The 72089-nt window shown below is 33.3% G+C and overlaps 5 protein-coding genes across 10 annotated transcripts; 2 read left to right on the forward strand and 3 right to left on the reverse strand.

Moving 5' to 3' along the window:
* Positions 1-15257: 15257 nt before the first annotated feature.
* Positions 15258-19174, forward strand: LOC130977085 (protein PHR1-LIKE 2-like). Of its 2 annotated transcripts, XM_057902091.1 has the most exons (7): positions 15258-15330; positions 15505-15743; positions 17537-17613; positions 17713-17767; positions 17973-18048; positions 18131-18200; positions 18384-19174. In XM_057902091.1, exons 2-7 carry the CDS (start codon positions 15545-15547, stop codon positions 18852-18854), a joined length of 948 nt encoding a protein of 315 aa, XP_057758074.1. In that variant the 5' UTR covers positions 15258-15330; positions 15505-15544; the 3' UTR covers positions 18855-19174. The 2 variants fall into 2 exon arrangements, with proteins under 2 accessions (XP_057758074.1, XP_057758075.1); XM_057902092.1 differs by lacking the exon at positions 15258-15330 and having other exon boundaries at positions 15393-15743; positions 17713-17725.
* A 2700-nt stretch (positions 19175-21874) lies between these two features.
* Positions 21875-30593, forward strand: LOC130977084 (myb family transcription factor PHL7-like). Of its 5 annotated transcripts, none has more exons than XM_057902088.1 (8): positions 21894-22127; positions 27682-27988; positions 28216-28425; positions 28522-28598; positions 28681-28723; positions 28833-28893; positions 29087-29156; positions 29892-30593. In XM_057902088.1, exons 3-8 carry the CDS (start codon positions 28227-28229, stop codon positions 30399-30401), a joined length of 960 nt encoding a protein of 319 aa, XP_057758071.1. In that variant the 5' UTR covers positions 21894-22127; positions 27682-27988; positions 28216-28226; the 3' UTR covers positions 30402-30593. The 5 variants fall into 5 exon arrangements, with proteins under 5 accessions (XP_057758069.1, XP_057758073.1, XP_057758071.1 ...); XM_057902089.1 differs by lacking the exon at positions 21894-22127 and adding an exon at positions 26337-26583; XM_057902086.1 differs by lacking the exon at positions 27682-27988 and having other exon boundaries at positions 21875-22127.
* Positions 30594-32152: 1559 nt separating this feature from the next.
* On the reverse strand, positions 32153-37404 carry LOC130976654 (uncharacterized). Its single transcript, XM_057901568.1, has 13 exons — positions 37204-37404; positions 36506-36741; positions 36069-36150; positions 35848-35951; positions 35593-35719; positions 35251-35345; positions 34712-34835; positions 34193-34273; positions 33920-34018; positions 33666-33845; positions 33365-33505; positions 32872-33009; positions 32153-32685 (listed from the first exon to the last, which is right to left on the reverse strand). Exons 2-13 carry the CDS (start codon positions 36544-36546, stop codon positions 32473-32475), a joined length of 1425 nt encoding a protein of 474 aa, XP_057757551.1. The 5' UTR covers positions 36547-36741; positions 37204-37404; the 3' UTR covers positions 32153-32472.
* A 3287-nt stretch (positions 37405-40691) lies between these two features.
* On the reverse strand, positions 40692-43476 carry LOC130976712 (heme oxygenase 1, chloroplastic-like). Its single transcript, XM_057901635.1, has 4 exons — positions 42925-43476; positions 42163-42386; positions 41237-41344; positions 40692-41059 (listed from the first exon to the last, which is right to left on the reverse strand). Exons 1-4 carry the CDS (start codon positions 43340-43342, stop codon positions 40967-40969), a joined length of 843 nt encoding a protein of 280 aa, XP_057757618.1. The 5' UTR covers positions 43343-43476; the 3' UTR covers positions 40692-40966.
* An 896-nt stretch (positions 43477-44372) lies between these two features.
* On the reverse strand, positions 44373-47838 carry LOC130973745 (uncharacterized protein At3g52155, chloroplastic). The gene is made up of 5 exons (XM_057898393.1): positions 47172-47838; positions 46574-46673; positions 46068-46247; positions 45418-45535; positions 44373-44895 (listed from the first exon to the last, which is right to left on the reverse strand). The coding sequence occupies exons 1-5, from the start codon at positions 47446-47448 to the stop codon at positions 44833-44835; spliced, it is 738 nt and encodes a 245-aa protein (XP_057754376.1). The 5' UTR covers positions 47449-47838; the 3' UTR covers positions 44373-44832.
* Positions 47839-72089: the final 24251 nt, after the last annotated feature.

Here is a 72089-nt window from a genome sequence, read left to right on the forward strand (position 1 = left end):
TTTCAAAAAAAATTAAAATGTCTATTTTAAAAAATTTTAAAGACCGATTTAATGAATTACTTTTTATTTTAAGATTGAGTATATGACTAAATCAAACTCACCAATTTCACACAGAAAAAAAGTGATTAGTTGACTGATGCATCATCAACTTTCATCCTTCTAAAACTCTAATTATCGTACATACATGAAAAAATGACAAGTATACCATTCATTTTTTTTTAGTATATACCCATTTTGGTCCTTAAAGAATTTTAAACCAGACACTTTAGTTTCCAACTAAAATTAATTACTCGATTGGTCCCTAACAATTAATTCCATCAGTCACTTAGGTCTTTGCATCCGTCAACACTAACGGAAAACAAAATAATCCCTAACAACTCTAACACGGGACAAAATGATCCCTGACAACTCTAACAAAGAACAAAATGATCCCTGACCCCTTTATTCAAAAACGACATTGTTCTTCCCCAATTTTTATCATATCTCGCATAACCCTAATATTCATACTCTCCTTATTCACCTTCACAGTCTTCTTTTCCATCTTTTTCTTCCTCCTCTTTAGCTCCAAGATTAAGCCATGGTGTAATTGCCACATGTGTCGCACCTACCTCAACATGTCATGGACTACACACTTCCTAAATCTTTGTGACTGGTACATCCACCTCCTCTGTACTTCACCCACCAGAAGCACCCACTTCCACGTCTTAGATAATATCACCTCCAACCCCAACAACGTCCACGACATCCTCAAAACCGAATTCCACAACTACCTCAAGGGCACGCCTTTCTCCACTTTTCGGCAAGCAATATAGATTGTTGAATATTAGGACATCATGAGAAGATTCTCTTTCGACATCATATGCAAATTCTCATTTAAAATAGACACCGAGTGCTTCATTCCTTCTTCCCTGGAGTCCAAGTTGGCAGACAGCTTCGACCTCGCATCCAAGCTATCAGTACAACGAGCAATGTCACCGTTGCCGCTCATATGAAAACTGAAGCGATTATTGAACATTGGTTTGGAGAAGAAGTTGAAGAAAGCGATCAGAGTGGTGGATAATGTGGTGTCATGGAGATGATAGGGTAAAGGAGAAGGGAGATGACAACGACGACAACAAGTCTTAACAAATCAGACTTGCTGTCTAGATTTATAGGATCCATCGAAGACGATAAGTAGTTGAGAGACATAGTCATTAGTTTCCTGAGTATGAATTGGTTGAAAACAAGTTGAGGATTTTTTTTCTTATCAACATTAAAGTTATAGAGTGTGCATTGTGTAACTTGAAGTTACAGTGTTTGACTGTTAGTGTTATGCGAGATATGATGGAAATTGGGAGAGAATAGTGTCGTTTCTGAATAGAAGAGATCAGGAACCATTTTTTCCCCTGTTAGAGTTGTCAAGGACTATTTTGTCCTCCATTAGAGTTGACGGAGTAAAAGACCTAAGGTAGCATTTGTTTGCGAGACAGAGACCAAGAGACAGATACAGAGAGACAGAGACCAAGAGACAGAGATAGAAATAAGTACTAATATTGTGCTTGGTGTGGAAATGTACAGGACTGAATTATATCTCAGTATCCTGTTTGGTTTAAAATAAAAGTAGAGACTAAATATTAAAAATTACAAAAATACCCTTAATTTTAATTAACAACCCCACCCCTAAATCCAATTTCATTTTACTCAGCATGCAACCCTAACCCCCTTTCTCCTCTCCTCTACCCTCTCTCATTTCCTTTCCCGTGAATGAATCCTGGAGTCTGACCCGCCGCCGGTAGCACTTCCAAGGGTCTGAACGACGACGCCGCCTCTCCAATTCTCCACCAGTTCATCTTCGTGGAGCCAGTTGCTCTCCTAGGTTTGTGATGTTGCTGTCGTCTGCGGGCCCCTGGGTTTGCGTCGCCACGGTCTTGGAGTTGTGCCTCTGGTCTCCGCGGTTTCTCTGTCAACGGACTTGGTATCTTCTTTCAACTTACCTGATTTGTTTCTTAATTTTGTGAAGATCTTATTTGCCCTCATTTGCTTTATATTTCTGATTTTTGTGTCATATTTTTTTAAGATTTGGAAATTTGTGATTGCTGAGTATTGATTTCATGGTTTGCGTATTACATAAATTTTTTTACCTTACTTGTGCTTGTTAATTGCTGATTTGGAATTCTTGAGAGGCTCAATCGATCACCATGCTTAACACACACTGCTTAAGTTGATATTGGACTACATTGTTGTAAATAATTTGTGTTCTTCTTCTGTACAAACGGCCTCATCAGGTAGTTGTAAAAATTGGGAAAGGAAAATTCACTTGTTTGTGTACATTACCTGCATACAGCACTTTTTTTTTCACCTTCACATGCAGTCAAGCATATGAATGTATGAGCAAAGTGTTCTGGCTTTTTGCTTTCTTTCTATTCTTTGTTTGTTTTCAAGAAAAGGTTATATTGTTTACAAAAATGTTGCATTATTTTTCAATTTCTCTTCATTACCTCACTGCCCGTGATATCCAAAACTTTGTAACTACTTTGTCATGTACTCAGCCAATTTAAAATAATGCTCACAGTTTGCTTGGTTGTTTGGTTTGTTTGTTATTGGTGCCATTGTATTTGGTATTGCTCGTTGGTAAGTCACCATCATAAAGCAGAGAAAAGATATCTCTAATCAGGCATAACCATGGATGTTGTAGGTTCTCTCTTTATTCTTTGCCATGCTTTGCTTAAAACATATGATTGAAATATCTTGAATGAAAAAAATTTTTTGATTGGCTTCAGTAAATAATTTTAGTTGGACTAGTTGATTTATTCTTGCGTTGTGTTACTATTTCTTGATAATTTGGTAAATGATTTTTGCTTACTGTTAAATGTATAGCAGCCTTGTTAACAATGGTTTTCACAAGTAGAAAAAATATATTTGAAGCCCAATTCTCAATTGCAACATCTGATTCTTAGTATTCTATGTTATATAGTTTATGATGTGTATCTCATTGCTGCTTTTTGTTTTATTTGTGCAGCACCTGATCAATTTATGCGGGAAATTATTCTATCCTAGTTTTGATTTGGGTGCAGCTATCAAGAAATTCAACCAAAATTAAAAGTCTATCATCAAAATAGATCACAATTTAACAGTATACACCCTAAATATGACGGCTACTTCGTCAGTTCTAGTTGTAAAGATATGAAATAAACTACTTGTTTATTGTTATTTCCCCTCATGTGTGCAAGCATATATATATGATGTCTTATGTTGTAGTGAGGATTGTTACAAAAGTGTTTGATGTACAACAATGTAAGGTCACTATTGCTCAAAAGGAATATCAAGACAGCTATGAATGCTTGTGTAATTTGAGATCTGAATTTAGCAACTATGTGCATCTTTTCCCACTTCTTCATGTATATACTTCAATAAAACCAGTATACACGGTATCATTTCACCAAAATTTTGATAACACTCATAAACATAAATCTACTGCTTTCGGCTAATGCAGAAAAATAATCTTTATTAAGAAAGGGACAGTTGATGACAAAAAATTATCAGAATTTTCATTAACATGATCATGATCATAAATATTGTACTTAACCAACAATTCCTGCTCAAGCGACCAAAGCAAAGGCCATACCACAATACCAAAAAGATTGTACGAAGAACCTACACCTATTCAATACATACCAAAATAAAGGCATTACCAAAATATCTATCCAAATGTATACTAAACATAAGTTTGTACGTTAAACCATCTTAAATATAACCATCTCACAAAATAGTAAAACCCTATAGTAAAAAACTTAATACCTTAAGCAAAACTTAATACCCTTAGCCAACAATCAATTTTATATAATGGAACGTACAAGGCCAATCATCTGTGAATCTATCAAACCCCAGAAGTGTGCATACACATTAGAACTCTCAGCAAACTCCAAAATCGCTCTCACCACCTCGTCATCACCGAACCCAAGCTGTGTGAGCTTCTGACCAACCTTAAACTTCTCGTTCACACCAACAATGGCATCAGCAATTAGTTGAGTATTCTTCCTTCGGTCAGCCAAAGATTGCTGAATATGGTCAACCATTCTCTCCAAAACGTCAGCTTGCTTTCTCTTCCTCCCATATCGCCTTGTGCTTCCTGCACTCGCACCAGCTTCAGAATGTGATGCTTGTCCTTGCATTGCTGGCCCTCCGTCTAATTCTGGTTGTGGAAACATCTCAGAGTCTTCAAATCCAATTGCAGTGTCTTTCGTCTCTTTGTTAACATGTTCCTCCGCATCGAAGCCACTAACTGCTGCTGCTCTCGTGGCTCTATCCACTGCATCCAAGCATGTCAGCAGCGTACTGATACTTCTCCTTCAACCGCTTGTGCTTATTCTTGCAGTGTTTCACAGTCAGGGTACAACCGGGGAAGGCCTCCAGCATCTTCAGAGCCAGTTTCTTGAATGTTCCGGGTTTGAACTGCCCACAGTCAGCCCTCTGACCGTCTACCACAAACTACTCCATGAAGCCAACAAAAGCATTAGTCTTTTCATCACTCCACATGCGTTTGTTCTCCATTTTTATCTACCAAAATTAAGATAATCAACTTTGTGCAAAATTCATTTCTGTATACATGAATTAACTAAATTAAAATCAATTAACATAATGTAACAAAAAAATAATAAAACAGCAAACAACAACAGAAATAACTACAATTAATCCGCAGCCTACAATTCACGCCATAAGCAAGTACAAATATGTAAAATTGAACCACAAATAATTAGTTGCCATTACAAATTAAGAGGTGTTATTACAATGTTTTTTGTCTCAACAAGTGATACAAATTAAAATTCAGCCATTACAACAATACTCAATTGATTACAATGTTCATTACGCTGCTCTTACAACACTACTCCATACGACTTGTACGCTACTCTTCATACATCTCAGTTGCTATGTTGTCATGCTAGTGAATCCACTCGTTGGTGTTTTCAACCACATTAATCATTCCATCATGTGCTTCATCTCCATCAGGCATAAATTCATCCAATATGCTACCTTCCTCCTCCGGATCTATACCCATACTCTTTCGAATGAAATTTTGAAGCAAACAACAAGCGATAATTATTTGAGATTGTGTCCTTAGAGGGTAAAAGTTAGGGCTTCTTAAGATGGACCACCTCTTCTTCAGCAAACCAAAGCATCGCTCAATGATATTTCTGGTGAAAAAATGAACCCTATTAAAATATTCTTGGTAATTGCGCGGTACTCGTGCTCCTTGGGCCCACTCTCTAACATGATATCAAGTGCCTCTATATGGTGCTAGAAAACCTGGACCATTTGTGTAACCAGCATCAACTAAATAGTAATTACCTATAGAGAAGTAATGCAGACAACATAAGCTTAACTATCGTGAACTCAAGCTATATGTATAGGCTTATATCTAAAGATGGCATAATTACCTTGGGGTATCTTAAGACTATTACGACGAGTTATTGCATTTCGAAGTACCCACGAATCAGATGCCCATCCCTCCCATCCACTAAGTACATAAACAAAACCCATCTTCCGGTTATACACTCCTAAAACGTTGATGCAGATTTTACCCTTTCTTGTTCGGTATCTTGCCTTCTCAGACTCGGAGACTATCACCTCTATATAAGTGCTATCTAATGCTCCCAAGCAACCCTATCATTCATAGAAAGTTATGATACTCAGATATAGAATCCTTCAGGCAAATATGAATCATACACAACATCGAATCGAATAAGCTCTACCTTAAACCTTCTTCATGTGGGGTCAAGACAATCCTCTTCAACTGGTGTAGCCTTCGCAAACAAAATGCTTTGAATATGTATTACAACCTTCAAAACTTTATTAAAATACTTACTAACTGTCTCGCCGGATCTACAAAATCTAACCTACAAACTACGATTTTTTTTGTGATGCGCTAAGATAATTAAGAAAGTCGCAACCTGCTCCGGCAGGCTTACATGACCATCCTCTTTAAGTCCTCCTTGAACTTCGAGCAACTCACACAAATTAGCAAAGGTATTTGTGTTCATTCTCAACTCCCAAATATAATTCCTATCACCCTCACCAACAATACGCTCTAAAGCCTCACGTCTAATTCTACTATTCATTCTTCTGCCTAACTACAGTTGGCCACTAGTTCTATCCCTAAAGTAAACAAATAGTGTAAGCACAAAGAACAACATCAAATCTTCATGCTTGGATCTCATCTCTTCATAAAAATACACGCATCGCTTAATAATTTCCGACCGCTCCATTTCTTCCTAGCAAAGTCATTACATTAAAAAACGCATAAACATTCAAATTAATCTAACACTTCTTCATGCAAAATCTGCTTTATCTTCTTAGAACCAGAAACAAGAATAAAAAACTGGAATAAAAAGATAATTAACCCTATTTACTTCTCAATTTTAATTAAGTTTTAGTTGGAAATCAAAACAGGAAAGTCAATATAAACACAACAAAAAAGATAATATCGATTTTCCTTTCTCATTTCATAAACTGAAAGTGACTTTTTTTCAGGTACTTTAAGCAAATCAAAGTCTTTCAAAAGGCAAAAAAGAAGATTTGATAATTAAAATGTGAAGTGGCTCACACTTGACACAAGTAACTGTGCTGTCATTATCACCTAAGCCGTATCAAGCATATTTATACGATATCATGTACATTCAACAATTTCACTTACCAGTTTAGAGAACAAACATTCTTCCCCTCAAATAGATATGTTAATAATTGTAGCCTACCTAACAATAGTTCTAATATATAAACCAAAATGCTGTTATAAAGCTGCACCTATTGAGGTTTGAAGTTGCACTAATCCAAGTATTACAAACCAAACAAAGACATTGAAACTTATTAAAATGGCCAAACTTAATCACTGACCCTAGTATCAAACTGACCAAACTTAACAACTGATCCCAGATTGTTGAGTAATTAATTCTTATGAGACAAAAAAAAAGGAGGTAAACATCATAAAGTCGTGTTATTATAAAGCTGAAATAAATGGGTTAGTTAGCTTGGCTTTCGTTCTCATCAAAGAAACTTTCACAAATTAAGGCATGACGGAAAAGATGAAAGGAACAAATCTACGGATTAGGGCATGACGGAAAAAATGAAAGGAATCAGTAAATTAAACAACTTTTGTATATAACTAACCTGGGTCAGAGCAGTTAGGACGAGGAGTTGATGGTTGACGCCGACAGCAATTGGGGAGAGGCGGCAGCTTCGTTCTTTGACTTTCCTGTGAAGGAAAAAGAGGAGAGATGAGAAGATAAGGACCATGAAGATGAACTTGCAAGCGGCAAACCACTTACCTAGCGATGGCGAGGCCAGCGGCGCGGTGAGGCAGCGGCTGTTCTTGAGATGGTGCTTCAAAGGCTGCAGTGGCTGTTCTGAAGAAGAATGAGAAGATGGAGTCACGAGGGTTGATCAAGAAGCCCTGATTTACAAAGGTTATTTTTGGAATTATTGAATTAGAATGGGGTAATTTAGGTACAAATTATAATTGAAATTTCTGTCCCTGTCTTTAAAATTCTCTGTATCCAGTGTCCCTACTTTTTGGAAGTACTGAAATACTGAAATTTTGAAGACAGAGACAGAAATTTAAGTATCAGTCTCTAGCTCAACAAACATAATACTGAGTTTCTGTCTTTCAGTCTCAGTTCCAGTCTCTGCAAACAAATGCTACCTAAGTGACTGATGGAGTTCATTATTATGGACTAATCGAATAATTAATTTTAGTTGGGGACTAAAATGTATGGTGTGAAATTTTTTGAGGACCAAAATGAGTATATGCTCTTTTTCTTTCTTTATGTTACATTAAAAAAAAAAAGAAATATTTTTTAAGTTTTATCTTCAACTAATTTTTTAATATGGCCGAACTAATTTCTTGAATTCTTTGATAAAGTTTGAAAATATTAAAGAATTTAATATCAAAACAAATTCCAATTAATCGATTTTTTTCTTTTATTTTTTCTTCCTTGCTCAAGTCCAAAATATAAAATTGTTCACATTATATATAATTACATAAATCATATTATATTTTGTACGGTTATGACTCTTGACATTTGCATAAGTAGTATGCTGATTGAAATAGAAATTAAAGTTTATAAATATGGTTCCAATGTTTTCCATATGAAATTTAGTACCAACTTATTATCTAATTAGTATAATCCAACTACTTTGGATATTTTAATCATTATTAGTGAACTGGGCACGACATTAATAGACTATTAATTTCTTTTATGTGAACGGCCAACTTGTATGTCTTATTTTATCCGTTAATTAAATATTTGATTATGATAAAGAGAAGGAAAAAAAATGTTAACTACGATTTTGGTTCTTAAGGTAAAATTTGAAAATTTTTTTCGTCTTTAATTTTTTTTCTCACAAAATTGTTCCTAAAATTTAACTTAGTTAGTTAGTCTTAAAATCATATTTTTTATTAATTTTTTTATTATCAAATTATCCCTAACTAAAAAAATATAAAATAATAATAAAAAATGGAAAAGGAAGAACCGGGGGAAGGGAATCATGCTGGAGGGTTTCCAGGAAAGAAGAGGGGGAAGGAGAGAAGAAGGAAATCTGCTGTCGCTGTTCCTCGTTGCCGCTCTTTGTCGTTCGGTCCTTGCCGTGTTGGATCTCACCGCCAGATCTCGCAGTTTCCCTTCTTCCTCAGCACACACTCACACCAATGACAAGAGAGGAGAGAGCAGAGGGAGAGAGAAAGAGAAGCGGGCAGGAAGAGAAGAAAGGAACAGAGGCACTGAAGAAGACTGCGTCCAGCTCGCCACGCTCTTGCCGTCATTCTCATCGCAAACCGCCGTTGTTGGTCGCCATCGAGCCATGTCTCATCGCTGCCGCCGCTGGAGTGAGGTCACATCAACGCCAACAGATTCGCAAGGTTGGACGGTCATCGATGCTCCTCGCCAGACGCCAGCAGATCCATTGGGATTTCATTGTTGTTGCTTCTGTTTTTGCTTTCTGCTTCTACTTCTGCTTATGTTTTTGTTTTTGTTTCTGTTTTTGTTATTGCTGTGATTCTATTATCCATTATATTGTTGTTGTTCTTCTCCATTATATTGTTGTTGTTCTTCTGCTTCTGATTATTATTGTTTCATTGTTGTTGATTCTGTTTGTTTTTTACTTCTGCTTTTAGTTCTGCTTTTACTTCTACTTCTATTTTTGTTGTTGTTGTGATTCCATTATCTATTGTTGTTGTTGTTCTTCTACTTCTGATTGTTGTTGTTTTATATTGTTAATTTTGCTTCTGCTTTTACCTCTTCTTCTAGTTGATTTTGGGAAGAAAGGAAATTATATTTTAATCCGAAGAACGAGTTTAAAATTAAGTTAAATCATATGGACAATTTTATAAGTAAAAGAAGATTAAAAAAAAAATTTAACCCTTATTTTGGATTAAAATTATACTTAACCCAGCAAAGAATATATATAATACTGCAATTTTTATTTCGGACGCTAGCTGATATTGTAACATTAATAATGCATTACAATTTTGAATGTTTAGAGTAACTTATCATGAGATAAGTTTTTCTTTTCCCCTAAAAAACTAACGGTTGATTTTTATTATGTAATATAATTTTAATTCACTGTAATAATATTTACCCCCTAAAATATTATAGCTATAAAATAGTCATTTTTATAAATTTATGGTTGTATATATATGCTTTCATAAAAAATCATCAAATGATATTCTTATATTTAGATAATTTGTTTGTGAGACTAAGATAAATCTATGGCAAATTGTCATCAACTCTTTATTTATTTATTTTTTATAAACTTTGTTATTTAAGTCTAAGCAAAGGGTCCAGAAAGTAAGGTACAGTCATAGACATTAAAAAAAAAAAAACAATAATAATAAAAGACACAATTTGATAAAGTAATCACGGGAGCAAAATCAATCATCATAGTAAGTTGACCATCCAAAAGGCATAATTTTCCATCATTTTCCCAGTTCTTTTTTATCAAATAATTGCTGCTGCAAACTGAACCATGATTAATCCATTCATTGCCATTTTCCAACAAAAAGCTTAAAGCTGATGATTCTTTATACAATATACATATACATATCAATGCTAAATTTAGCACACAATATTGATCTTTAATTCCTTATAATACTTTCATATTTATAAATGATATTTTATAGAAATATTCATTTTTTTAGTCCAAAATTAAGGCATTATATATATACTCAAGCATTTGTAGAATATTTGCAATTATATAAGCTAAGGAATTCGAATTTAAAAACTGGAGCATCAATTTACATTTTTTTTTAACCAAAGATGAAGAAATTCGAATATGTAATTTTTTAAAAAATTAATTTAAAATTAATTATTTATAGATCACACTTTACTATCATATTATTACATATATATTAAAAATTAATTTAAAACTAATTATTTATATAAAAAATATATTAAAAATATATAATATAATACTTATTTATACACAAATATATATTTAATAACTGAATTTTAATAGACAAATAATGTTTTTTGCCCTCTAATTTAATTTCATCCTTGTGGAAACAGTCCATATCCACTGACTCGAATTTGCTTTTCTGTTTGCTGGATTACACCCTAAAGAAAAGGACCACTGACAATGACATTGGACTCAAAACAGAAACAAAATAGAAAGTGAGATGAAAGAGGCTGGGACAATCAATACTATACTAATGTTCATAGACATGGACAAAACGGAAACCCAAAAATTTAATTTAATTTTTCCCTATTAATAAAGTAAAATAATTATTACCAAAAAAAAAAATAAAATTGGATTAATATAATGGTTAGTTCATTAATCTGATCCGCTTAAATAAATGTCGAGAGTTTGAATTTCGTATTATGTATTAGTAATTTATTGACTATTGACAAACTCTTAAATTGAACTCAAATTTGCGATGAATTAGTTCTTAGCCTGTTAGATTAGGAAATACCGTGAGAGCTAAAAAAAAAAGATAATTAATTTAAAAAATGACAATTTGTTTAGAACTACTAACTAATTTTATTATATCAATTTAGTTATATTAGGTTATTATTAGATATTTGCTACATTTATAATATGAATTTTGTTATAAATGTCAAAAACTTTTTTTTTATTTAAAAGATAGGGTATTCATCTTAATTGTCTTCTTTTAGTTTTTTTTTAATTGAATATCATTTTAAAATTTCAAACACTTGTTAATTAGTTTATACATGTTATACCTTTTAATTAAAATAAACTACTAAAATAATATTTGAAAAAATTTATCATTCATAAAAAAATCTTAAAAAAATATAAATATCAAAAAACTTCTAAAGATAGTTAAATATGATAATAAAAAAGAGTGAATTTGTCTATTTTTTAGAATGACAACTCAAGATAAAAATGATCTATTTTGGTCTCTATTTTTTACTTCTGTGACACAACGCGATCTCTATGGATGTTTTTCCGTTAATCCTGAACAAAAAATGTTAACGTGTCAAGTTCAAAAATGGACAAAAGTCTAATTGTCTCTAAATTCAAATTAGTTAGAAATTTGTTTGTCCTTTTTCTTTAAATAATATCTTTTTTAAATTATTTTTTATTTATTATATTAATATTTTTTCAATAAATTATTGAATATATAGTATAATAAGTACAAACTAATTAATAAATTATTCAAATTTAAAAATATCATTTATTATGAAACTAAATAAATAATTCTCAAATATAATTTTTAAATATATAAATAATAAACATTAAAATACGGTTAATATATTAATAATAATAACCCTATAATATACTATTAGTATTATGATATAGATAATTTTTATAATAAAATAAAAATTAACGAACACTAATATATAATAAATTTTTTTGAATAATAACAAATTTATTTTTTTATCTCTTTAAATTAAATTAATAATTTTATTTGATATCTTTGCACTAAAATACACTATGAGTAGGCTACTAATACTAAATGAAATAAAACATAATATATATATATATATATATATATATTATGAAATCATTTATAAACTTAACAAACTTAAAATATCAATAATATTATTAATCTATTAGTAATACATATTATCATAAAGTTACAAATCAATAAAGATTTATCCATATAAAAATAATACAAATTAATTAAAATTTTACTTATATTAAAATTTAATTAAATTACATATATTTTATTCAAAATATACGTAAAATTTTAATTAATTTTGAGTAAAATATATATAAATTTAATTGAATTTTAATATATATAAAATTTTAATTAATCTACATTATTCTTATATTGATAAATCTTTATTGATATGTAACTTTATGACAATATATGTATTATTAATAGATTAATAATATTATTGATGCTTTGAATTTGTTGAGTTTATAAATGGTCTCTATGATATATATATATATATATATATATATTTTATTTCATTTAGTATTAGTAGCCTATTTATAGTGTATTTTAGTGCAAAGATATCAAATAAAATTACTAATTTAATTTAAAGAGATAAAAAATCAAATTTGTTATTACTCAAAATTCTTTTACTATATATCAAATAACGAGTTCATTGATTTCTACTTTATTGTAAAAATTATCTAGATCGTAAAACTAATAGTATATTATGGAATTATTATTTTTATTAATGTATTAATCGTATTTTAATGTTTATTATTTATATATTTAAAAATTATTTATTTAGTTTTATAATAAATAATATTTTTAAATTTGAATAATTAATTAAAAAAATATTAACGTAATGAATTAGAAGTAATTTAAAAAAGATATTATTTAATGAATAAAGACAAATAAATTCTAACCAATTTAAATTTAAAAATAATTAGGTCTTTTTTTATTTTTTAACTTGACATGTTATTTTTTGTTTAGAAATAATAAAAATATTCACAAATACTGTATTGTTATGTCACAAAAATAGAAAATATGAATTGAAATAAATTGTTTTTATTTAAAAAGTTATATTATCATTCTAAAAAATAGACAAAAGATTAAATTAGTCAATCAAATGATTTTGTGTCATTTTGTTTTTGTTGACGACAAATGCTAAATTAGCTAGCACATTAAAGGTTTACAACCACCCTAACTCGCACCACTATTAACTTCCTACATGTTGTAACCCTAGTTGCTGGACATGGGTTGCCAATTGGTATTAGTCTCTTTAATTGAGATGGCATAGCAGCTTTGAAATTGGCAATCCATTGAGGATAGATAAGTGAGAGGGTTGCACATTCCATTGGCGGTGGTGGCTGAGAGTTTGGGTGATAGCCGGTTGAAAATTTAGGTGTACTTATTTTTATGTAAAATTAATAATTAAAAATTATTAAATAATAATTTAATTTTTTTATTAAATTATTTAATAATTTTTAAATATCAACTTTATAAAAAAATTGCATGTAAATTTCTAATTTCATTAAACATTTTTAAACAACAAAAACATGATCACTTAACGGATAATCATTTTTATCAAATTTAACTATTTTTAGAAAGTTTTTGTTGTTCGTGCTTTTGGATAATAATTTTGTCAACAATAAAATTTTTTAAATATTATTTTAGTTGCTTAATTTTTAATTATTTATTATAGATTATTGGTAAGACTATAAATATGGAGCGAGAAAATATTAAATGATCAATAAAAAATATTTATGCCTTTTTTTTCAAATTTAGGAAAATTTATAAATGTTTAAACAAAAAAAGATTTAGCTACATAATAAGTAATTTAAAAGTATTTATTAAGGTAAAGTATATTTTTTGTCTCTAATATTTATAATATTTTTTAAAATATTTTAAATATTTAATTTTATTCAATTTTATTCTTAAAATTTTTATTCATTCAATTTTATTTATAATATTTTCAATTTGTGTTAAAACTATCCTTTAAAATTTTTAATTTTATCTCTAAAATTTTACATAGAATTAATATTCAGGGTAATTTCAACACAAATAAAAAATGTTAAAAAAAATTGAATGAAACTAAATGTTTAAGATATTTAAAATAAATCGCAAACGTAAATGACAAAAAATATATTTTACCTTATTTATTAAAATTGATGAGGTGATCATTATGGAAAAAAATATTACATGATTAATAAATAAATATTTTTACTTTTTCTATTGAATTGTATAAATTAATAAATATTCAACGAAATTTAATATTTGTCTTAGTAATTAGTAAATGTTCAACAAAAGAAGGATTTAGCTAGAATCATAAGCAATCTAAAAGAATTTATTAAACTGGCTAATGGTCTTATTATGGAGAAAGAAAATATTATATGATTAATAAATAAATATTTTTACTTTTTTCTTTTAAATTGTATAAATTCATAAATTTTCAACAAAATTTAATGTTTGTTTAGTAATTAATCAAGTATAACTTAAAAGAAATTAAGATGAAATATTAATCTAATTTATTTAACATAATAACCACTTTAAAATATTAGTTCAAATAAAATTTAACCAGTACTAGTTGAAATCAAATTTTTAAAATAATTATAAATTTAAGAAAAAAAATTTAAAAATTAATAAAATTTATTATTTTTAATTAGTATTTTTAATTTATATTTTTAAATATTAACTCTTAATTATTGATTGAAAATAATAAATTTTGTTGTTGATATATTTAATAGTAGGAGTGTAATAGTCTGGTTAAGTCTAGATCCGACCACTTTGGAAACTAATTTGATATGATTTTATAAAGTCGGGTAAAGATCTAAAAAATAGATTTGGTCATTATTTAGGTTCGGTTTTGGATTAAAACGAACCTTATTTCACTCGGTCTATATGCATCTTAAAGAGATTAAAAAAAGTATATATGTTTTAAATTAATTCTAATATTATGTTATATTAATTATAAGTTTATTATTTTATTTTTAATCATATTTGTTGAATTAAAAAATAAATAAAAAAATATGAAATTGTAATTAGAATTTATAAATAAATTTAAATTCAAAAATAAGTATATCTACTTTTTGATAACAAATATGTTTTTTTTATAAATAAATGTATCATAATCTTTTGAAATAAAATTTGTCAAAATCCAGACATCACTAATTTAGATTTGATTTTAGTATAGTTTGAAAGTAATAAAATTTTATCGAATCTAAAATCGAGTAAAACTCTTAAAGATAAACTCAGTTATTATTTAGAGTCGAATGTAAATCAAAATAAACATGATTTCACCCAAACAATGTACACCCATATTTGACAGTAATCAAACTTTAGTTCATTTAAAAAGGTTTTTTTGGTTAGTCTTTTTAAGTTTGGTTTTGTTGTTTGTATAATAAAAAGGGCAGAAAGGGACAAGATCCCCGAAAGGCGTGCCAGTGTGCCAGCGTCAGTTTCAGAAGGTACGGTGTTTTTCTCTCCAGTTTCATTGTCATCCTCTCTCTCTCTCTCTAAAAAGCTTCAACCTTTACCCTTTTCACTCAAATGGGTACCTAGCTCTACCCCTCCCTTCATTTGGATCTACTCCTCAATCTCTCACTTTCTCTCTTTCTCTCTCTCTCTCTTCCTTCTTTCAGGTTTTCACCATTGGAGAAGAAGAAGGGAGGTATCATCATCATGTATCCGAGGCTGATACACCCACATGAAGCAGGGCTTGTTGGACAAGAAGATGTTCAAGTTGGTGGCGCCTCCAATCTCACACACAAGGGAGACCCATGTCTTGTTCTCACTGCTGATCCAAAACCAAGACTTCGTTGGACTCAGGACCTCCATGAACGCTTTGTTGATGCTGTCACTCAGCTCGGAGGTGCTAGTAGTAAGTCAAAGTTTCAACCTTTTTCCCTTCATTCACTTCAATCTTCTTTTTATTTATTTATTTTGAAATTCCTTTTTTTTTTCTTGTTATAGCACATATGCAATTTTTTGTTTTCTGTTTTCTTCTCATGGAAGAAGAATATGGCTGAGAATTTGTATTGGCTCCTTTGGATATTATTATCCTTTCTGATTTTTGTTTGAATTTTTGAAATGAAATCATGATCCCACTTTCTAGTTGGGGGGCAAGTAAAAATGAAGGGGATTTTTCTTTTTTGCTTTCGAGTCAATTACTTATGTATAGTTAATTAATTAGAAATTTTAATTCTTTTCTGGCTTTAATCTATCTACTTGTTGATTCTTATTGTTTTTTCTTATCAAGCATAACTGTTCATCCCTGAAATGCAAGTGCTTTTAGAGAAGGTGGAATTTTTTGGGAGAGATTAGGTGGAGAATTCTTTTATGAGCAGAAAACTTACCCCACCCACATTTTAATTAGAGATGTTGAATGTTGCAGTTAAATTAAGATCCTTAATGTTTGAAAGGGGTTTATTTATAAGCGGGTTTTGAGTTTGATCATAAAGTATAGAACTTTTGCAGAAAGGTTTGCACTTTATAGAGTCCAGTAGTCCACATTTGACCTTATGTCCACGTTCCATTGGTTTGCTGAAATTGACTCGGAAGGTTTATGCTGTTTTTTCTTTTTTTGGTTGAATCTGCGGCAATGGAGTGGAACTAGTAGTTGTACATTGACATAGACACAATTGGGGTGATGAAGTTGCCATGTTGATATCCTCCAATGAGAAAAGATTGCAAATTCACTTTTATTCGGCCAACTACTATTTTGCTTTCCCTTTAAATTTCCATTTTCCTCTCTGCAATAACAACTTAAATGCTTAATCCTTGTTCATTCACTATTTTGTTGGCCAATTGTTGGGTAAAAAAAAGTTGGTTTCCTAGCAAGACCGATAGCGTAATTATGTTGAGTGGTTAATATGTTGCCATTTGTAGGGTTCTCCATCAATTCGATAATGTTTCGATACAGTATCATTATTCATAATCTTTTCCAATGAACTAGCCAGAATTGAGTGTATAATGTTACTACAACATTGTGGGGTTACTATTCCTTTTTTTTTCCCTGCATAATTGTGAATTGTAACAAGGAGTGACTGCTTTAGCGTCAGGTCAAAATGGTTGTAGGCCTCTTAAGGAATACATTTAGCTAAGTGCTTCATTGTTGCAGCTTGAGGGCCACAGTAGTAGTCAGTAGGCTATCAATAGACGCTATAGCGGCCATAGTGGCTACTATTCTTGAATAAGCCACTTTATGCATGTTGAGAAAGAACTTGAGGTTCTAGAATTGATTCCCCTCCCACAATTGATTTTACCCATGTTTGGTATTTCTCCACTAGAATCAGTTCTTGCCTTAGAATTGATTTTGAGAGAAGTGAACTTCTTTTAATGTATGTTAGAATCACTTATGAATTGCCAAATATGAATTACTTTACATTAAGATCAATTCTATCAAATGGTAACAGATGAATGATTGAGTGGTTTGCTGTTGTAATAACAAAGCAAGATACTTTGCATGAATTCACCAAGTTTGGAAAGTTCAAAAGTATTTTGATGCAAATAAATTTAGCTTTCGATGTTTCCTATGTCATATCAGTAACCTAGCTCCTGGATATTAAAACTAGTTTAACTTCGTCCTAACTAGTAACAATTAGAATTTTAATGTGTATTGTAATCAATATCATCAATATCATTGTTTGACTAGGTTCTGGCTATTATCTGCAGAAGCTACGCCAAAAGCAATCATGCGGACCATGAATGTCAAGGGTTTGACTCTATTTCATTTGAAGAGTCATCTTCAGGTCTTGCTACATATTTATATATATCTTTCCTCATTATAATCTACCCAATTTTAGTCTTTGTGATGAAAACGAAAAGAATATGTCTATTCTGTCTTGCAGAAATATAGACTTGGTAAGCAATCAGGGAAAGATATGGGTGAGGGATGCAAAGATGGTATGGTTGTCATTCCCACTTATGTTTCCACCATCCAAACTTTTCATGCTCAGCATTTATTATAACTGTGTGTTGTGTTGAGGAAAAAAAGCTTTAACTATAATCACCAGATGAAAGTTTGGCAGGAATTTCTAATTTGTGATTACGCCTAAATAGTCCTGTTTTATTCTTGGTTTAATTGATTTTTGTTGAAATTTTATGAAAGGATTGTCGGGTTCATACTTAGAAAGCCCTGGTACTGACAACTCTTCTCCAAAGTTGCCAACTTCCGATACCAATGAGTAAGCATCTTTTTGCATTCTTAAGAGCACAAATGGAGTCTTAATAATCAACAATTGAAGGAAAAATTAATCTTTTGCATAGGGGTTTTGAAATCAAGGAAGCCTTAAGAGCACAAATGGAAGTGCAAAGTAAACTACATTTGCAAGTAGAGGTAAATATCTTCTTCTTAGTGCGCAAGTTGTGCTTATTGCTTGTCTTCATGAAGTTTTTTAGATTTAGATTGAATTTTCATACTGTATAATTGGAGTTAGATGTTGATATAATAGATGAGGAAATTCTTTTGAAACTACTTTGTAGATAATGCTTACTAATTTTCAAAATTATTCTAATGAAGGCAGAGAAGCATTTGCAAATTCGCCAAGACGCAGAGCAAAGGTACATGGTCATGCTTGAAAGAGCTTGTAAGATGCTAGCTGATCAATTCATTGGCGCTACCGTCATAGACACCGACAACCAAAAGTTTCAAGGAGTCGGGAGCAAGACCCCAAGAGGTCCCATGGTTGATCCTCTTGGTTTTTTCTCCATGCCATCTACTGAAGTGGCGGGAGTCAATGTCCCGGAAGAGGAACTACCTCATAGCCTCCCGCCACAGAGGGCCGACTGTTCGACTGAAAGTTGTCTAACCTCACATGAGACTACCGGGGGATTGATTTTAGAAGGATCACCCGGTGAGGGGAAAAGGAGGCTGCTAGGCATGGACTCTATGGCAGCACCTTTGATCTGGACTGAAGCTAAGATGAGAACTCAAGCCATCAATGTAGCCCAAGGTAACCCTCATGGAATAACTAGGTATGCCGGCATGTAGGGATGGAAGGTCAAGTCGATGGTTCATCCGGTTCATCCTGCGATAATCCAAAGATACCTTTTCAGGCCTTCATTCCTTTCTCTAGGATAGGTATTTGAACTCTGACCTGTTCTTTTCTAATTAGTGGGAACAGATGTGGAATCACCTTATTCCATTTTGTAAATTCAAACTTCCCTATGGCTTTAAGCATTGTGAAAAGCTAGCATTGACTGTACAATTATTTCGAACATGCCAATTTCGCGCGGATAATGTGGAAAAGTGAAGTTGTAGAAATCAGCTCAGGTACTTTTCTTTAAGCAGTTATCTTGAATCATTGTCAAGTCCTTGTTCTTAGGTTATGTTTTTTCACCTTGTTTGATGCTTTACTAAATTTTGGTGACTTTTGGCCTTTAGCACCAACTTGTGATGTAAATAGCACTATTTGAGGCCATAGTTCATCACACCAAAGATGTGACATTTGCCATTTTTGTTGATTCCCCACCATTGATTGGGTGTGAATGACACAAGTAGTTAGTTGGAGGATCATGACATCAATGGATGGAGAAGAGAGAGTTGGTTGGTGTTGAAAGCCAGCTATACTCAAATCATGGTTTGTTATTTTATGCTTATGAAATTCATTAGAAAACAAATTTTATGCTAAGTGCTGAGTATAACATAGTTGGATATGTGTCCAAGGTGGTGGAATTATTATTCAAGTGGGGACCATTTACATGCTAATATGATTAGTAATTTAGTATTAAGACTGTGGACAAAGAAATACACACACACACACACATATATATATATATATATATATATATATATATATATATATATATATATATATATATATATATATATATATATGGTACACATGGAGGCCAATTGTTAATTTGGGATTTGCCTAAGCCAAATGGCCTTAATAGGAAAATGGCTTTGGACTTTGGTAGTTGATAGCATCGATGGCTTGCAACCTTATTATCAATGATTCCTCTATATTAATCTTTTCTTAATGCCACCATCTTAGTTCTTATATAGTGGAATCAGTTTTTTCTTTGGCTACAATGATATATATATATGCACCTTATTTTCAATATTTGTGTATCTAAAGAGAGTTGGAGTGGTGAGAGGAATTTAGATAGTTTGCACCAAGTTTTAACTTTGAACTTTATTTATCCAGTTTAAATTGGTTGAGTGGATAGTTTATTCGTACATCTAAGCAAGTGTGTAAGTGTTGGAGTTCGAATATCTTCTTGTGCATGTCTCAGCGAGAATACCATAAAAAAAGGTTGAGTTTCATTTCATCAATGTAAAAGATAATAAATAAAGTTTCAAAGTCATAATAAATAAAGTTTCAAAGTCAAAATAAGAGATTAATATTGGATAGTATATGGACAGGACTTTTTTTATTTAAATTATTCAAATACTTTATTTACTGAAATATGAAATATGTAAAATATTTATATTTTTATACTGTTATTACACATTTTAGATACTGTTCTGAGGGACCACTGAGGTGGAATGGGTTTAGATGTAAGGTTCATTCTAATATTTAAGTTAGCAAATAAATGTGTTCATATTATTCTACTCGTATGGTTAATTAGTTATTTATATTGGATTGAATTACATGAATTCAAATTATATTCATTTAAATTTTAAATTAAAAAAATTGTAATTTTAAATTTTAATTTATTTGAATAAAATTAAATAAAATAGAACAATAAAAATTAAACACAACCAGAATATTATATCAATGTATCAAATTCTTAGTTGGTTTTATACATTTTTGATGCATTTAAAATTTAAAATTGTTAATTTTTGAATTTAAAAAACTTTAAATCGTTAATTTTTTTACACATTTCGGGTGTACAGTACTTGATCTCAATGTTTACTTGTCTTCTATCTTTTATATTCGAAATGTATAATGACAGTGTAAAAATGTAGATACACTCAGTAATATGAGACAAATGAAAAAAAGAAAAATATGTATACTATATTCTCAAATAAATGAAACAATATGAGACAATTCTATAATACATACCCTCATGTACAAAATTTAGCACCTGTAGTGTAGAGAATTAGAAGATTGGTCATTCGTGGGGTGGAATATCATAGTGATAGAAAGAATAAAGAGAACTATTTGAAGGAAGAATCAATAGAAATTTGCTAAATAGTGGAGAAAATGTTGATTTACAAATTACAACAAATAAACACCCTTATATAAGGTAGTAATTAATTATTACACTAATTAATTATAATTATAATGTAATTATTCTCTAATTTTTCAACTCTCTGATGTAATTAATACGATTTCACTAACAAAATTCAAAATCAGTTAGTTTATTTATTTATTTTATATTTGTGGTGTTAACTTTTTACATAATTATCAAATTACATGTTTTTTTAATGATTATTAATATGGTCGATAAAAAATAGTTATTTTTACTAATATAATAATATGTAATAAAATAGTAAAATACACGTATAAATTTTGTTTATACCGAAACTATTAAAATTAAATTCATATATATATATATATATATATATATATATATATATATATATATATATACCATATAAATCCGGAATTTTTTTAAATAAATAATTTGATTATTTTAATTACCAAAATAAATAATTTGTAACGTATTTATCAATTTATACCACATTTATTTATCTCGTTTACAATATAAACAAGATAATTTTGTATGTATTTCGTTTACAGTGTAAACGAGATATGTAAATTTTAAACCCCAACAAAAAAATCATATATAAATTCATATAGAAAATAATTTCTAAAAAAAAAAATAAGCAGTTTGATATTTTGAATGCATGGTTTTGCATTGTTGAATCCATAGATAAATCCACAGGCGGAAGAAGTTTATTTTGTGAAGAAAGCAATATATAGGAAATTGACTAGACTGCCGGAATATTATTTATTGAATATATTTAGAATCATTTGGGAATATTACATTGAAGATTCCATCATAGCCAATTACTATGCTTTAGGTTTGTTTCTTGTCTCACCTCACAACCAATAATAGCTACTAAATTCTATCTTTTCACCCATTCACACCACTTGGGACTTGGAATTATAGTCATACTAGGTAACATATCACACACAATCAATACAAAAACAGTAAGTAAATAAATCCAAAACTCTAAAACAAAGAATTCAAGGCCACATAAAAGTCACCAACTTCACATGCTTGAGGAGATTGATGATGATCAAGCAAGTTAGAGACACTATAATTATCTCCTCCTTCTTCTGATCTTCTTCTTTGCCTCAATAACAGGGTATGTTCTATCCCTATCTTCTCTTTTTCATTTCCAACTTTCTCTTTTAGCTATATTAGAGCAAACACTACTATATATAGATATTTTGTTTTTTTTAATTCTTTATTAATTTGGTTGTTATATATAATCAATTGATGAGATTAGATTTAAGTAGTTGCAAAGTCTGAACTGTTTGGCCGTCGATTTTAACCATATTCGTAAATTATTATGATGGTTATTAAGAAAGTTCTATTCAAATTAAAGTGGCGATTTTTATATTTAGTAGTTTACTTTTTTACCATATATAATTTGTTAATAATCTCTATTTGTTAGTGTATATATGTACACTTTTACTAATATATATAAATAGAAGTATGTATTTAACTTTATTAATAGAAAATATATAAAAGATTGACAATATATATTCAAACCCTAAAGTTATTTAGTAACTTAAGACTTTTTTTTGTGTTTGATGTAATTCTATATATAGTAAGGACTTTATAAAAGAGGATAATGCATGAGAAAGATAATTATGAAATCATGACCTTGCAACGGTATAGCGCTTAGAAATGGAATATTTTATAAGATTTTTTTTAAAGCCTTATTATTGTGTTGTTTATAAGTTTAAATTATTTGGAATAATTATTTGAGCTTGGCATGCATAATCATTGTGAATGAATACCATAAGCTATGAGTGGTTGATGACACATGGCAAGGTATCAATGATATATAGTTTATTTGGAGAGTGAATGTTCATAAAATTCTTTGAATGATTCACGTACCTATTACTATTTGGATATATATTTATATATAGGTTAAAAGATCAAACTCATTATCAACCACAATAATTGCATAATTAAAGAAATGAAAAATAGCCCAAGTTTAATGCTTGACATGCCTATTTAAATTTAGGGTTTCGTGTTGAACTTCTATTTCTGTCTACGGATACTTTTAAGGGTTCTAAGAGCATTTTTTAGCTTTATTAATTATCTTTGATAAAAAAAACTCTATATTATAGCATATTTTTTTAAAACTTTATTTGTTGCATTATTAAGATTGGTTTTCTATTATTATATCGCTCTTAATAAACTATTGCATGTGATTTTGAACTATCAATAATTAAAGTGGGAACCATGTTTAAATAGAAATAATACTTAATTTAATTTCTGAATTTGTAAGTGAATTTTAATTTAATTTTTAAAATTTAATTTATTTTTATTTAATTTATAAATTTTGTAAACGTAATTCTTGTTAGTTTTTGAAATAATTTTCAATGGATAGATGTTCATAAAATATTGATGTGGAGCTAAATGTCACATTGGACTTTGTAAAACAGTATCGTTTTAGTTTTAACATTCAAATAATAACACAAAAACAATATCGTAAGTGATGCTTATTAAAAAAAGAGTAAAGTATTGTTTTTGTCCCCAACGTTTGAGGTAAATCTCAAAATTGTCCCTAACGTTTCAATCGTCCTATTTACATCCCTAACGTTTTAAAATTGACTCAATATTGTCCTGCCGTTAGGGATCCGTTAATAAAATTAACGGCGGGACAAAATTGAGACGATTTTGAAACGTTAGGGACGTAAATAAGACTAAAACGTTAGGGACAAAAACGATACATAGAAATAAATTTTAATTTTATTCTTCAATAATATCAATTTTTTACTATACATAGTATTCAATTATTTTTAATCATATTTACACTTAATCACCTTATTTTCATTCTAAATAAATTAATTTTTTTTATAATTTTACGCTTAAAGTAATATAATTTTTTTATAAATAAATAAATTTTATACTTTCATTCTAAATAAATAATGTAATTTTACTTTCATTACTTAATCACATTACTTATATTTTTTTTATAGTTTTACACTTTTATTCTAATCACATTACATTATTTATTTAGAATAAAAGTGTAAAATTTATTTATTTATAAAAAAATACATTACTTTAAGTGTAAAATTAAAAAAATAAATTTATTTAGAATGAAAATAAGGTGATTAAGTGTAAATATGATTAAAAATAATTAAATACTATGTACAGTAACAAATTGATATTATTGAATAATAAAATTAAAATTTATTTTTATGTATCGTTTTTGTCCCCAACGTTTTAGTCCTATTTACGTCCCTAACGTTTCAAAATCGTCTCAATTTTGTCCCGCCGTTAATTTTATTAACGGATCCCTAACGGCAGGACAATATTGAGTCAATTTTAAAACGTTAGGGACGTAAATAGGACGATTGAAATGTTAGAGACAATTTTGAGATTTACCCCAAACGTTGGGGACAAAAACAATACTTTACTCTTAAAAAAAATTTCCAAAGCAAATGATACATATTATTTTTAGACTATTTAAGTGTAAAAAATAAAACTGCATCATTTTTTAAGTTTTAGTTAAATATTTCACTATTTATATAAGCATTTTATTAATGTTTGTATGTCAAAAATTATTACAAAAACTAATATAAATCACATTGATAAAATAAAAGACTAAATAAAAATAATTATAATTTTAAAAATTAAAATAAGACTCCTATACAAATTTAAAAACCAAATTAAATATTAACTCATATTAAAATGCATGCTTTTATGGATTTCATGATTCATGATTTTACCCTAACTCATGAATAAGAATAACCATTAATTTTTCATTAATTTCGTTTTCATCTTTGCACTCTGGGGCTTTTAATTTGTTTATCGTAATACTCTATTGTTAATAAATGCCTTGATTTATTAGTGAAATCTAAACTTGTGGGGTTCATCTTTCTAAAACAATGGAACTTATATATATATGAGTTTAGGGTTTAAAGTTTAAATATTTTATTTTAATAAATATATTAAATATTAATTTTTTCTTTTTTATAAAAACTTTTTTTATTTGACAACTATATCAGCTAAATCCTATATTATATTAAGATTATTATTATGTTATATTATATTAAAATCCAAATTTATTTTCTTCCAAATAATGGTCGATGGACCAAGACTTAAATGATTGGGTGGAAAAATACCAGAATAAGAAGACTTTGAAATATTTGACTCAAGGAATGGACAAGAAAGAGTGGTTTGGTTAAATAATAAATAGTTCAATTCAATATTTCAATGGCACCCCTGCTAAGGAATCAATATATGCTAATAATTAATTTAAGAGCATATATGAAAGCAAAGTACTAAGGAAAATCCAATACATAGAAGCCCTAGTAAAAAATGGTTGGCATGTATGTTGAGTGAATTTTACTTGTAATATCTAAGGATTTGTTATTTTGAAGTTTTTTTTTTTTTTTTTTTTAAAGTTAGTAGTGAAACTCAAATTTATAATATTTTAAGTGAGTATGAAGAGATTATATCATTTAAATTATAATTCGTTAGTTTTTGAAGTTGTTCTTTTAAGTAAAAGAAAAAAAGTTATGTCATCTTTTTGTATCTAATTGTTAGAAGATACAAAATAAAAGAAATTTGTATTTATATTATACCTATGATATTAAATATACAATCATACACTATATTTACATAAAAAATAATCACTAATAAATTGTTTGTAAAAAAACATACAATAGAATTATATTCATATTTATAATCAAAACACGAATAAAATAACTGATTTTTTATGTTTATAAAAACATTTTTAATTCCATTTAAAATGTTTGATTATTTTACTACAAAAATTTAATGATTTTAATAATTAATTATGTTGTAAAAATATAAATATATTATGATCGGTATATGATATTGATTAAAGATTTAATTATAAATTTATAATTTATTTAGATAAATTTTTATGAAAAGATATTTTTTTTAAGTTACTTTTTTTAAAAAATATTTTAAAAATCTAAAATTAATTTTATATTTAGATATTTTATATAAAATATATTTTTATCAAATAATTATATTTGAATATAATAATATAAAAATATTTTTTATTTATTATGTTAAAAATATCTTTTTTTTTAAAGTAAAAACAGATGTAAATTATAATTTTTTTAAAAAGATATTTTTTATTTTTTTATTATTTTTATTATTAATATTTTGTTAATTACAACAAAAAATAATAAAAAATATTTTTTTATTAAAATTTGTTTAATAACTTAATAGTACTTAAACAAGCTCTTAATATTTTTTCTTCAAAATTCTTAAAACTTGGTAGTTGTGTGTGATATTTCCTATTTTTAGAATTTTATAAAAAAATAAAAGTAATGAAATCATATTTTCCATTCCCACTTTTTATTATATAATTAAAACTAAAAACTAAAAAGAAAAACTAAAAACTGAAAAAAAAAAGAAATAGAATCCAAAATCCATAGGACCAAAGGAAATGCCATTGGAGGGGTATGAGTGTGTGTGTCACTGCATAGCAAGAGAGAGAGAGAAGAGAGAGAAGAGAGAGAAACAGCACAGAACTACACAGCTCCGAAATTGAAGGGAGCGAAATTTTGTTATGCGTTGTCGTTTGGATTGCGTAGATCTGGGTACGTATTCATTCCTTCTTCTTCTTCTTCTTCTTCTTCTTCTTCCCCCTTTCAATCACAATCTCTTTTCTCTCTCTCTGAAGCTGCTTCTGCTTCTGCTTCTGCATTTCCTTTCCTTTGTTTCTTAACTTTTTTGGCGACCCTTTTGGCATTAATTCCTTTGAGCTTCAACTCAGTGCTACTCTTCTCTATTGCATCACCCTCAAGTTTGTGTTTTTAATTTCAAGCCTTTGACTTTCTACTTTTTCAAAATTGCACCCTACACTTTGCAACGCTCCGTGCTTTGCGACTAGAGAATGGAAGCTTTTCTCACTTTTATTTTTTTAAAGCTGTAAAATTTTCAGATTTTCGTGATCATTGAAGTGTTGGGCCATTCAAATTTCGGGTCATAACCCCAATTTTGGGGAGATGTAAAAATTTAGTAATTGGTTTATTAGAGTTGAGGTTCTTCAATTTTGAGGGTGTGGCCTGATATTCATAGGTATTAATGTGATGAAAATTCAATTAGTCAACTTTGAAGGATATTACCCTGTTCTCTAATGTTGCTAGGTTGCATCAGATGTTGTATGAGAATGAATATAATAATAGTCTTTGCTTTAAGCAACAATAATGATGCTTTTTAGTTCTCTGCAAACAATATGATGATATCTTTGTGACTTAGTAAAGTTTAAGGAGAAATCAACCTCATTTAGGGATAAGTACCTCAAATTGTGTTGGCTTCACCTTTTATTCTTCCCTACTACAGCTGATTGAGCTGAAAATTTGGTTCTTCCTTGTATCAATGTATCTAGCTAAAAATTGTATCCAAATATATTATTTCAAGGATGTAACAAATTTTCAGAGTCATGGTAAAATGGGATAGAGGGAGGATTAGATAAGTTGGATGGTTATTGGAGAGGGATAATTTGGTGCTAGGATATTGTTCCGAAGTTTCTTAGGAAGCTAAATGTCATTTTGTATAAGTATATTGTAGAATGTAGATAATGATTTAATGCCTTTATCGAGTGCCATTTTGTAAAAGAACAAGAAAAGTTAACCTAGTTCAAGACCACTTGGCTTAAGTTGCTTAGACATTGGAACATTGTGGTTTTGTATCAGACGGTTTGAGGTTCTCCTAAAAGCTCAACTGAAGAGAGAAGGAAGGAAGAAATTCGCTTTAGATGAAGAACAAAATGAACAAGTGTCTACTGGTCTTGAGTTTGTGATAGTGTGTACTCTCCACTATGGACAGTGGTGCTCATGGTAAATATTGCTGTGTTGAAGGATCCACATATTGCAGTCAATACTTCTTGGATACATGGGAGTGTTTGTTAAGGTCAAAATATGTTGCGACTTGCAAACAATGATATCTATAGTTGGTTGAGGGAGGATCTCTATAATGTAACGCTCCATGATCAAACAAAATGTGAGTAGATCTTAGATTAGGTAGTGGGATCATAACATGTTAATTTCAAATTTTCATTTAGGAATATTTGAGGTTACTCTTGAAGAAATTCCTTTCTTGATTGTGTTGTGTGCATATCTCTGATTGTTCCCCATTTCTTTGACAACCTGTTCAAATAGGCAGTAAGGTTCAGGATGTCAGTACTAATTTCCACATTATATTCTGTTATTTTTTATGTTTTCTGTCAGATAAATGACAAATGTATCATCAAAAGAGTGTCCCTAGTTCAAGTTTAATCGGAAGCAATTCATTGGTTCATGGTAGTAGCACAATGGATCCTGGCAATGGAGACAATCTTTCCAACAACCCTAATCTCGCCTCAAAGCAACGTTTACGGTGGACACATGAGCTACATGAGCGCTTTGTTGATGCTGTGGCACAACTTGGTGGACCAGATCGTGAGTATTACCCCCCGGCTTTTTGTTGGATGAAGAATTTATCTAACATATATGCTTGAGTATTAGATTCTCAAACTATCCTTTTTTCCCCCTCAGGCGCTACACCGAAAGGTGTCCTTAGAGTTATGGGTGTGCAAGGCTTAACAATCTACCATGTGAAAAGTCATTTACAGGTAACATGTTTCCAGGGTCTCTCAGTATCTGTTATTCTAATTCATTTCCTCTTTGTTCACTCTACTATTCTGCTGCATCCAGAAATATCGTCTAGCAAAGTACCTACCTGATTCCTCGTCTGATGGTATGTCTCTGAGTTTCACTGTTTCAAATTTCACATATATGAGTATATTCATTATACTTTGAATTCTCCCTTAGATTTGATTGGTGATAACTTCTAAAATTGTTTGTAGAAGGAAAGAAAACTGACAAGAAAGAAGCAGGGGATATGCTTTCCAATCTAGATGGTTCACCGTGAGTATATGCGTGATTATTTATATCCCCATTACTAATGCACATTTAGCTAGACAACTATATCTTATGCTTACTATGTGTTCAATGCATTGAAGCTGTTGCTGGGAGAAAAAGTAACTTGCTTTTTTTTCCCCTCAAAAGTTCTGGTGGTATATAAATGACTGAAATTATGTGTGGTCTTGTCTGTCTGCAGTGGGATGCAAATTACTGAAGCATTAAAGCTTCAAATGGAGGTGCAGAAACGCCTACATGAACAATTGGAGGTAAATTTTATTGAACTGATCTAATGGCTTATATTACATTAACATATTTGGTTATTTATTGTATCATATTTAATCACGCGAGATGAAGTGATGAGTTTGATATCTAATTTATGCGGGTCAACACTAATTGTTTTTTATTACATAAAAAAATATACACTAGGTTTTATTATCCAAGGTGTATATACTGATCAACACATTCGCATGAGTAATGCTGCTACCAGTTGAGATTTTGATTTATCAAATCTACATGCATTTGCAGACAAATTTACCAAACTCTAATTTAAGGGAAGATGATAAATTTACATGAATGCATTTACAGGGCATTAATTGTAACATGTTAACATAAATTTTTTTTTATTTTAAGGCCTTTTTCAAGGAATAGTGTGAGCTAGTTCCTATGTAAGCAAGATAATTATTGAAAAGATTGTTTTAACAAGATATACTGCATGGTTTTGTGATGGCAAGAGAGAATCAGCACACCATTGATCATCATATTTTGATCATGTAAACAATTTATAATTCTTGAAAGTTCTATATACTTAAAGACTTGTGATTGTAGAGGAATCAATGACCTTTCTTGGATGTCTTTGACTTGTGAAATTCCAAAATATTTCTACCTTTGTTATAAAAACAAATACATGCATTTTTTTTTTCTTCAGAGTTTTGGTTTTTAAATTAAGAATCAATTGAATATGCTGAATGGTGAGATTGTAATCATATTTTGATATGGAACAGGTTCAGAGGCAGCTACAATTGAGGATAGAAGCCCAGGGTAAATACTTAAAAAAGATAATTGAAGAGCAACAACGGCTCAGTGGGGTTCTTTCAGATGTACCCGGCTCTGGGATTGCTGGGCAAGTTCCAGAAGATACCTGCCCAGATCCTGATAACAAGACTGATCCGGCAACTCCTGATCCGGAGAAAGCAGCCAAAGAACGTGCCCCAGCAAAGAGTCTTTCAAATGAATCTTTTTCGTCTCACCACGAACCATTGACGCCAGATTCTGGTTCCCCTGCTGACAGCCCCAAAGGGGAGAGATCAACCAAGAGGCAAAAAGTAAGTGTGGAGGCAACATTTTCCAAACCGGATATGGTGCTCCCGCATCAGATACTGGAGTCGAGCATGTCGTCGTACCAGCAATCAAGCACCGTTTTCCTTACACAAGATCAATTTGATCCATCATTGGGTATGTCTGCTAGAAATAGTGAGGAATTGGAGAAGGTTGGTAGTGGCAGTAACATTTGATTGGCTGTAATGTGTAGTAGCTAGTGCACTAGGACTGACTCTGTCAACTTTCTAAGCTTAGTTTCTGTGTTATATTATGTACTCCTTAGTGGATGAAGGAACCTGTTCTTAACAGATTCCTAAGGTCTAGTTTTCAGTTCAATACTTACCAAATACTAAGCCTTTTAATTTCATTTAGTGAGCTGATTTGAATTGGGGTTAAAGAAAGCATCTAGTAAACTGCTGCATAAACCTATTTATTCTGCATCATTTCGCTGTCTGTGTTGGGGTATAATTTAATGTTTGCTTATGCCAATAATAAAACTATATGTTGCTGTTTGTAATGTATAGATGTTTGCATGGAAAAATCTTGCAGATGATGCTGCTTTATTTCGAGAAAAATGTTATTAATGAAATCTGATATAAACAAGACAAGATTCTAAAAGTTACATGTTGAACCGTGTTTGAGTCCTTTTAAGCTAGTCAAAGTTGGAATCAAATTATCAAGTGCAACTTTTGAATTTGAATATCTTACAATGGTGGGTCACCCCCAAAATCCTGCGAGTTTTGGAAAAAGAAAGAACTTCATGTTAATGGAAAAAAAAAGGGGGAAAAATGTTGTCTTAAACTTTTCCCTCTCCCACTCCCATACTCTAGGGGTGGCAAACAAGAAAGTCCACCCTGCCAAAAGTCCGTTCCGTTTTGCTTAGTGAGGCAATCCTGAATTCTCTCTCTGCTTTGCCTGACGGCGGACTGCCGCTAAACCCACCAAATCCCTTTTTTTGTTTTTCCATAATCTATTAAATATTAAATAATATATAAAATTTCATAACCATTTCAACAAATTTATAATTTTTAAAGATATAAAAAATTATAATCTCTAAATTCACAAACATTAAAGTCTTTATAATTATAAATATGTAATAAACATAATTATAAACCAAGTTTTTTTAAACAAAATAATAAAACTAACATTGTCCAAAGCAAAACAAACATTGTCTAAAATATATAATTAAATAACTTCAAGTTTATAATCAATCAAACATAATTCAAAATATAACTTAGAACATTTTCAATTATCATCTTCATCCTCTTGTAAATCAATAATATCATAAAAATTTGTAAAAAAATGGCCTTGACAAAAAAAACGCTTGGCCCGGCGGGGAAGTCTGCCCTGCTTCGCCAAAGCCCACGGATTAGGCGGTGCGAGTTAGGCGGGCTTTTTAGGTTTAGCTATTTCAATTTTCCAGCCTAGCCTGTCTTTAGCGGGTTACATGGGTCGATCCGGTGAGTTTTGACCCGTTTGCTATCCCTACTCCCAACAAGTTATCCATTTTTGTTTTTTCAAGTTTTAATTATATATAAACGAAAAAAATTGATAAAAAGCATTATCCAGAAAATATAAAAAGTTCTTACCCTAAAGATTAAATGTAAGAAATATTTGATATGTGAGACATGATAGACCAAAGGTCAAATGATGTTTAAGCATAGAAATTAGATATTGTAATATCACTGGTGAAAAGCATTTGTATTTTGATAGCAATGTCAATGCAAACATTAAGTAGAATTCATTTCAAAATTTCAGTTGTCACATTCCATTACAGTTTGTTAGGAATTTGGGAAGAGGGTAATGTTACCAAGTTACTTCAAGTGTCTTATAGTTTATGTCAGAAATGTTATCTAATCACACAAGAAGCACCAAGTTTACAGAATGCAACACAGAAGTGAGTCACATCCAAAGCCTCAATAAACAATTGGTATTATCAGGGCCAAGTATACAAAGCATTATTTTTTGCTCATTTAGTAGTACATTCTTGAATTTTCCTAAAAGAGAACCAACTAGTCAAGCTACAAAGAAAGTTGGATTTCATGGGCTACCTAACAATATCAATGCATTTTACATTGGCAGCCCGGTGCATAAGCATTCCATGTTAGCGCAGAGTCCAGGAAAAGGCCGCACCCAAAGGATATAATGTAGGCGGCCTAACCTGATAATTACATCAGTGGCTGATTCCACAGGTTAAAAAATTTTTACATTGATGTGGAAAAATTTATAAGATGGATTACAAGATGCAATAGCAACCAAGACTAATCAAGATGACTGGTGTCTTTGATGGAAAGATCCCCTTGGCATGCAACAACGCCGCAGGCGTCGACTAAGGGACTCAATCTTTTCTAACCCGTCGGATTTAATCTTCTTTGCTTTATCAGGTTTCTTCTTCTTCTTCTTTTCCTTTTGACTCTTTTCGTCTTCTTTCTTGTCCGGCAAGATTTCTCTCATGCTTCCCATGGGAGTAAAGAATAACTTGCATATTTCGATATAATTTACATGCGAAGTACAAAACACCAATGTCAATTTATGGATTACCATATCACTTTGATATAACTTAGCAGGCAAGTAACTGCCACATTACTATTGCACATCTTCAAATCAATTTTGTGCTCTTAACTGATGAATAAATCAAAGATAGAAATAGAGATAGAGACAGACCTCAGAAGCATTATCCTCAGCTCCATGATCTGTAGTAGGTTCCTCGTCGCTGTTTCCCATAATGGAACATCTGCCCCAGCTTTCTCTAGTTGAGCTATTACATGAGTAAGAATCTCGGTTCAAGACATCTGGCTCGTCCTGTAAAATCATTAAACATCATTTCGAAGAAAGATTAAATCTGCTAACTAACATGTTTAAACCACTAAAGACATCAGTAGCAGAAAGCAAACAATTTCTACAGGAAATAAAAAAATATTTCTATAAAAAATAGAAAACAACATAAGATCAACTTAAATGTCAGTGGTACCGAAAACTATGTCAATCTTATTTCTCAGCACAAAGGTTTTATGCAAACTGAGGACGCAAACTGTGCGGCCGTTAACTATTCGAATAGCCTTGAAGTCTACATCATGGCCTTAAAGGTAACGAATGATTAAACAGAATAAAAGTTTCAAAGGAAAATAGCATAGGCAGATGGAAGGAGAGATCTTACTGTAGTCACTGGGACAACTTCTGAGGGAAGGCCTCCAACTGAATCTACAAATGAAGCGTTCGGAGCAGAAGAAGATGAACTTGCAGCATCGGTAGTTGATGCTGCAGACCGCAGACTAGAGAGTATCTCATATAACAGGCTCTACCAATAAAAGCAAGAGCAGATTAGTATCTAAAAATCTGATGACATAAGTTGCATAAGAAGCTTGGTGATGTATCATTCTGGTTCATAAGTTGCATTTTGGGTGCAAAGTGATTTCATCAAGAAATAGAATTCTATACACTATGCTTATTAATATTACCTCATCCAAACCAGAACCAAGTCTCAAACTCCCCAGATTGAAATATTTATCAACCTTTCGAGTTCTAGGAATTGGAGGAGGGTGGAGCACCTTACAGAAGAAAACAGCAACTGAATCAAAAAAGGACTGTGGTCGAGAGGAGTTGTGATCGCCATTAAATCTTATGACATTTTTATCACCCTACAAATTTAGAGATCATGTAAGATATTTTGGCTATGTTAAACAAGCACATTGACTCAGGTTGGAAATAATACCGCATAAACTTTGGAGATGAGTTCAGTGTGGTGGGGCTGAATAAATTTGTCATCGTTAGCATGTGCAAATAAAGCAGGAATGAATGTCTTCGCAGCAACCTGTAAGCTTTAAAAGCATTAAATTAAGACAGACACGAAGGAGATAGCTCTGGCGAAAAAAAATGTTTGTCCAGAAAATAAATGCTATTAAATTTGAACTGGTCTAAATACACCATAACATATCAAATAAACAGAAGAAAGAAACAAAAATTTGGCTTCAAAATTAATACATACCGGCAAAAGTTTAAGGTCCATGATATCAAACTTCGCCTTCTTTTCGATAACCCTCCGCATGTATTGTACAGCCATTTTAACCTGATTGTGGACCAATGCAGCAAAATTAAAAGAACATACACAAAATTCAAACTAACCAACCATGACAAGAAAGTAGATTGAAACCTCTAAGATGAAAGACTTTATCCACTCCAAAGATAGTTAACAATAATCCTATTTCCCAATCCTTTCAATCAAACACCAAAGTGATCCTCTAAATTTCGAGGGAAGGAAAATAAGAAACCCACAAGCATTTTAACCAATGCATAACCCAGAACTGTAAGTTTGTAACAGCATCTTCACTTATTACCTCATACTACTGCCAAAAGCTTATTCACTTATGGTATTGCATTAATCACTTATTCACTTACTCTTCACAATATGGAGATCCTACTTCATTTAATCATTTTTAGTTGCTACTACAAAGGAAAGATAGCATCTTAAGTCCTATGAATATAGAATGAGGGAGAGAGAATGTACAGTGAACTTTGGAAGCCGAATTTTATAAACATCCACCAGCTCCATCATCAGAGTATACAAGTTTGAAAAGGCACTATCCAACACCATTCCAGCAATATAAGGGTCTTCAGCTCCATAGAGAATGCTACATCACAATTCACACCAAAGTAAAGTGCATAGTCAATTATACCATTGATTTCTCTCATTAATTTTTTTGGTTCCTATCATCTAGATTAATGTACTTGTGATATTAATAACATAGATACCCGAAGGAGTTCAAAAGTTATTTGTAAAGATAAAAAATTGAAGGCTTTTTTTTAGTATGAAATAAATACTTATTTTTAAATGTTTTAGATGATAAAAATTTATGGTGACAAGGATTAGGAAAAAAAATGGAAAGAAAAGATAAAAAAGACTAATTACAGCCAACACAAAAAACTTTATACAAACCAAAATCGAAATGGCCTATATTATAAAGACTAAAAGCACATTCAAGCCTAAAATCATTTGACCAAGAAATTCTTGCAAAAATCAAACTAGTTGATTGGAAATTGTAGTACCTAGTAACGGCACCCATCGATCGTCCCCAGAGACCTATACCTGATATTTGCTTGTTGCTTCTTAAATATGACACTGCCATCTTGAGATCATCTTTCTACATAAAGGGAAAGAGAAACAAAACAAGTTTTTCATATATAACAGATCAAGAGTAAACATCAAAATTGACACACACAAAAAATAAAATAAAAATAAAGCGAAATTAAAACCGCAAAATTGATCATGAGGGTCTTTATAAATGTGTTGTATTGTTAGTTTCATAGAGTATGTAATATGCAGAAGCTAATGTAAATGGATTCAAACCAATTCAACGAATAAAACATATTCTTTAAGAGGTTACTTACTTCATGCCAACCAAGGCTTACATAATCTCCTTCAGATAAGCCTGACCCTGAGAAGTCGAGAGTAAAGACAGTAATATTTGATGGAAGAAGAACGACGACAGCTTCATTGGCATCTGCTCTACAACCACTGCATCATTTGTACACAAATACACATATCAAAAAGGAGAATGGAACAAATGTATCATTCAGAACCAGAACCATATAAAACCTGTTTCAAGCTGCAATAGCTGTCTGTGTCCATAAAGATTAAATTACCTATTTCCATGGCAATATATAACACAAGGAAGAGAAGCATTTTCAGGGAATGGTGAAGGGAGATAATGGCTACACTGCAAGGTATAACCTCTTGAGTTCTTTAGCTGCAAGATTACAAATAAATATATAAGATAACTAAGATTTCAATCTACTGTTTCATACATTAATTAGTTTCTAAGAATAGACAACAATAGTATACAACAAAATATGTCCATACTTGCCTCCAAATCCTGCCTTATGTATGTTCTTCCGGCAAGGGTGAATTCCTTTTCCCACAGGTACTGTTCTGGATCATACTCAGCCCTGCACATGTGGCAAAGCAGATACACTGAAACTATAATCGACAGTCTTGAAAAATAATAATGCAAAATTGAGCAGTGAAAAATGGTGCCCTTAGTCATTTGCATAAGTTTCACAAAAGAGACTAATTTCAGAATAATTGAAGTCTTCGATGAAAATTGTCTCGTGGTTCTTGTAAGATGATTGAAACATGTTCAGCTGAATTCAATACAGTTCAAATTAAATTCAATCACCATGAATAGAAAAACCTCTTTAGCTTGAAGACTTAATTAGTCACTCATAACACAGTGCCACTCAGAACCAATATACTTTACAAGTTTGGAATCTAAATATACTAATTCCCAAAGAGGCTATATACCTGGGAGGACGAATAACGAAATTGATGAATTGGTCAATCATCTTGTTTCAGCATGTAACTCAGAGAAGCTCCGCTTCACGGGATTACAAGTAGAGCGGAGTCTCTGAGAAGGTCATTCATTCTTCCCCTTAGCCTCAAAATCCTCCCAGGATAGAAAGAACATGCTCATAAAATTTGGCTGCAAAATATTAATTAAGGACACCTTTTTCCAACACAACCCATGAAATGTTCAGTTCCTGTAAAATAAATAAATAAATGGCACAAAAACTTTACAAAGGCTTCATCTAGATAAACCATAGAAAGGGAGCAATAAGCTAGCAATTTTCAATCTAAGCAAAAAAGTTGTCCCTTTCAAATCCGTTAAGCTAGCAATTTGCAATTCTTAACATGAAGTTACTTTATTCAGAAGTCAAAACCTTTCACACTTGAATTCCGTTAAACAATTCCTAAATGAGAAACAATTTTTAAAGCAAACAAATAAATACAGTAATAAACGGTTAAATCACACAAAGCAATAATTTGGGCATTAACATCCCAATTCAGATCCCACATTCAAAATCCACCCACCTTGTTTCTTTGATAACAATAAAAATGCCACATTTGAACAATGCACATGGCAAATGAATCACATTTTTGCAACAAATGGAACAAGGAACTTGGGGAATGGAAAGATAACATGAAAAAGGAAACAACTTTACCAGAATGAAAAAGAGGGTATCTATGATGATAATGTAGGACCCTCCCCTGACGCAGAATCAAAATACAATGCTGCGTTTGAAGAAATTAAACAAAGCCAAATTCAAATGGAATTTTCAAGCAAGAGCCTTTGTTGTTGCTTTTGTGTTGTTCTTGTTTTGTCCCTTTGAATTTTCACAGAGTAAGAGAAATCATAGGAGATTGAAAAACGATGAGAAAATGAAGGAAAAAGAGATGAAAGACAGAGGAAGAGAACGTTTGGGCAGAGACAACAGCTGAATCAGCCAGCTGGATTTTAATTTTTTTTTAAACCTTAAAATTTGTCGTCTCCTCATTCTTTCTGTTTTTACAAGTAGTTAATTTTTTTTTTTAATTTTGGGAATTTTTAAATATAATTTTAAATTAGATTCACGGTGAGATTCTGTATCTTTGTGTCATTGGTTGAAAAAAGTTTACAAAATTGCATGGGAATTATTTCTTTTATGTTTTATCAACCCTATGTTTCTCTTTAATTTAGAAAGGTTCATAGGAGGCACATGCACAAGTTGCGTGATCATTCTAATATTCTTTTCTTTCAATATTTTTTTGTACATTATCTAAAATTCAATTTGGGATAAGATGTACACAGTACATACCTTTTAGTTAGTTAGGGTAGGTTTTTTACACAAATCTCTAAGTTCTATATTGCAAACTTCAACGTCCGTGGACTAACAGTTAATGATAAATTTTCATAACACATATTTTATTTTATTTTGATTTTCCCAGAGTATCCTTTAACCCGACAGGTCAATAATTAATCTGTCGCGGATTGAGTTTCATTTAAGAGTCTGTCGCTGGCCAATGGGTTGCTGCATGCATAAGACGGAATTCGAACACTCAACACTTACTTAAGCGAACGAGTGAGTTGACCACTCGACCAATCTAAATTGATTATAACAAGCATTTTATGTTGCAAGAACAAATGGTAGTGGCAAATGTAATAAATTGGTGTGTAATAATATAAAATGACCATTTTTCATTATTTGACATTTAGAGAAATAATTTATTTTTTGGACATTGTAACTTATGAGATGATATTTTTCGTGAAAACAAAATGTGACAACATTATTTTCGAGAATTTAATTTTAGTGCACTCATTGTGAAACAATTTTACACATGTAAAAAAAATGTAATTCACTATTATATAAAAACGTTTTACATTGTTAATGTATTAAAATTAAACTTTTATTTTTATATACTAAAATAGTAATTCAAGCTGATATTTATTATTTATAAGTTGTTATTTTAGAAGCATTTCGCTATCACAGTTCAAATCCAACACATGAATAGCCTTTAAATTAAACCAAAAGTTACAGTTAGCCATGAAAATAATTCTTTTGTTTTGGTTGCTCTAAACGCGAAATTTTCCATCTATGAGCCATTATGCAAAAATAATTGAAAATTTCGGCATTGTGACTAAAAACAAGTGATTAAAGACTTGAATAATATACATAAAATAGAATATTTTATCTCTTATCAATCGTCTTTAAAAATAGATAGATAAATTTATTCATATTATTTTTAAATTTTTTTTTTTAATTAATGCCATGTCAAAAATATTGCTTACTTGGCAAAATTTTAGAATCAACCATTCAATTTTTATCAAATCATCTATTATTTCAAAATCAGCAAAAAAAAAACAAAAAACGATACAATAATTACCAACGACAATAATTAAAAATTAATAGTGTCTAACCAAATTTGTAATTTACAAAGACATTACATTCATATTCCTATATTTATTATATCTTACCATGTAAACAATACAATTAATTTATAACTCCAATAATTAATTTATTAATTTTTATAAATAACTCATTCAATGTAATAAACATCCATATTACAAATGTCATAATAATATTATTAATCATAATAAATTTTACGTTACAAATATTCAAATTCTATACTATTTGAATTTCTTATATAAGTCTTTTATCACTATTCTTTCAAATTATATCAAATTTAGCACAAAAAATTTATTTTCAAACTACACAACATCTCAAACTTACTCAATAGAGATAACTATGTTGAATGTAAAAAGTGTAAGAAGAAAGCATATGAAAAAGGAGATAATTATATTTGTGACTCATGTAATCAAACACCACAATATCCAACAATAAGGTAATTCTATATACTTTTCATAATCTCATCTATCAAATTATTAGTTACTAATGCAATACTTATTTTAGGTTCAAAATTCAATTAAAGGTTTCAGATCAAAGTGGTACAACAACTTTTGTACTATTTAATGGCTAAGCAAAAAAATTATTGGATACAACTGCTTCAAATCTAATGGCACTCCAGAAAAGTAATGACATTGAAGCACCACCCCAATTGAAAAAATTGTGCAACCTCACTTATATTTGAAGTCAATGTAAATGATTTTAATCTTAAAGAAAGTTTTTAACAATACACTATTACCAAGACATTTGTTTCAACCAAAAACACTAAACCTTAACACCCATTGCAACAAATAAAATAGATAATACTAAAAAAAATCACTTATTTGAGTTACTTTAGACATCATTTTTATTTCTAATTTAAATTATTCATTGATTATAGGAACTAATTTCACCAACACTAATATCATGAGACGAAGATCACATACCCATCAAGAGATTAAGAAGAAAGAAAACCATACAAATTCAAGACACATCTTCAGAAGAAGAACATTCTTACAAAGATGGATCAAACAACACAATAGAAAGTGCATATAACTCAACAATTCATAAAGAACATGTCTTCACAAGAACCTATACAAAAAGAAGAAAGTAACAACTCTAAATAACAAAAAGGAGGACGACGAGCGCCACATAAGAATATTAAGTTCATCAACTAAAACAAATGTAAAAATCAAACTACCAAATAAAAATGTCATTTTATACATACAACTCTAATATCCAAATCTTTTATACTACAAATTATTTTAAATAAAATACATTTTAAATTTAACTTTAGTTTACACATTTAATTTAATTATACAAAACATAACAATTTTTAATATTTATTATATACTATATTTAATTTACCCCCGCGCAAAAAACATTTCTTGTATGAAATAGTCAAACAACATACCACTATGCTCATGTCACTAGAACTACAATCAAGCTTTTACAGGTTTACTTGCAAGGGGAAATTTGCAAGCAACTAATATCATGAACTTCAGGTGAACTTCTATGTCATACACTCAGGACACTACATTAGAAAACATACAAGAAAAGAAACCAGAATTTCAGTCACTCTAGTGTTCTTTTCGCCACTTAGAACTCTTTTTTCTTTCTCTTGATAATGGTACTTGTTTCTATTTGTGCCAATCGTTGAGGAGAGTGGATATTATTACTCCTATTTTTGATAATGTCACTTTGTATTAATGACTTTTTATATTATTGGTTATCATATTCATGTAAAACTCAATAGAAATAAAATGGAAGCAACACTATCCGTTCTCACCAGAGATTCAATAACCTTCAAATATATCTTAGTAACTCAGAAACTAGCCAACAGGTTTGATCCCCTTGAACACTGCCCTTGGCAAAATAATCCAAATTCAGAACCGAAGAAATGTTTAGGAAGTTAACCTTTTTTATATCTGGGAATCAACATTCAGTCTATTGCATCTTGAACTTAAAAGTAAAACATATATACACATGTTGCAATATTCTTGACTTGCGCCATGCACTTTAATGCTTGTAAATAAACCATATAATAGAGCATGTATTATCATGATCATGAAAGAATTAAACGGAGAATCTCTCCTGAGAACTTGAACGATTTTTCTGTTTCTTCAAGACAGTGGTTCTTCTCTTCCCGAGTCCATTCCTGGTGAAACAACAAAGAATAGTATATTCATCATGCTATCTCACAAAATCTTAAAGCTATAACATATATCACTTGTTCCTTAGAAATAAAGCCACAAAAGAAATCAAGATATTGCTTATTCCTCAGAGATTCTAAAGCAAATGACAAGTTAAAAGTTCGGGAAACCTAGAAACATACTTCCGCAACTTTATTCAACTTGTCCCTCACATTCTGCAACAACTGGGAAAGGTCACCATCCCATTTATAAAACTCCAGCTCCTTTTTGTTTAACAACATTTCAGCAACCTGTCAAAATTAAAATGCGGTAAGAGAATGATTATGGAAAAGGATGATGACCAGGGACTTGACTAAATTTTTCCAAAGTATACGGATTTGCAAAGTAATATGAATCTCATAAGTTCAGTAGATCACAGATCAATAATATAAGCTGTCTTGTATACTTGCCTTTAAAAGCTACTAACAATAACAGCAGTTAACTAACTGTAACAGAAGATAGGTGTTACTGAGCGAGCCAAAAGACAGAAACAGAAGCCAGACTCCTATAATTCTGCCTCTATATAATTTGGGGTAAAACAAGACACATGAAGTGCATATCATTAAGATCGACAGTCCAATTGACATCACCAAACCCCCATAAATTGAGAAAAGCATCCTTTTATTGATGTAAACCATGAGCAAAAGTTGTAGCCAAATATCTCAGGACGCATTTTATAGCTTTCTAATGATTCTCCATAGAATTTTGACTGAAATAACATGCTAAAATATTTTATGACACATAGTAGTGGCATATCGGAGGGCACCCACTACTCTATATAGCTAGTATCAAGCATAGGCTAGACCCATATACGCCGAAATATATCTGCATCTGAACAAATGAATATCAGGCTTCTGTGGCCTACAAGATACACATGAATATATATAGGCTGCACTTCAGTAACTTTTAACTGCTGCTAACAGAGATTACTAACAGAACACAACTTGACAAAATGTACCATGACAGAAACTGAAGCTGGGATAGCTACATATGCATCATCAGGCACTCTAACAATTAACAAACAATCTGATTTAACCTATTTTTGCACACAAGACTTTGAGAGTGGTACCTTTCTCCCAATCATTCGACCACCAGCTGTATGGGCAAAGTAGATATTGTAAAAGTGGCAAATGAAAGCCTGTGGATCCTTCTGCGACAACTCAATAAGATATTCGGCATAACTACGGCCAGGTGAGGAAGGTTCAGGAATGGTATAGCCTTGCTCCTTAAACCACTCCAAATCTTTCGCCAAACTCGCAGACCTTTCGAGTCCTGTATTTCTGAATTCAGCATCTACAGGTTAAGAATGAGATATGTTATTACTGCCATTATTACATACATGCCAAGAAACACCAAAACCTTAGTTGTTGATACTCCAAACAAAACACCCCGGTTATTAATCTCTCAAGTTTACTCATTTTCATGGTAAAGTCACCAATTCATATGATTCAAGTTTACCTAAGCTCAATTATTCCATGCTTCCGGAGCACCTTTTTTTTTTTTTTTCCTCATAGTATCCCCCAGTCCAGGCCAAGGACTAATCCGTCTCGGATTGGGGTTCTATCTAAGAATTTGGCAATGGCCAATAGGCTGCTGCATGCAAAGGTGGGATTCGAACCCCACATTTGCTTAAGCTGACGAATAAGCTAACTACTCGACAAACTCAAGTTGGTTTCAGGAGCACATTTAATTCGTGCTCCAAGAGCATTGAAAACTACTCATAGATATGCGTATGGATAATGGGTGTAATTGTAACAACCCACGCACGCAAAACGATGCTTAAGTTAGGTAAGCATAACAGATTCAGTTAGTTAGTTAGTTAGTTACTAACATGAAGGATAAGGAGCTTCATCGATGATCTTCTCGAGAGTGTCGTAAACCAACTTGCTATCAACAAGGAACCTAAGGTAGCCATCAACGGTTGGTTCCCACTTAGCGACGGGCTTTTCCTCGGGCTCCGTGACGGGCTTCTCGCCCTCCTTAGCCTGATCCCTCGTGTGCAGCTTCATCGCCACAAACCTCATCTCCTCCACAAACCCCTTCGACTCCCCAGGGTACCGCTTCTTGTTGGACGTCTCCGCCGCCGTCGTTGCAGACACAACAACAACCGCCTTCATCGGCATGCCCCGGAGCGCCGGCGATGATCTCCGTCGGAATTGAAGAGGGAGAGCAGGTGAGGGGAGCCGGACGCAGGGTTTGGTGCAAGAAAGGGATTGAAATTGGGAAAGCGGGGTTGCTAACGACGCCATGGAAGAACCCTAAGTGTGTTGTTGTTGTTGGTGTTGAGTAGAAGAAATCGTACAAGATTGATAAACTTAGAGAAGACGAAAGACGGATGAAGAGAATGTTTGGACTCTTCTCTCTCTCTCTCTGTTCTTGCAAGTAATGTTTATTTATTTTTTGTCAAAATTTTTTCAAATATTTTTTAAAAAAATCTTATTCCTATACTAAACATTCCTGATATGTGTATAAAAATACCATTATTATTAATTAATTATATATTTAAATTGTTTTTAATTAACAAATAAAAAAATTATGTATTATAAAGGATATAGACGTAACAAAATTGAAATTTGATTGGGTTCTCATTGAGATTCTGGGAAAAAGATCCTCTCCAGTTTTTTTAACAATTGATAGAATTCAGCTATCACCTTTGATTCTATGAGTGGGACCAGAAATAAATAAGAGAGAGAGCCCAACGAATGGTTAGATTGAACACTGGATACCATCCAGTTTTTTTCTCACTGGAGAGGATCCACTCCCGAGATTCTGACATTCTGTTTCTTCTTTGTGTCATTGGTTGAGACAAAAGTTTGCAAATTTGTATCCACACTTATGTTTCATGGCTGAAAAGGATACTCTTTTTCCAACTTTTTTGGTTCAATATCCAATATTCAAATTCAATTTGGATAAAATACACAGAATTCTCTTTAGTCTTCACTTAAGAAAATACTTGCACAAATATTTAAGTTATTTAATTCACTTAAACCAAATACAGATGACCATCTTGTTATATAACGATTTGGTTTGGTAAAGATTTTATCTTTCGAAAATAGCTTATCAAAATTGACTTTTGAAAGTGGATTTTCTAAACGTTGTAACACTGTATAGCTTATCAAAATTGACTTTTGATGCTGTACACATTTTTTTTATGAAACACCATACCACTAAACTCTTGTTTAGTCGGTAGTATTACAATCAAAGTTATAATGCAAGGGGAAATCTGCACAAGCAATTAATTTCAAGGACTTATACTGAATTCAAACTGAGGCTTGATCAAACAAATTTTCACTTTAATTAAAAAATGAAGACTAAGGGGGAAGAGGTATAATATGATGGCAGGTATGTATATTTTTCACAGCACATAATTTACATAACAATTCTTATTTGATGTTGTGTTCAACTTGAATCAACCAGTAAGCAGCATGAGTTCACTTCAATGAACTTTATGCTATATACATTAAGCAGCAGCATTTGAGGGGACTGACATTCTGTGTTCTGTATCCTCAGCCATGCTTATATCTTTGACTCATCTTGGAAGCAACTCATTTGCAACTGAAAATTTTTCCCTCATTTTCCATTTTCCTTCCAGCATGATTTCTAAAGTCATAATCAATTCTTTGCACTGCTGAAACTGAGCTTTTCGGTTTCAGAAAGAACTCATGATGCTTCGAACTTCCACTTCTGTGCATATATTTTTCTTTTTTGGCGTTAACTCTCTATGGAAATGCTTAACTAGCTAGCTACTTGGCTTTACTATGCCATGAAGCTTCCACCCGCCAAATCCCGCTGCAGCAAATGCCTGTAAGATATTATGTCAGGATAAACTGAATAATTAATATTAAACAAAAGTCTTAATTCGATCGAGTAGTTAAAATCCAAAAGGCCAAATAAAACACTATTAAGATTTGAACTCATTCTCTATTCACACATGACACATGCATGAATCATACTAATATGCTACAACACCATTGATAAATTATACAACAAAAGTAGCCTTGAGGAGAAACAAAGGGTTAACAAACTTTCAGGGAGTGATGGCCATTTAGCAACAAAAATTCAAAGTGGCAGAAAAATATTGCCAATTCACCAATCAAGTATTCAACGTGAGACATTTAACATTGGAAAAAGAATTCATAATCACCTACCAAACATAAACTCCTACAAGAACATTTTAAAATTAGTTGTTGCACTAGATCCATGAAATATGTCAGTAGAACATCTAAACTTCACGATATATAACACATAATAAACATATAGAGAAAGCCAATAGCCTTGAAGGAAAATATACAGTAGTCAATTGTGCAAGGTAACAAAAGCTAACCTCTTCCCAAGATTTTCCAGAAGCTTCCAGCAGTGCAGCATTGCATGTTTTCAATTCTATCGAGGCCCCAGAAAACATCGAGGCCGCCTCTTCCCACCCCCTATTATGTCCCATGCACCTGAATACCAGCAAATGATTAAATATCAATCAGATCCTGTGAAGAGTACTTTCCAACTATCAAACTTAGTTTCTCAAAATGCGAATGAAAAGATATTAGCACGAATAAGGGCTCCTAGACAATTCTTGGAAACCACCACATGCAAATGGAGAATTTCAGACAAAACTCGATCGTCATCTTGAGTGAAACAACATGCATTTCAATCCACAGCATGAAAAGTTGGAAACTCTCAACATAAAAAGTTTAGAAAGTGTAAAAATTGAAATGTGGATCCCACTGGCTATCCATGTTTGGGGCCAAAATGTGTTTTCTCAATTATAGTAAATGCATTTAGTATAACATCATCTGAAACATTGATACTGTAATAGCTATATCAGCGTTGTTTGTGTCTGTAAATTGTTCGTGTACAAGCAACAAAGAGATGAGAGGCATAATTCTGATGAGGACAGAATCATCAGCCTCTACCTTGACAATAAGGCACGAATAGGTTATAGATATCACCCTGAAAAGGCTGAAATTTGCCGATACTCACATGACAGTAAGAATCTCATCCTTTGAATATCTACAAATAATCTTTTGAAGGTGCTCTGCTGTCTGTCCATCCATGGCTGCAATCGAATAGAAACTAGGAAAAAAATGAATCTCGGCTTCCACCAGTTCCTGCACTTGCTCCTGCATTATTTTGAGTGTCTCCTTAGTCCGTGCCGCATCACTGCCACAGTACAAAATCAAAAATCAATACAAAACCTCAAAAATCCTTGCTAACATAAAGCTGTTTTAACGCAATAAGGTCCTTAAAAGGGAAATGAATTTTATACATCATCTTTAGACACCGTCTTAGACATGCTAAGGTTATATAGATAAGAAACTGAAATCATAATATAGATTTGAAAAGAAAAAAGTATGAGCCTTTATAACTAGTATCTAAGGAACTGCCAATCGATATCTAATAGGTATGCTCATATCACATACCTCACCTCTTAAACAGTCAAATCAATTCAATTCGTAAGAACAATGTGCCACGAAATCAATCCTAACCTACACAAGATAAGTTCAGGAATCCATCCCAACTCTTGGAGCTTTAGAGAAACTTTGACAGCATCCACACGGCCAGATTTACTCAGAGGCCGGTCATGATCTGCAGAAAAACCATCTTCACACTTAGAACATGTTCACATAACAAAGTATCACATAACAATACATCATTCACATGGGTACTAAAAAGTGTGGAACCTGAAAATGCACAAATTATAGAAAACCCACCATTTCTTCCATCTATAATCAACCCCAATTTTTGCCACTTCGATGCAAATTCTTAAGTGGGAATGTCCCACACCTCTTTGCAAAACCATAAAGTTTGAAACTTTAAACTACAAGAAAGCTTGAAAATTGAACAAAGCAGTGAACCCCACCGTTTCTTACAACCTAGAATTAGTACAAATCTTCTTCCATCTCCAGACCAGTTCTTAAATGGGAACTTCCCCCACTTCACGAAAACATGCAAAGCTTAAAACTTTGAGCTAATCAAAGGAAAAACGTTTCAAAAAAAGAGTGAATTTTGGGACTTGTTCGAATCTTTTAATTTTTAATTTTTCTTTGTATTTCGGAGGCTGTGGTGCATGAATGGTGTGGTTACCACGGAGTGAGCGATTTTCACGGGAACTCCTGGCATGGCGAAGGAGGATGAGACGGCGAGAGACCGGTTCCGGCAAGGACAGTGCGGGAGCTTGAACGACGGAGAGGGTGGGTGGGTCCTGCTTCTCAATTACGAGGGAGGATTTGGCGCGAAATCGTGGGTGGTGGTTATTGGGAAGGTAAAGGGGAAAAAGGGAGTGAGAAGGGGAAGAAGATGGTGAAAGAAAGCGGATGGTGGAAGGGGTATGCATGTCAGAGATAGCGAGTCCCCCGTTCATGGCTTCTTTCTTGGTTCTTAGTTTCTTACTCTCTTGAACCAATTGGGGTTAAATAAAGTGGAAACACCGACCCGATCTTGATCATTTTAAAATAGGACAAGGGCAAGGCGGTTCCTGAATAAAAGGAATGCTAGGAAAGAGAGTAGCCCTTGACTTCATCGAACAGCCTCTTCACTGAGAGTGGGCACATAAAGAGAGGATTAGTGTCATTGATATGGATAGAGATTACTTTCTTACGCTTGTGAAAGGATCATAGATGATCGCAGGACATTATTTAATTGTTTCAAGATGGAAACTGTTTTTTTCTAGCGGTGGAGAACTATGTGAAAAGGATTGTAGTATGGAGCCGCATTCCCAACCTTTTGATTGAAATCCCGTTTCTTGTGGAAGGTTGGGTCTGTCATTGGAAATATGTTGAAAATTGATCGAGTTATTTTTATACATTCAAAAGAGAAATTTGCGAGAATTTGTGTCGATAATTGATTTGTTTAAGAAATTAGTTTTTAGAATCTCTCTTGGGAAGCACTTTTAATATCGAGTATGAAGGTCTGGCATGTTTTTTCTGTGAAAAATATGATCATAAATAGAAATAGCAACGGATTTTTATGGAGGCGGGGACATGTTTCTGTCTTCGCCATTCATAATCCGTTCCTGTTCCTGCCTCGTCTTCACGATGGGTGATGGGAATTTCGTATCCGTCCGAAATCGGGGTCTCCATAGATTATCCATAGATTTTTGGTAAAAATTTTAATCCAATTTCAATTTATAAATAGAAATAATACAATTATGTAAAACAATCAAATAATTTAAATTATATCATAATTAAACCAGATTAGTTTCTAATTTTCATCCATTCGAAATTATCTTCTAACAAAATACAATTTACAATATAATAAAATCAAACATCTTCATATATTATATTCATAAAAGCTACAGAAAAGATATATATATATATATATATATATATATATATATATATATATATATATATATATATATATATATCAAACATTAATAATATGTATAAATCAGAATAATATTGACATATATATCATAGATGATGATCATGATTATTGGATAAAAAATCAAAACTTTTTTAATATTATATAATTAAAAGAATGCAAACACCTTATTAGCTATTGATGATGGTAGATTGGCAGACCTGAAGAAGATGGACGCAGAAGCATATTTGATGATGACAGATCTGAATATGCTGGTAATGGTAGAGACATGGCTGGAGCAGCTTTATCTTCACAGAGTGCAGGCGGCGATGCAGGTGCAAGCGGTGCCAACGCTGTGAGACGCAAGCACGGAGTGACACCGGCGACTCAGTAAGAGAAAGTAGGTGAGCGGTGGCAAAGGAGGAAAGAGGAGGAAGAAAGACAGAGAGGGTGATACTTGAGACACGATTTAGGTTGGGGTGTGAGAGTGAGAATTGATGAGAGTGTGAGGGAGTAAGGCAGAGGCGGCATGAGAAATTGAGGATTAGGTTTTCTGTTTCCATCATAATATATATATATATATATATATATATATAAAAGGACATTTATGTAATTTCAGCTACACGAATATTTTGCGGGTATCACGGGCCGGGTACCTCTCTCCCTGCCCCGCCCTGTTTATTAAACAGATACCCTCCCCCCGCCCCCGGAGGGAGAAAATGACCCCTCAAACTTGTCCCCCCGGGGGGTAAATCCCCGCGGATACCCACCTCGCCAAAAAAATTGCCATCGCTAGTCATAAGTTTGAACAATGTAGTAAAGATGACGAGCATAAGGCTAATCAACCAGTGGTAGAGGTGGCCATAGAAAAGGAAAGATTAACGATGGTAAGGAAAAGGGATGCGGCCATCACATGAAAGGTAAATTAGGAAACTCCAGAAAATCAGGAACACAATGATGAGCATATCGTGCGACGGACAAATCATGATCCTCCTTAATTTGGCGCCTGGATGATGGTGAAGAGGTATCCTAAAAGGAAACAAGAGAAAATCCTGATGAAAAAGATAAAAGGGAATCAGACCTTTAATGCCATTCCTAATAAGGAAAGTAAAGACATTACAAAGAACACGTTCAGTAGGGGAGATTCTCGGTTTAATGTGCTATATGAGGAAAGGGATGATGAGATGCAGGAAAGTTCTCAACCAAGTGGGGCCATGCATATTGGACTCCAGAGTATCGTTCTAGATCAGCCCTCTATGAGAAGTCTGTTAAAGAAAGGGCCAGAGTATGCTGGGCCCAAAGATCAGGCCTCTGACTGAGCTCCAGTTATAAGTCCTCGAAAGAATGATGGGAGCACCATTAGGCCTTCTGACCAAGTCTAAACGCGCCCAACAAACTTAGAGGGATCAAATGTGATAATAAGAAAACCTGAAGTAGGTTCTTACACGCAGGAAACCAAAAAAGTTGCCGCCCTAAAAATTGGGCCTATACTAACAAAAAAAGGCTTCAAGCCCAAACAAAAAATGGTGGAAAAAGGTTCTATCTCCTTAGCGATCTCATTAAAAGGTAGGAAAAATGTGCCATCCTCCTCTTCTAATAATTTTACTTGGGGGATCGTGGAAAAGGAAAATCATGGATAGAATGAGGGAAGCCACAAAACAACAATGGGAAGACTATCAAGTTGGGAAGAGCTCCAAGGAAGTTCTTGAGGCCCATGTGAGCCATAATTCCTTCTTCAACCAAGTACCTCAGCATGGTGGAACTCCTCTGATTGGTCTGGAGGTCGAAGACGGCACCGGAATTTCAAACAAGGCACCAGATATACCCAAAGATGGACATAAGGTGTCAGGCAAAGGAACGGAACCTACGGTCTATGCGGAAGCCTCTGGGCTATAGGGAGTAACAACCAGTCTTTTGTTTGAAGTTTTTCTTGGGTCTTTAAAGGTCGTCTTCTCTGTTTGAGTATCTAATGAATATTGTAGTTTGGAACTGTAGAGAAGTTGAGGGTAAAATTTTTTTGCTTTTATTAGAAATCTTAGAAATGAGTTTGATGTGAATTTCGTCATCCTGCTGGAGACCCATATAAGTGGTGTTCGGGGAGAAAGGGTTAGAAACAGATTTGGGTTAGATGGTAGTTTTGTGGTGGAGGCTAGAGGGCAATCGGGAGGGATTTAGTGTATGAGGAATTCGAATTTCTGGAAAGTGAATGTGCTAAATCATAACTCCTAATTTGTTCACATGAAGATTGAAGATAGGAATTCGGTGCAGTGGTTTCTACCAGGCGTGTATGGGAGTCCTAATAGGGGTTTCAGGAAATCTCTCTAGGAGCATCTTCGCAGTATTGGTAGGGATGCCAATTTGCCATGGTGCGCCATTGGAAATTTTAACGCTATTTTGAATGATCATGAACAAAGTGGGGAGTCTCTATTGTGGTATGGAAGGGCCTGCCCTAATTTTAATGCCTGTTTATCTTACTACGGCCTTATGGACATGGGGTACTCGGGATGTCCGTATACTTGGAAAAGATGTTCTCTGGTGGAAAGGCTTGATAGGAGAATTTCTAACCTTGTCTGGCAAATCACCTTCCCAGGGGTAGTTATCCAACATTTACCGAGTCTGAAGTTTGACCACTCTCCTCTCCTTTTGCGTCTTACTTCTCAGGGTGCACCAAATAAGGGAAGGAGACCTTTCAGATTTTTAGCTGCTTGGTTGGATCACCCTAATTTCGATAATATTATTAACAGGGGATGGAATCTTCAGGACTCTTGGAATACTTGCATGGAAGATTTTAAGCAAGAGTTAAAGCTTTAGAATCATAATGTCTTTGGCAATATCCATCACAGAAAATAAAAAATTTTGAAGAGGCTTCAAGGCATTAAGAATAGTCTCATTATGAACTCGAATCTTTATCTGGAGAAATTGCAGAGGAAGCTTTGGGTGGAATATGAGTAGATCTTGGCCCAAGAGAAACTGCTCTGGTTCCAAAAATCTTGTTGTAATTGGTTGGAGTTCGGAAACCATAACACCAAATTTTTTCCATGGCTCATGGCCTGCAAGAGGAGGTATCAGATAAAAGCTTTGAAGGATGATAATGGGTGCTGGGTGCATGACCGCACAGCCCTGGAGAGAATGGCGACCAAATTCTATAGCCAGTTGTATACCGATGATGTTCCAGATACCCCTTTGTCTTGAGAAATAATTTCCCTCTTCTAGATAGAGATGATCTTCTGAGTACTGGCAGTAACATCTCTCGTATGGAAATAAAGGACGCTCTACTCTCTATGGGAAGTCTCAAGGCTCCAGGAAAAGATGGGATTCAGGCAATTTTCTATTAGAATAAGTGGGACAGGGTGGGAACCGACCTTTGTAATATGGTTGAAAGAGTTTTTAATAGGCCCTTGGACGTCCGGGATATTAATGAGACCCTAATTACCCTTATTCCAAAGGTTGAGCCTACAGTTATGTTAAAGTAAATGCATCCTATTTCTCTCTGCAATGTCTCCTATAAAGTTATTACTAAAGTTTTATCAACGAGGTTGAGGAAAATCATGAAAAAAGTGGTGAAGCCGACTCAAAGTAGCTTTGTTCCAGAGAGGCATACCTCAGATAATATCATTATTACCTAGGAAGTCATTAACTCTATGCAAAAGAGGAAAGGCAAGAAGGGTTGGATGAAGGTTGGTTGGGGTTTGGTTGAAAAAAGAGATAGCTTTTGGGTGAAGGTGCTGAGACCTAAATATAAATGTGGTAATGACATCATTCCGGACATAAAGACGAGACCGATGGATTCAAAACTATGGAAGGGAGTTTGTTCAGCTTGGAAGGGCGTGGAAAGGAACACATCTTGGCATATAGGAGATGGTACAAGCATTAACTTTTGGAACCATAATTGGATGACGAAAGCTGGCATTTGGATCAATATATAAAACAGGTAATTAACCCCCTAATTACAAATGGATGTTGAATGATTTCCTTCTTGTTTCAGGTGATTGGGATTTTGAGAAATTGAGATTGGCTCCCAGAGACATGGGTTAACAAGATTGCTGCGATGGCTCCTTTGTCTCCTTGAAAAGAAGCAGATCAAGTTGCCAGGGAGCTGAGTGCGGATGGGACCTTTAGTGTGAAATCGGCCTACCATTCTCTTGATATGGGCTCCTCTGCGAATGATCATGTGTTTTGGCATATTTGGGATTGGAATGGGCCGGAGAGGATTCGAACTTTTCTTTGGTTACTGACAAATGATACTCTTCTTACAAATCACAACCGGAGACGAAAACACGGTCCAATGAAGCAGGGTGTCCGAGATGCAACACCACTGAGGAAACTGCTCTTCATGCGCTCAGGGACTGCCTTGTGGCAAGGCTGGTTTGGCAAATGCTCCTACCCGTTCATGGTGACCAAAAGTTCTTCAACTTGGATATCTGGTGCGGAATTTTATAACCCACACTTACTAACCGGCAAGTGCACCAGGTCGTACCAAGTAATACCTTACGTGAGTAAGGGGTCGATCCCACAAGAATTGATGGATCAAGCAACAATAATTGATTGATTGGGTTAGTTAGGCAAGCAAAACTTGGTTTTGAGATGTTCAAAAGATTTAAATTCGAACTTAGAATATCAAAAGGATAGACAAATAAATGAGTTGGGAATAAAATGTTGAGAAAGCAGTTAAGGTTTCAGAGTTATCTATTTTCCAGATTTATTTTTATCACTAACTAATTTAATCATGCAAGATATAATTTCATGGCAAACTATATGTGACTAGGCTCTAATTCCTTAGACCTTCCTAGTCTCCTCTAAAATTCATTAATTGCCAATTCTTTGGTTAATTAATTCCAATTAGAGGGTGATGATCAATCTCTAGTTTATATGCCAAAAGAATTCTAATTATCCAAAAATAAAGGGATTATATGTCACGTATCTCGTTAAATACAAACAATTAGAAATTCAGTATAATATGTTTTCAAGCTGTTGTTCAAGTAAAGAGCTTTTCCAAGTTTTACAAGAACTCAATTAGAAAATGGGTCATACTTCCGTTCCACCCAATATTCATTAAATTAAGAGCGAAAACAATTATTGAAATATAAATCAAAACATGAATTAAATTAGAAAGATCAAACGAATAAATCCATACAAATAGACAGAGCTCCTAACCTTAACAATGAAGGATTAGTTGCTCATGATTCCGAGAAGAAAAATAAGGGTTCTGGTAACAATATTCTTGTCTAAATGTACAGAGTTTCTATTTATTACTAATCCTAATAGGTTTAAAATAAAAAATTAAAAATAATATCTTTTCCTAAAAGATAAGATTTGAATTTAAATTCGAATTAATTAACAGATCTTCAGTTGATGGTTGGGGACCACTTGATTTGTCCATTCTGCAGCTTCTAATATGTGTTTTCTGGGTTGGAAAGTGGGTCAAAATAGCCCAAAATTCGTAACCAGCATTTTCTGAATTATTGCAGATCCTGCATGTGACGCGTCTGCGTCGTCCACGCGTTCGCGTCATTTGTGCAGATTCCAGTCCACGCGTTCGCGTTAGGCACGCGATCGCGTCATTGCAATTTCTCCATTCCGCGCGGTCGTGTGAGCCATGCTCCGCGTCGGTCTTCGCTGGTCATCTCTTTGGTTTCTTCTTTTTCTCTGCAGAAACTTCATCAAATCCCTCCGAATGCTACCTAAAATAAATAAAATTGCATAAAACTCAAAATAGCATCCATAGTGGCTAAAATATAATTAATTCTTAATTAAACTCAACAATTTAAGTACAAATTCATTAGGAAAAGATAGACAAGATGCTCACGCATCAATATTCGAGATGATACGCTCAAACCTGGAAGGTAAAGCCCCTGATCTACTACTTTTTGGTGTAGGAGTTTCCTCCTTTTGGTATCTTCATAACAAGTTTGTGTTTGAAGGCTCTTTTACTATGCCAAAAGATGTCGCTGCTTCTATTAAGGTTTGGACCAAAGAGATTTCCAAATGGTGTAGAAGGAAAGTCATTCCAAGATCTATTAATACTGACTTTGAGACCTGTACCAAATGGTTCTGTCCCTATGAAGGTGCTATTAAATTAAATGTGAATGGTTCGATTTTATCTCATATTAATAATTCTGCGTGTGGGGTATCTTCAGAAATTCAATGGGATCTTGCATCATGAGCTTCGCTTGTAATTTGGGGACAGCCTCGATTATGCATGTTGAGTTGTAGGCTATTATTAAGGGACTCCAAATTGCAGTAACGAATGAATTGACTCATGTGATTGTGGAATCGGATTCACAAATGGCCATTAAACTTGCCCGGGAATGATGCCCTCTATCGCACCCGTGCTACTCCCTTATACAGGATATTACTGTTCTGGTTCGTCGAATCCCTCATGTGAGTTTGGACTACATCCTCCGGAAAGCTAATGTTTGTGAGGATATTATGGACAAAAAGGGTCAACAACTTAGTGTTGGATTACATCTGTTGATCATCCTATTCCTGAGCTCTATTTGCCAAAATTTTTTTATTGTGCTGGTACTTACAGATTTAGAGGTTCTGCGATGTATTGTGTTTTTTTGTATTTTGGGATCCTTGACCCCTTTTCCTCATCAAAAAAAATAATGGTCAAATTTTAATTTGTCTTCTTATGGATAATGGTGGTGAATTTATCCTTTTTTTATCTACTAAAAATGATATCATTTTATATGTTATACTAAACCAAAATTTATGTTATTTGAAGGTAATTCATCTCAGATTAGATCTCTCACTCTTTTTCTAAATCAAACAATTGAGACCTTATGATTCACCATCATTTTATATGTTATACTAAACCAAAATTTATATTATTTGAAGGTAATTCATCTCAGATTAGATCTCTCACTCTTTTTCTAAATCAAACAATTGAGACCTTATGATTCACCAAACTCATCAAATAGACAACAATTACTACAACAAGTCAATGACAAAAGATGGTGTAATTTTAACAAAGACAATAATCACTGTAAATTTAGAGATTACATCAAGGCTTCTCAAATTTGTGCCAACTTTAGCTCTAAGGCCTTCAGGACTTAGGCCACTTAAGAAGAATTAATGTTGGACAACTTAGGGTCAATTTAAATTGGTTTTTGAAAATAACTAATTTTTTTCATCTTTTTAAAAAAGATCTTTTTTAACAGACAAAAATTATTTCACATTTGGATAGGATTTTTAAAAAGAATTTTCAAATATTAATAAATGTCTTGTTTTTAATTTTTTAAATAAAAATACTTTTTTAAAAGAGTATCGAAATAGATTTTAAAATGAATAAAAGTACTTTATTTTCTAAGAAAAATACCTTATTCACTCAAAAAAACCAATCTAAGCTAGCGGTTAGACTTTGCTAGTATAGACATTAGCTATAGGACTTAAAGACATATATTTTGTTATTTTCACTACTTATTTTATTTGTTTAAAACCTCTTAGTGATACAATGCATTTTGTGTAAGGACAAATGTTCTTATTTCTGGTCTTAAGATTGTATTGTTGCCCATATTATACTATCATTAGTGGTTAATTTGTCAAAAATAGATTGCTTTTTTATTATCCTTATGAATATAATACATGAACATCTATGCTTTTTTTGAAGTTGAATATCTAGTCATATAAAAAATTGCAATGATATTCTATTATTAACGACCCCTAGAGACCAGTTTAAAATTTTTCACAAGTTAATGCATAAGATTCGTCGTAGTTATAGTCCTAAACCGATAATTAACTCTATCAAAATTTAATTAAAAATGTCACAAAATTTTAAATCAATAACCAAGAGTTTAATCCCAAGTCATTCTCCTTAGAAATTGTAATCAGGTGCTCAATCATTTGCTGAGAGATCAGGAGTTTGATCATAATAAAAAAGAATCTAAATGACAAAAAATTGAAGAAGCAAACAATACCTAAATATCAAATGCAATTAAACTAAAAACCATTAAAGCAATTGACAAGTAAAAGGAATCAAATTCAAGTGCAAAAAAGCCTTCGCTAAGGTTGATGAGTCAAGGATCACCATCCTTATTATTGACCATAAGCATGACAATTATGAAGAATTAATCTCACTTCATCAACCTCTACACATTGAGAAAATTTAAATAGGCATAATTAATCTTAATCCATAAGTCCTAACCAACTTACTAATTGAATTAGTAAAAGATTAGCGTCAATAGAAACAAGATTAATTAACGATCTTAAATTACCAATCAATATTGGGTATCAATAACTCAAGGTCACCTAATTTCTCAATCCTAAACTAAGAAAAAGAAAATCTACTCTACGACGAAAGTAAATATTTTGTCAAACACTTGATCTGCATAAAAGAAAAACATCATAAATTACTAGAATTAACAAAAACTACAACTAGCCAATGCAAGAATTCAATACTAACAACTCAAACAAATATAAATAAAACATAAAACATGAAATTCATTCATAGGAAATCAAAAGAGTTCATATAGTTCATTGAAGTAACATAAACAAAGTCAACTTAACAAGAAATCTAATTAGAGTCCTGCTAGGGAGACAACGGGATATGTATATAATAGCTACAATTGGCTGTTTATTAAGCCCAATATAAGTTAAAAATGAGAATTAATCCCTTTTATCCTATTTTACTAATGGCTGTTCAATTTTGATTTAACCCTAATTTTAATTTTTTCCCAATTCACCTTTTTTGAATGGAAGGTCACACCAACACCCAAACCCCCACTGTCGCAGCTGAACATCCCGTTCTCGCAGCCGTCAGTGCCTCCATCGCGGCCGTTCTCCCTTGCTAGCAGCAACCGCTGCGCACTTTCATGGCTAAGCATCCCTGTCCAAATCGCCGCTTGACACAGAGCCTCTGTCGCGCGCGACCATCTGCGTTGGAAGCAACCGCTTCACAACATCGCGGCTGAACACCCAGCCACTCCTTCCCCGCGTGATTTGAACCCCCACCTGCGCCGACCTGCCCTGCATCATCCAACCTCATTTGCGCTCGCCATCCTGCGTCAGCCGGCTGCCTGGGTCCTCCCTCCTTCGTGACCATTGGATGGTTCACGGTCTCGTTAGTGTGCTTGTCCGATCACACCTAACATCATCGACGTTATGCAGTTAGTGGCTCGATTTCTGATTTCATGATTGTTTAGTCGGAACATGAACCATTTTCTGTACTTCATAATGGAACCCGAGATAGGATGGAAGCTAACCTGTCATTCGTGATACAAACTAGAAGATGTATTGAGGCATCATAAGATGTTTATTAGAAGAATGATAACAATGATATGAAATCTTAGGGTTTTTGAAAGTGAAAATTTTAGTTTAATCATTTAACAGAGAACATATAATTTTTGAAAAACTCTAGTGAATCATTAGCATAGCATTAATTATTGTACATATTTTTTGGATTGCATGTGATCAAAACAAAGTACTACTATATCTGTCTTTGTTTAAGGAAGGTTGACATGGATTTCATTTCTATCTTACTACAGGATTTCATCTGTAGATTCGAGAGATATTGATCCATCAATTTTAGTGAATGGACATTTTGATAGCCCCCTTGCTTCTCCTGGTGCAAGTGATTGTGGTTCATGTGTTGGTGGGTAATGATTATACTTGAAGTGTTCATTGAATCTGAAATATTACATTTGAGAATAATAAATCTTGATCTAATTTTCTCCTTTTCAGCATCAATGATAGAAATTACAAGATTAATTGTGGACTCTGATTGGGCTCCCAGCCACCCAATTATTTTTCTTTTTAACGGCGCTGAAGAACTTTTCATGTTAGTAGGATGTCTTATATTGATAAATGTTTGAAGCTTAGATCACATATGATCATCATTCATATATTGTTTGAATACGGTGATGTTTGAGGATTGTCTTGTATTTTAGTAAGAAAATGTATATATGGTCCTTAGAGCGGACTCCGAACTCGAATATTCATTTCTGGATTGACATGGAACAGATGGTTATTTTAATAAATATTTGGATGGTTGAATTTCACTAATGACTTTGATGTGTGGGTGTGCCATATTGGTGCGTTGTGTGATTTTGATTTACCTTTCTGATTGTTGTGTTTATGATTGGTCGAATCGGTCTCTCAAAGCACTTAAATTCTTGCTGAAGACATCATTTCTCTGCATGAGTTTTATAATTTTTTGCATTATTAGCTGGAATGATTACAATATTTTTTGCTCATGTCATTATAATTTTCCTTAGTTGGTTATAAAATGAAAAGAATCTTTCGTTCGATTTCAGAGGACCTATTGCGTGAGTAACTATTCACAGCGTTCCAAAAATAGCTAAAGAAATTAAAGAGCAGAGTCAATTTGCCTATAGGATCTCAAATAGGAAGTTACGTGCTATGTTCAGTGACCACTAATCCTAATTTGCCCTTAATCACGCGTTTATGAATACAATTATATCTTCTTTATTAATTTATTTTTTCTTCTAAAAGAAACATAATAATAAATAGAACATCCAAATTACAATGAAAATAACCATCAGCCTACTTAGTAAAATGAACATCTAGCCTATTTTAGTTTCTCTTTTAATTTTTTGCTTACATCAACATAATAGGGTCATAAATTATACTACAAATGGTATACCCAAAATAATCATCCACTTTAAAATGAAAAGAACTATCCGCAATCATAGTAAAATGAACATCCGCCTTAGTTTAAATAGTTTACAGTATAGTACATGATTTATCTCAATCATTGATGCGAAAAAGAAAAATCAATGAATAAGAGAAATATAAACAGCAAGAATTCTTATTGTATTAATCAATTACAATAAGAATTCTTGCTATTAGATACACCGATTAATTTGTTCATTTATTACACTTAATCTAATAATGACATATAGTTAAGAATTTTTTAATTTAAATTTTAAGAAAATGACTAACTAAACCAAAATTAAGTGTGTTAGTAAAATTTCAGTTTATAATAGACTCCATACTCACAATATTTTTAACAAAGTCTTCTAACCAGACAAAATTATGTTAAATTCAATGCAAATAAAATAAATATCCAAATTAGAATGAAAACAACCATCAACCTATCTAGTACAATGAACATCCAACCTATTTCAGTTTTTTTTTTTAATTTTTTTGTTTACATTAACACAACAGGGTAATAAAATGTACTACAAATAGTATATCCAAAATAACCACCCACTTTAGAATGGATAGAACCATCTGTAATTATAGTAAAATAAACATCCGTCTTCGTTTAAACGGCTTAAAGTATAGTATATGATGTATCTCAATCCCTATGCAATTTGTTATTGAGCTCGCCCACATCATTCAACACCCTCATTGATCCTACAGTATTTCCAGACCTTGTTCTCTTAAGGGTCTCCAAAAAAGGATTCTCAATAGGTGGCTGTAGCTTTTACTAATCTTCCAATGACGGAATTCAAAGGAAACAGCACCCCAATTCTCAAAACTCTTGGACTTGAAGAAGAAACGATTGCATTTCCATTGGTAGCTTCTGTCCTCTCCGCCACTTTCATTAAGCTTTGAGATGCAAGATATGGTACAAATCCAAATATATCAGGAAACCTTTTTTGTAAGAGTCTCTGCAGGACATGCACTAGATCTTATAAATATTGGCAATCATAAGGATCAAATCTATCAGAAGACAGGAATTTTCATAATAAATCTGAATTTCAATATTTCCTTCCACATTTCAAAAGCAACAGTAGAATCAGTTAATTCACATCCTTTGGAGTTTGGATTAATAAAGCTACGGAAGCATAATCATACAATTAAGCATAATAAATAAGTAAAACCATTTGGAGCAGCACAATTTACATTAAACCAGAAAATATTCACTAAATCTCTATAAAATAGTGTCATTAATAGTTTGAACAATTTTACATAAGCTCTCAACAGAAATTGCAGGTTTGTACCTATTGCAAAACAGAAGGATCATCATTAAACCTGGCCGAAAGTTCAATTAGCTTATCCATCCCACCTTTTTCAACAATTTCACTGTTATTTGTATCACTTCCTGCCAACTGATTAATTAAACATTTAAGATACAAAGTGAGTCTTTCAACACTAAAAAAGAATGATGTTGCTTTCAACTTTAGAAAGATGTTTTGCTAAAGTTGACAATATCTTTAAAGTTGGGTGTAGTGTGGACAATGGCAATCATGTAACATATGCAAGGACATTATGGTTATAACAGACTCAGCTCCAAGTGGTATAGCTTCCTTTTAACAAATAAAAATATAAATACCAAAATAAACTTTGGCTCAAAAGAACTATAGGCAGTAGGAAAATTGTTATTTTTTATAGAAACACCCCTCTCTCTTCTTTTTCTCTTTTTTTCCCCTCCAGGTGCCTTTGAGGAGAAATGGTTTCGACTTATACCTTCAAAAGTAATGAGCAACACACTTTGGCCACAACTTTATTGCCTTGCTCACCATTGTCCTCTATACATCTGAGTATCGCATCAATACCACGTATTTTAGAAATGAATTTACATATTTCATCCTGCAACGTAGAATATAAATACTCAACAAAAGCAACACAATAAAATGCAGAATTGTGTCTTAATTTAAAGATGTTAGACAACCTACTGTCTATGACAACATAGCAACTTCAAATAGTGAAAAACTATATAAATATAATGAATCAAAATCAAAGCCATAGATTGATCCATGATTACGATGCATTAATTTCTATTTCTATGTTGTCAAACTTGCCCATTTATCCAACAAATCATCTTTTGTATTGTAATATAAATCTTTGCTGGAATTTAACAACAAAATCAGATATTAAGCTAGCAGTCTAGGTATGAAAATGAAAATCACGTATATCCAATATACATGTGTATATGCAAATCAAAATCAACCACCAGTTAGTTCACATATCATTGATGAACTGTATAAAAATCTCAGAATATATCTAATAAACCAAACAAATCAAAGGCATGAATCAGCAATATACCAGAAGAAGCTTGAGCCCTGATTGATCTAGGCTTAGCAGAAGAGTCAAAACTTCCTGCTGCAAAATCCCTTCTTGCAGTGCTGAGTTCAGTTTCCATGGTGCTCAGTTTTCAAAATAAAAGAACATCTAAATCCTAGGTGTCACACAAACATACTCTATAGAGTAGAACAAGAGGACCCAAATAGGACCCAAAGACCTTGACTCTTCTTCAATAACATCCCAAAAGCTTTGGTCTTCTGAAAGCCACAGAATAATAGTTTCTCTAAGTCTCATCCATGAAAAAAAATTCAGCATGAGTAAATTAAACATCTAACCTCATGAAAAAGAAACTCCAACACATTTAAAAAAAATACAAAATATCCAACACAATTTTATTCAAACCTAGAAAATTATTGACACGAAGAACATAAAAATTGAAATAGCACTGCAAAGAGGATATTACTGTGTTGGTGGGCGTCAGTCGGGGAGAGCAAGATCGCAACAATTCCGGTGGCGAGCAGGGAAGAGGCCTTCGCACAGCTTCCTAGTGGCGAGCTTCAACGACCGCGCCTACGATGGCTGGTGTCGCGGCAGTATGGTGGAGGGTGACATGAGGGAGGACGCGCCCGCTGAGGCGCGATTGAGGAGGGCAACGCGAGAGGGGGGCTCGGTGCGGTAGAGGGTGGCAACGCGAGGAAGGAAGAAGGAACGCCGACGCTGAGAGGAAAGAAGAAGAAGAATGGCGCTGAAAGAGAATTAGAATTAGGGTTAATGTTAAAAAAGAAAAACTGACCCTAATATTTGAATTCAAAATAAGTAGCTATTTAATTCAAATTTTAAATTAGAAAGAATTTAAAATTAAATAATTACCTATAATTTAATTTTAATTATAATTAAACTCCATTGTATACATCGTACAATAAGATTATTATTTCCTCATACTTTTTCATCTAATTAAAGTAGTGTAGAAAAAAACAATAAAATAATATCAAAATTACAACTAAACAATATCAAAATCTAAAACTAAAGAGAAACTTAAGTAAAATTCCAAGGATTCTAGAGAGAAGTTGGAGAGCTTCTCTCTCTCTCTAGAATTCCACTAAAAACCTAAGAAAAAATATAAAAATGAGTGTATGGTATGTTGTGTGTGAGTTTCCTTCATGAATGGCTTCCAATATGGCTTCTAGTGATCTAAAATGGGCCAAAAAGGACTAAAATCGCGAGTCACTTGCTATTTTAAATGAGGTACGCAACCAGACTCGTGCGTGCATGCACACACATACAAAATTTTCACTTTTACATACTTTTCATTCATTATTCCAAGTCATTTTGTCTCATAAACCTTAAACAACTTGAACAAATATATCAAGACATCGAATAGAATGAAAGTGGATTAATTTGACAGTTTTTATAGCATAAAAAGTATGTTTAATCAATTAATATCAAATATGAGAAATTCCACAAAAGCATGCAATCATAAGGAATAAGTGCACGTTCAGTTGATAAATCTCACTCTTTTTAATCCAAAAATCATCATAAAATATTGATTTAATAACTCTCTCACACTTAGACAAAACATGTCCTCGTACTATACATTAATAAAGGAGGAAGTAAGGGGTACCAACACTCATTCAACTATTCTACCTAATTCTACATATTATGATCTACTTGATTAAGAATAAATCAATTTCCAAAAATAGATATAAGGATATAGGGCCAAAAGCAAAATATCAATCAATTCCATCCCATTTATAAAATTGAGTTCTAAAAATATAACAAACTTGCAAGATAATATTTTATGATAAGTGGAATATAGAATCAAGCAATCGAACTCCTTATTGGATGTGTTTACTCTCTTACTGTTCTAGTGTTTAGGGTTTAACTCTCAATTCTCTTCTAACCTTATTTTTTAAGACGTGTTCTCCTTCTAACAGTTAATAAATATTTAAATCATGCGTGCAAATATCAAGAGAATTTTGGAGGGTTATAATGGGATTAAGGACAAGGTGAAGATGTATTTAATTAAGTGGGCTAAAAATTTAAACCTTTGATTAACTAAGACTTCCACTTAATCTACAACAACCTATTCCACTACAATACAAAGTCCTATTGTCCATTGACTTTTTTTTCTCATACTTTACTTTTCACACACATGCATGCATTCTCAATAAATTCAGATTACATATGCATTTATTTCTAAAATTTCATTTGGAGAAATATTTATCCCCTTTTTATTTCTCTTTTTTTCTAATATATACATTATATCTTTCTTTTTTCATTCTTTTATTCATTTTTTTTTCAAAATAAGTAAATAACATATGGTTCAAGTACTATATATATATGTGCAGCTGTGCACCCAATTCTAAAAAATAATTCAATAAACTCAAAACACCTTTTTTACCAAAGTTTTTAAATTCTCCTTTTTCATCCCTTCATGATGCAATCACCACTGCTAGTCTAAGTTAATCAAAAATCAAATTAGGACAATTAAAATTTTTTGCTCAGGGTTAGTATATGTAAAAATTAAGGATAGAGAGGATTAATAAGGCTTTGAATTGGCTAACAATGATATATTAAAAAGTAAGGCTATTTAGATAAGTGAGCTTATATGAAAACAACGGCCACAATCATATAAATACTTATATACACAAAGTACCGGACATCAAGAATCAAATAAGTCAAAGATTGTAATTATAGAGAGAATAACACACATAAGAATGAAATAGTAGTTAAAATAAAACAACAACACATTAAAGGCTCAAATCTCACTTGGTTGAGTGTGAGCTCTAATCTATGTTCCACAATCTTTATTCAAGCAAGTTGAATGAAAAATTCTAACTCAAATTAGGGTTAGTGCATGCTAAAAATGGTTAGGGTTAGTGTATGCTAAAAAATGACTCTTAACCATTGTCTATAAGGAGAAAAATCGACCCATGACCATTGTCCATTCACCAATATGTCACTTAACGGAGACTTGGCGTCCACATTAGCAACCATAAGTGTCACGTAGGTCTTTTCTGTGAAGTTTGGTGAGAAAAGATGACAAAGAGGCCGCTATGACTCACAGTAGACATGGACAGGGACTGGGACGAGTTTATTTTTTTCGACGGGAATCGCCTTATCTTGTTTTAAAAATGGATAAAGACTGGATTTGGTATTTACTAATTAAAGAGAAATTAGGACTTTGATAATTTTGTAGCCACCTAATTGTAAATTTTTTTAAAGCAATTTTTTTATGGTATCCTCCATTTTGATAGGTTAAGGATTAATCCATCACAGATCTAAACTCCATTTAAAGGTTTGTTATTGGCCAATAGATTTTTGTATGTACAAGATAGGATTTGAACCCCTGACACTTGTTTAAATGGACTAATGAACTAACCATTAGACTAACCTAAGTTGATTAAAATAATTGTTTAATACTTTACATTTTTGAGAAAAAAATCAGGTTGAATGTTGAAATGAAAACTCTAAAAGATATAAATAACAAAATATCCTCCAAAAATATGTTTTGTTTAACAAAATAAAGCATGAAGTTGATGAATGAAAAAAATGAATGGTGAAAATAGAAGAAAGATGGTAAAAATTGAGATGATAAGGGTTAATTAGTAATTTTATAAATGTTTAGTTATTTTTTAAATGGAGTATATATTTTACGGTTTTCTTTTTATCATTTGAAAGTTTTGTTAAAATCGTAATCTTTTAGAGTTGTTCCTATATGATTCAAATAACAGATGTATAATTCGTCTACACGAGATTTAAACAATCCTTTTTTGATGAAAGAGATATATCTCGTGATGTAAAATATGAAATGTGAATACCTGTAAAAGATATTTTAACATTCAATTTTTTAGATGTTAGTGATTATAGTATTCTATTCAATTTCAACTTACCTCCTTGTAATGTCAAAAGCTTCCTTTATAAGTGACTTACTTATTCAAGATAATTATTTTAAAGGTTTAATTACTCTGCAGGTCCCTATAGTTTCACCGAATTTTTAATTAGGTCCCTATATTTTTTTCTTTTCAATTGGGTCCCTGTACCTTATTTTTTTTCAATTAAGTCCCTGTTAACGTTTAACGTTAAAAAAAATGTTAGTGAGCTGTGGAATGACTTATTTACCCCTGTCTTCTCCCTATAAACACTCTCGTTAAAGTATCTGAGGTTTCTCTTCTTCTCCCTTTTCCATTTTCAGTTTTCATATTCTCCAAATTTATGGCTCATAGTCAAGGAACATCATTCATTCTCTCTTCCGGAAGCTGTGTTTCCAGGAGCTCGTAATCGAAGGAAAGAAGACACCTATTTCTGTGGAGAGGCAGTAACCATCCGCCATTCCTCAGCCGTTTCTGACCATGGTAGGAGGTATTTTACTTGTGGGAAGATACCAAAATACAACTTTTTGAGTGGATTGATGATTTTGATTGGATTGAAGTTGATGACGGTGCAAAGAATGGGTGGCCAAAGGAAAAGGAAAGGCGGGTTCATTGTTTTTGTGGTAACACTCTGAGTCTTCAAATTTCAGGAACAACAAAGAATCCTAATAGAAGATTCATTTCTTACCCTAACAGAAGATGCAAATTTTTTGAGTGGGTTGATGAAGTTGGTGCAAGAAGTAACGTGTCTGCTGCTGCTATTGGAGTTGTTGGAACACAAAATTCTGCTAAGTTGGAAGCTGAAATGTGGAAATTGGATGGACAAGAAAGAAAGATAGAGAGGCTAAAAGGGGAGATGGAGAGATTAATTATTGAAGCCAGAGAAATAGATGCTTGTGTGGGTAGATTATGTGATGAGTTGAATATTCTCTAAGAACAAGTTGGGAGGTTAGATGACAATATAAAAATTCAATGTAAAATGCAATATATGCTATTTATGTTTTTGCTAGTCTTAATAATTGGAATGTGGTTTGCAAGAGTTTAGAGTTATCTGTGCTATAAAGTTGTAATGTAAGAGATTATATGGCTTCAATCCAATTAAAGTTAATTATGTTTAGTTTGAATCAATTTTGCACTTTGATGTATTTTGTGTGTATAACAAATGATAGTTGGGAAGCAACTTTATCAATGTGAATATTTAAATTTTCACAATTGACAACAACTTGCAGTAAGAAGTGGCCAGAAAATATGCTACATATATTTTCATTAAGTAAGTGTTCCTGTAAACCATACTTACACAAAATATCATAACATAAGTGGTCATATAATATGCCACATATAGCTAATCCAAAATAAAGATCCAAGAAGTGCAACAATTAAAAGTGGTCTAACCTGATTACAAAATATCAAAATAGTGGTCCTATCCACATAATAAACAGTGGCCACATAGACACAATTCATCACAAGATATACTATTTAACAGCAACCCCAACAACCCTAACTATAAATATAAAGAGACTTCAGTCATCACTTAGGTCTATATGTACTTATGTAGACTAGGTGTCCCTTTTTGCTTCATCACTCCTAACTTTAGCCGCCTACTTCTCCTCACACCAAACACCTTTGTCTTTGGTAAAGGTTGAGAAGATGCTCTAGGTGCTTGGTGAGATTTTGCACTTGCCACAGCTAGGAGAGGCTGGGAGGCTGGCCCTTCAAGAGGTAAGGCTTGGTGTGAGGTGGCTGTGGTTGGAGCCACTGCTAGGGGTGGAAAAAGGTCAGGCGGCCTGCCAGGGGCCTGCAGCCTGGCCTGACCTGTTATAAAATAGGTACAAGCCCAGGCTCTTTTAAAAGCCTTAATACATTAATAGGTCAGGCCCAGGCTTACTAATTATGTAAAACCTGGTTAATTAACGGCTAATTAACCCATAAATAAGAATTTATTCTAGAAAGCCTAAAATGTGATTTTTATGGCTAAATGTGATAGAGGAGACTGAGACGAGAATTTTGGTACCAATTTTATAGAATTCGGACCAAGATTGGACCGAACGGGCCAAACCGGGCCAATTGGACCCAAAGTGGGCCCTTGGCCCAACATAACTTAACCAAAACCCTAGTTTTCAGCACTCTCTCTCCTCATTTGTTACACATTCACGCTGAATTGAAGAGAGGGGAGGAAGAACACTCTCTCAAGTTCTTTCTCTCACTTGATCTTCAAACCACCATAACTTTTGATCTAGAGCTCCGATTGCCGCTCCGTTTGCGGCCACGCGTTCACCGCGGAGAGCTCTACAAAACCCATACAACCAATCTTGAGGTAAGCCACGTGTTGCTGTTCGAAATCTCAGCCCTTATTTTCGAGTTTCATGGGTTAAATGTTGAGATTTTGGGTTCTTTGATGTTATAGGACCCAACTCTCTTGAAGGAGAAGGTTAATCTTGTCTCCTTGGACCTTGGAGGTGGTAAGATTCTCAACCCTAGTGTATTTTGTTGTTTTATGATGTTTGGGTTTTGAGATGTGTGTATGGGTATGATGGTTGTGGCTTAGGTTGGTATATGTGAATATTGGAGCTTGATTGGTGACTTGAAAAGCTTGGAAAGGGTTTGGTGGTGAAAAATCTGTTCTTGGAGGTGTTGAGGCCTTGAGAGCTTGTGGATAAGTGGTTTGGAAGTGCTCCGGTGGAGCTTGGGAAATTCGGCTAAGGTATGGTTTCAGTTTCCCGTATCTAATGTGTAATGTGGTAGGAAATACTTAGGCTAGAGGCCCTAAGATAGGCATTGAATTGTTGATGTTGTTGAATGATTGAGATATATGATGTGGTCATATATGTGATGATGATTATTGATGCCTTAGTGTATGATGTATGAGAAATAGCATGTTGTGATATATGCTTGATGATGGTTATGGTTGAATTGTGGGTTGAACCATGTTGATGGTGAGTATGATGTGATGGTGTACAATAATGATTTATTGGAATTGGTGTTGTTGAGAATTGGCATGAGGAATAGTATATGATATGTCAATGTGTTTGAGTTTGAGCCACTTGGGTGAAGTGGGATAAAATGATGAGATAGTGATTTTGGTAATTTGTGGTTATGTGTCAATGTGTGAGTTAAGGAGGCTTGAAGTTGAATTTTATACAATTTGAATTGATTTCAAAGAAAAGGGATGAAATTGGCATGTTTTGATTGATTTTGGAAAGAGTTGAAAATGGTTTGTTTTGAAAATGGCATATTGTGGTTTTGTATGAAAATATGGTTTATGGGCATACTTTGACGGGACATAACTTGGACTACGGATCTCCGTTTTGTACCAAATCTGTTTAGAAATGAAATTTGATCCGGGATGTCCATGCCGTTCGAAGAACGGGTGAAAAACGATTTAAAATGAGGAAGTTATGTCCGTTGGAAGATTGGGGTTTAAATCTGTGAATTCTGCAGTTTTAACTTAGAAAATTTTTAGCAGAATGACCCCTTGCGCGTGTGGGCGCACCTGGCGCGTACGCGCCGATCTTCCAGAAAACGCCATCCACGCGTGCGCGTGATGTGCGCGGGCGCGCCGATTGTGCTGCACCCAATGCAGCCATTTTACAGAGAGTTATGCCAGAAATGTGCCAGTGTTGTGCCTGGGGCACGAGAACACCCGCGCGTACGCGTTTTTAGCAGAATGACCCCTTGCGCGTGGGCGCACCTGGCGCGTACGCGCCGATCTTCCAGAAAACGCCATCCACGCGTGCGCGTGATGTGCGCGGGCGCGCCGATTGTGCTGCACCCAATGCCCAGCCATTTTACAGAGAGTTATGCCAGAACTGTGCCAGTGTTGTGCCTGGGGCACGAGAACACCCGCGCGTACGCGTGGTTGACGCGTGCGCGTCGATTGGCAAGTTTTGTGCGCGTACCGCGGCCCTGTTTTCATCCCAAAGTTGATTTTGAGTTTAAAAGCCAAATCTCATACTTCTACGCCTCGATCTCACCATTTATGTCTTAAATCATTATGACATGCCTAGCTATTAAAAAGGGGCTAGTGAATGAGGTAACTTGCGAGTGAAGCAAGGGATATATGAATGATCAATGAGGATCAAGATGATTATGTGAGATGCGGAGGATGGTGGTGGAAGCTTGTTATGCCATGGGCCGAAAGGCTGTAATTGTTAATGAAATGGCTGGTTATGGATTTAACCGTGAGCCGGAATAGCTGTGTATGCTATGAATATTGGCTGGTTATGGATTTAACCGTGAGCCGGAATAGTTGTGTAAGCTATGAATATTGGCTGGTTCTGGACTGAACCGTGAGCCGGATGGCTGATATGGATGTTGATCCATGGATGAGAATTCATGCATGTTTATGCTGATTATGATAATTGTGATTTGCACTTCCACTATTAGAGATACGAGTTTCCCTGGGTAGTAGCAGTGGCTAGCCACCACGTGCTCCAGGTGGAGGCTTGAGACTCTGTTGACCCTATGTCGTAAGTGTGGCCGGGCACTGTGAAAGACCCGGATGAGCTCGATCCCCCATAAATATTCACCAGTGAGGGTGATGGATATGGATCATGTTTATGATCAAGTTTATAACGAGTATAACTCGAGTTTGGGGATGCATGACAGAGGGACAGTCCAATGGTTAGCGACCAGGACTTGTCGGGTTGGCTCTATAACCGACAAGATGATATCATCGGCCACTAGGACAGGCATTCATCATATGCATACTATGTGAATTGTTTGAGATTGCCTATTTGACTGCATATTACTTGCTAATTGTCTAAATGTCTTAACTGCTCCTTTGTATATTCTTTGTCTGATATAACTGTGTTTGCTATAATATACTCCTGCTGGTGATTGGGAGGTTTGAAGGAATTGGAAAGGGAAGTATTAGTTAGACTGAAGAATCTTTAGTCAGATGCCCTTATATGGTTTAGCTTATTTATAAGCTTTGATATTATCTAGAGGAAGTTATAGGATTGCCTTTGGCTTTCCTCTATTTATTATGTATTATATATGTGGAAGCTGTTACCATGCTGGGGACCTCTGGTTCTCACCCATGCGGATTTTGTGGTTTTCAGATGCAGGACGTGAGGTTTCCCGCTGAGGCATGCTGGAGACTTCTAGATTTGCGAAGATTCCTTGTTCTTGGGGACTGTGTTTTTGGTTTATATGTTTTGCTTAGATACTTTATCTCCATTAAATAATACAAATGTGATGACTCCTCTTATGGGAGATTTTGGAGAATAGGTTTTATGTATTTGTGTCCTTTGGGTTTCCTTTGGGGTTTTCCTTATTTTATCATATGTATATATTGCTATGCTCGGACCGGTTATTCGCAGCCGGATTTGAGTCTTGATATTCCTGTTTTGACACTCCTTTGTATATATTAATCTCGCGTTGGTTTATCCTTGTTCGTTACGTTATCGATCGAGAGTGATGCGCTTTTGAGTTGCGGTTTTTGTTTACCCCTTTTTCTACAAAGGCTCCTAGTTATAATCAATCATTCATACTACTATACGTACTAAATTTTTATTTTAGAGGTCGTAATACCTTGCCATCTCTGATTTATGACTTAAGCATAAATCTCTGTATGGTAGGGTGTTACATTATGGTATCAGAGCAGTTCGTTCCTTTAGAGCCTGAGGGATGGACTGATTATGCTTCTGTGCATTCTCTGTGTGTGTGTTATGTGCTATTAGTATATCTGCTTGATATAATTGGCATAAACGTTCATGAGCATGCATTTGGGACTTTGAAGTACTAGACTTCCGATATTGAGACTGATCAACTTAATATCGATTGTTTGGTATGTATAGGAACCAGATGGCGCCTCGTGGACGCGGTAGAGGTAGTGCGAGAGGCCGTACGAATGCTCGTGCACCGGAGGGTAACCCTAATGACCCGGTGAACTTTATGGCTGCGTTGGAAAACATGGCTGCTGCTATGCAAGCCACTGCTGAGGCTCTTGGTCAACAGATGAACAACCATGGTAATGATGGAGGTGGAGTTCAGGGCCCGATGACCTTGGCAAACTTTTTGAAGGTTAATCCGCCTAAGTTCAAGGGGACTACTAGCCCGACTGAGGCTGATACATGGTTTCAGGCTATAGAGCGAGCGTTGCAAGCGCAAGTGGTGCCTGAAGGACAGCGTGTCGAGTTTGCTACCTATATGCTTGTCGGTGAAGCGTCGCATTGGTGGCAAGGTATCCGACGTCTTCTGCAGCAGGGTGATGACTATATCACTTGGAATGTCTTTCAAGAAGAGTTCTATAAGAAGTACTTTCCGACTTCTGCTAGGACGGCTAAGGAACTTGAATTGTTACAGCTGAAGCAGGGTACTATGTCCATATCAGAGTATACTGACAAGTTTGAGGAGCTGTTCAGGTTCTCTCGTATTTGTCAAGGGACTCCGGTGGACTATGAGGAATGGAAGTGTGTTAAGTATGAAGGAGGATTCCGGAGTGATATTTTCAGTTCAGTGGGACCAATGGAGATTAGGACTTTCTCCGAGTTGGTAAACAAGTGTAGGGTTGCTGAAGAGTGTGTGAAGAGGGCAACCGCTGAGAAAGGGAGTCAAAGGGGATCATTCCCACAGAACCGAGGGAAGAGCTTTGCACCTAGAGGTTCGTCTTTCAAGAGAGGAAGCTCTTTTAGGAGGCCCAACAACAACAACAACTCCCAAGGGAGGAAGTTTGGGAAGCAGCCTCAGAATGATCAAGCTTGTACTAGGTGTGGAAGTCACCATCCGGGAGCACCATGCAAGGCCGGATGCGGTTTGTGCTACACTTGTGGAAAGGCGGGGCATAAAGCCGTAAATTGTCCTGAGAAGCAGAAACAAGGTGCTGGAAAAGCACAACAGACTGGTCGGGTATTCACCACTTCAGCTGTAGGAGCTGAGGGATCTGAGACACTCA

The sequence above is a fragment of the Arachis stenosperma genome, chromosome 4 (assembly GCF_014773155.1).
Source record: "Arachis stenosperma cultivar V10309 chromosome 4, arast.V10309.gnm1.PFL2, whole genome shotgun sequence".
NCBI classification, from domain to species: Eukaryota; Viridiplantae; Streptophyta; class Magnoliopsida; order Fabales; family Fabaceae; genus Arachis; species Arachis stenosperma.

What these genes read in the sequence shown, in the direction of transcription:
- LOC130973745 (XM_057898393.1), bottom strand. Translation starts at nt 47,448, where the DNA reads ATGAACGGGGGACTCGCTATCTCTGACATGCATACCCCTTCCACCATC. An exon ending in CCTGAACTTATCTTGTGTAG is followed by an intron (nt 46,248 to 46,573) that starts GTTAGGATTGAT and finishes GTACTGTGGCAG; the next exon opens with TGATGCGGCACGGACTAAGG. An exon ending in GATGAGATTCTTACTGTCAT is followed by an intron (nt 45,536 to 46,067) that starts GTGAGTATCGGC and finishes GCTGGTATTCAG; the next exon opens with GTGCATGGGACATAATAGGG.
- LOC130976654 (XM_057901568.1), bottom strand. Translation starts at nt 36,546, where the DNA reads ATGATTGACCAATTCATCAATTTCGTTATTCGTCCTCCCAG. An exon ending in TAAGCCTTGGTTGGCATGAA is followed by an intron (nt 35,346 to 35,592) that starts GTAAGTAACCTC and finishes CCCTTTATGTAG; the next exon opens with AAAGATGATCTCAAGATGGC. An exon ending in CTGAGGATAATGCTTCTGAG is followed by an intron (nt 32,686 to 32,871) that starts GTCTGTCTCTAT and finishes GAAATATGCAAG; the next exon opens with TTATTCTTTACTCCCATGGG.
- LOC130977085 (XM_057902091.1), top strand. Translation starts at nt 15,545, where the DNA reads ATGTATCCGAGGCTGATACACCCACATGAAGCAGGGCTTGTTGGACAA. An exon ending in GGGTGAGGGATGCAAAGATG is followed by an intron (nt 17,768 to 17,972) that starts GTATGGTTGTCA and finishes ATTTTATGAAAG; the next exon opens with GATTGTCGGGTTCATACTTA. An exon ending in AACTACATTTGCAAGTAGAG is followed by an intron (nt 18,201 to 18,383) that starts GTAAATATCTTC and finishes ATTCTAATGAAG; the next exon opens with GCAGAGAAGCATTTGCAAAT.
- LOC130976712 (XM_057901635.1), bottom strand. Translation starts at nt 43,342, where the DNA reads ATGGCGTCGTTAGCAACCCCGCTTTCCCAATTTCAATCCCTTTCTTGC. An exon ending in TGAAGCTCCTTATCCTTCAT is followed by an intron (nt 42,387 to 42,924) that starts GTTAGTAACTAA and finishes CTTAACCTGTAG; the next exon opens with ATGCTGAATTCAGAAATACA. An exon ending in AGTTGAATAAAGTTGCGGAA is followed by an intron (nt 41,060 to 41,236) that starts GTATGTTTCTAG and finishes TTGTTTCACCAG; the next exon opens with GAATGGACTCGGGAAGAGAA.
- LOC130977084 (XM_057902086.1), top strand. Translation starts at nt 28,227, where the DNA reads ATGTATCATCAAAAGAGTGTCCCTAGTTCAAGTTTAATCGGAAGCAAT. An exon ending in TCCAATCTAGATGGTTCACC is followed by an intron (nt 28,894 to 29,086) that starts GTGAGTATATGC and finishes GTCTGTCTGCAG; the next exon opens with TGGGATGCAAATTACTGAAG. An exon ending in GCCTACATGAACAATTGGAG is followed by an intron (nt 29,157 to 29,891) that starts GTAAATTTTATT and finishes GATATGGAACAG; the next exon opens with GTTCAGAGGCAGCTACAATT.